We start from the raw sequence: 72,089 nt of genomic DNA, 5'->3' as shown, positions 1-72,089 counted from the left end.
GAAGGGGGTACATTTTCTTATCTCTGCTCTGGACCCCATTCAATTTAATTAACGAGGGTCCATAATTTTTGCCCACCCACTTCTAAAGGGAAAAGAAAAAGAAAAGAACATTTGTTGATTCCTGTAGAAGGTAAATTTATCTGCTTTCCAGGGTGGTGGCCAGGGTGAGGGTGGATAAAAGGATTATGAGTTGGGTTCCACCTTCTCAACTACTTAATTAACCCTGTGAGTAAGCTGACTATTGGCACCTAGGAAAGCCTTTCTCAAGCCCAAGTGTTGCTTGGGCTCAAGCCCAAGTGTTGCTTATATCCAGAGATATAAATAAAAAAGCTAAGACCCCAAGGGAAAAATCACCTAGATTCACTAGATTCTGCGATCAATCAATCAACAAGTATTTAAATGTGCCAAGAATTTTAGTGCTCAGAATTCAGAGACAAAAGTGAAGCAGTTTTTGACCTCAAACTTCTAAGACTTTCTAATAGAAGAGACATGTATATTATATATATATGTTTACATAAAATATGCATATACATACATTCATACACATACCTTTCTATAAAGTATATACAAAGCAGATAGATAAAAGGCAGACTTGGAAAAGGGCAATGCCCTGATCAATGTCTATGGGCTGGAATGAAGTAGGGGAGGGACTACATAATGTGTGGTTCTATTATTATCATTATTTATTTACTTTTTTTTTTTTTTTTTTTTTTGGCTGAGGCAATTGGGGTTAAGTGACTTGCCCAGGGTCACACAGCCAGGAAGTGTTAAGTGTCTGGGGTCAAATTTGAACTCAGGTCCTCCTGACTTCAGGTGTTCTATCCACTGCACCAACTAGGGGCTCCAGTCTATTATTATTCTGAGTCAAAATTTCTAGCTGGATCTTTTATAATTTATGGTTCTTTAGATACAGCTTCTATATCCGTACCATAGTTGATTTTATTCAAGAGCCATCATGTTGCTTTGGTTGCCTTTCTTAGGGTTTCATACAGTGGATAAAATCCTGGACCTAGACTCAGAAGAGCAGTTTTGGAAACCAGTCTCAGACACATACTAGATGTGTGACACTAGATAAAAGTCATCTAACCTGTCTGACTCTGTTATCTGTAAAAAGAGGATAATAATAGCACTTACTTTACTGTGAAAATAAAATGAGATAATATTTAAAGCATTTTGCTAAAGTATCATGTATATGTTAGCTGTTATTATAAAATAGCCTACTCCCTACAGGATTATATGTTTTTGTTGTTATATCAATTGAGTCATGTCCAATTCCTTGTGACTCCATTTGAAATTTTCTTGGCAGAGATACTAGAGTGGTTTGCCATTTACTCCTTTAGCCCATTTTACAGATGAGGAAATTGAGACAAACAGGATGAATGACTTGCTCAAGATCATACAACTAGTAAATATCTGAGGCTGGATTTGAACTCAGATCTTCTAACTCCAGGCTCAGCACTTTATCCTATCCTGCATCACTACTTGCCTGATTATATGTGTACTATAATAATATTCCCTTTAGCCCATATTTCTATATGTCACAAGAGAGATAATATCTGCCTCGGGATAATAGCTGCCTTTTTCTATGCCATAGGAGTAATATAAATTTCATAACACACAAAGGCAGAGGGGATCAGAACAAGAAGAAAGGAGAAAGTGAACCAGGACAAAATGAAACTTGATGGCAAAACTTGCCAACTAACAAAAAAGCAAAATCCTATCTATGGACAAGAGGGGAAAAGGGCCCCTGGAACTTGACTCTGGCTAGGGGTGAAGAGGGAAGGAGGAGATGACAAGGGCCTTTGGACAATAAATATAGATGAGAGTGCCAGGAGCCCTTAGCATCAGAAGGGACGGTGACTGTTTTTAGAATTTTAAAAAAGTGGGGTTTTTTTGATTTAAAAAAAAAAAACACCACTTCTGAAGAGCTGATGCCTTTTACTTATTATGAAACTAAGAATTGTACCTGAAGTCCAGTCAGAATGGAGCTGGCATCCATTCTCAAAGTCCAAAGCTAAATGAATTTAACTCGAGTTCAATTTTACAGAGTTCAATACTCATTCTCATCTGCTTCACCCCTAGACCAGCTCAGTGGGCACTTACAACTGGTTTCTCTTTGTAGAGTTTTCTACGATGTAAGGAATTAAGGGGGTAGGAAGCCTCGTAATCAGGTAGGGGAGATTCCAAGCTTTGGTCTGTTACATTCAACATACATGACTTCTTCTTCAGTTGGAACTTTAGCTAAGGAATGACTGATTTCGTGTCTATTAACCTAGGTACCCATTCTTGCAAGAATGTAAAATAAATCTTTTCTGCATTCATCAGCGAGTCAGTGGAGTTCTTGGTAAGGTATTTTGTTCCTTACAAATGGGGGCTTTGTCCAGGATCCAGACATTATGAGTTGGAGGTGGCCCCTGTCGAAGCACAAAGAGAGGCGTCCAATTAATAGGTGATTTCAGTGCCGTTCCCCACTCCTAGGCTGTCCAAAATCCCAGGACCTCATTGGTGAGTAAGGTAAGTAAGGTGAGGATGAATCCAGGAAATCAGGAAGGGAAATAGAGGTCGTTCTGCAGCAGCCAGGAGAGTCTATCCACAGACCAAGGAGAAGAATGCAGATTATCTACTATTGCTATTGCTGCCTGGGGCCATTTTATGGGACTGAGGTATCAGACTTTGGTAAAATGGGGAATTTAATGGTGTCAAGGAGTGGGAACCCCTGGAATCTACCTCTCATATAAGTCCTAGAAGAGAGGGGATGTCAGGAAATCTAGAGTTGAGTAAATATTAGTGATCTGGGATCACTGGAGTGTGTAGATCTCTATGTTGGAGTGCAGGAAGTATTTGCACAAGAAAAAATTACAAGAAACTGTAAGGGAGAAGTGGGGTCCCAGAAGAGAAGAGATTCTTCTCCAGATAATAGAGAAGGAACAATTCTGTACTAGACATCTTTCTTAAGTTTTGATTGCACTTTATTTTTTATGGAATTGAATGCTCCCTTCTTAGAGATAGATGAAATATTTTGCTGGTACATCTAGTAGAGTTCTCGTTTTTTCATTTAGCAGCTTCTGAATTTCCTCATCATTTTCTTCAAACTAGTCTTGATGTTTGTAAGTATTCTGACATTATGATGAGCAAATGGAGGGCTGTACACCAAATCTCTGAAAGCTGCTTACTCTCCTAGTCAGCAACAAACTACGACCTCTGAGAGAAATGCTCTAATCTGCTGACATTAATTCTTCTGGTAATCTTTTGGCCTTGGGGCTGCTACTTTTGTTGAGTGCAAATATTCAACTTTGAAAGGATTGGCCTATGATTGATTATTCCAGCATTCTGCACCACATTGCCGCTGTCACTTTCACATCCTGTCTTTCTCTTCTCCTTGCCTCATTTTTGTAAGCCTGTGAAACCTGGACAATATATTAGTGCCATGCCAGGAAAATGAATTGCTTCCATTTGAATTGTCTTAAGAAGATTCTGAACTTGCCAAAACGACTATTTTATGGAGACAGGGCAAGTGCTCACATGGTGGTCAGAAAAAGCAATACATGGACACTCAAAAGTCTTTCAAGAATTTTAGAATGGATTGTGTGAAATGGGAAACACTGGCACAGGACTGCCCAACATGACATGTCCTCTTCAGAAAAGATGCTATGCTGTATGAACAAAACAGAATTGAATTAGCTCAGAAGAAATCCAAGATGCCCAAAGTTAGAGAATGCATCTCAAATATTCATATATTTGTGTTCAATTTGTGGCAGAGCATTCTCAACTTGTGTTGGTCTAACCAGTCACAGTTGTACACACTAATTTGACTCTAATTTAGTGATATTATTTTGGTCCTCTTCAAGAACAAAGGACAACAATTAACCAGTGGTCTTTATGAGCTTCTGTTTCCTTATCTGTAAAATGGAAGAACATATATTTGCCCTGTTTGCTTCTTGGCACTGTTGTGAGGAAAGTGCTTTGTAAACCCTAAGGTGCTATACAAAAATGGGCTGTTATCCCTGAACATCAACATCTGGAGATAGCATCACAGTACAGTGGAAAGCAGTACTAAAAGTCAGAGGACTGGGTTAAAATCTTGACTGCATTACTTTCTGATTTGGGCATCATCTCACTTCTCAGCACCTTTTTGGTTTATTCATCTGTAAAATGAAGGGATTCTTAACATTTTTTTTTAAAGTAGATCATTTCCTCTTTGGCAATCTTGTGAGACCTATTGAGGCCTTTCCAAAATAAAGTTTTTGAAGGCACAAAATAAGCAACATACAATTACAAAGGAAAACTAATTACATTTGGACACAGTTGACAAAGTTAAAAAAACAAAACCCAACTAAAAATCATGATCTTAGTTATCCCAGTTAGATGATCCCTGAGATTTCTGTCAGCTGTACTACTGGGTGCATCTTTAAATACAATTCAAGATTCAGGTATAGATTTAGCTCTAGAACCATCCTGGAGAAGGAATGTGGACTTTGGATCTCTGTGCAAAACATGGTACCTGCTTGCAGTCAGTTATAGTAGTTGACAAAAGTAATCTTCTGTAAGTGATTTTTCAGTGAGCTATCAGAAGATGGAGTTAGTGAGATGCTCAGTTCCGCCTTGCTCTGTTGATAAAGGGCTTTTGGCAGGGAATAATTTTGTTTGTTTTTGCTATATTGTTGGAGATAAAGAAAGAAAAAATGAGACACCCTGAAAATCTATGGCTGCTCATTCAGCTTTATTGTCACAACCCTGAAATAATGTGTCCTTCTGAAGAAAATAATCAAATTTAATTATCTTTGAGTTACTCATTTCTCTTCTTCATGCCCTGCCCTACTACAATAAAGAATACTTATAGCTCAGACCATGGATCTAAATGGGTCAACTAAGAAGAAATAGTAACATTTTGAGCTTTAGTGCCTCAGCTCTAATATGCTCAACTTATACTTTTTTATTTTCCTCTTTCTCTAATTCTCCCCACCTCCCTAAAAAAAAAAAGCTTACTCCTTTATAAGTGCTGGAAGGAAAGAAGAGGAATTTTGGGTACTATTTGGTGAAGAAATTGGGCAAATTATTGGTAGGATGTATCACTTGTGTTCAGTAGAAAGTATTTTATTTTCCCTTTGTATCCCCACAGTCAGCACAGTTGGCACAGAGCAGTTGCTTAATAAATGCTTTTTGAACTAGGGGTGAGACATGTATATAGTTCTTGCTGTTGGGGAAGTTGAAGCTGGCAGATGACAGGACTTAGGGAAGTTTGAGCTATAGTTGGACTGAAGCTGATTGGATGACTACACTAAGTCTGGCACTAATATTTTAAGTCTTTGGAAGGAAGTTTTGATAGGGTGGGTAGACAAGGCTGCCTAAGGAAGGGGCAAATTTGCCTAAGTTGGAAATGGAACAGATTAAAGCTTCTATGCCAAACAGTATTGGGATTGGACCTATGAATGGCCATTACACATCCAGAGTCCCGGGAAAAATAAATTAATGCATGTTGATTGATTGATTGGAAAATTATGGTGATGCAGAGCTAATGAATTTCCCTCTTTGGACACTCAAGAACAAGATTGATCCTATGAATATATTAGAGGAGCAGTTGCCCCTTTGTTAGAACTGAAGAAATCTCTTCCAAATCATATACATATGCCCCAATAAGATGACCTGGGGTCAGATTTCAGTTCTACTACTTATGTATGTTTGATTTTGGAAAAATCATTTAACTCTAATCTTTATATCTGTTTCTTGATCCAAAAAATAAAGGATTTAAGCTGCATGACCTCCTCAAGTTATATCTATATCTGAATACATGAGTTTACTAATCTGGCTTTGCTGGGGAAGAGAGAGGAAGAGTGAGAAAGGGATTATACCTGTGATTTCACTAATATAGAGATCTCTTACACATTCTGTACATTCTGCCAATGCAAAATTTGGCATTTGGACCAAAGAAATCAGGCAGCTGGTGAACACCAGGCCCAGGTGCAGACAATGTGTATAGCAGTTGCCCAATGGAAGAAGTTCTGATCACAATTCTTTAGTTCCACACTTCTATGTAAAAAGCAGAACTGATATTTCCAGGTGCAGAGGGCAACACACACAAATATTTAGTACACACTCTCATTTCTACTCACACACACAGAATTATACATGTACCCAGATTCTTAGATATACATGACAGCCACAAAATACCACGTGGCAGGCCACTGCAGAGAAGAACAATTGGCAACCCACAGACAGGCTGAATTTTGATTTAGATCACAGGTCACAAAGTCTTCAAGTTCAAGTCCTTCCTCTGACAGACACTGGTGTTTGAGGACCATACCTTAAACTCAAATCACTCTAATTCTCCTTGATTGGCCAACAACAGGCCCCCCTGTCCAATCCCCCACAGGTCATTGTTTGGGCCCTGATTGACTCAATGAATTAAAATAACAATTATTTCTGTTTGACCAGAAACCCTTAAGGTCTTTCCCTCCCAGATTGGATATTTTTCTTTGATTAGGAAAAAGAGTCCATTCTTTGCCTTAAATCTTACCTAGCCTTAATCACTGAAGGGTTATTGCCTCAGTCAAACTGAGTCAAACTGAGTCAAACAGATCTTGAGATCTGTTAAAGAAGTTAGCTTAAAAAGACCAAGGTCTCCCACTGCATTCAGGGCCATCTCCAGTTATCCTGATGCATATCTGTCCACTGAACTCACAAGGTTCTGGAAGAGAAAAGGAGACCTCCCTCATTTAAATCTAATTTACTGGCAAGTCAGGCTTCACCTCCCTGATCTTCCCCTTGAAGGACAACTGGTGTTATTTACTGGTTACTTAAGCTCTCCAACTCTCAGATGTCTCTTTAGGGCTAAAAGTCACAGTCAAGTTACTTTTCCCCATTGGTGGAGTTGGAGACTGGACCCCAGAGCACAAAACTGCTTTTTCTGTAATAGTTATGCAGGCATTAGACTGGTTGGTTGGTGATAAGTAAGTAAAAGACCCTGGGAGTTGTAGTTTGGAACAAGTTATCATAGTTTAAGAATGGGACAGTGGAGTTTTCATGAAGCAATGGCAGTTTTAAAAAGCTCTCCAGAGGGAGATAATTGAGAGATTGGCTGAAGGAAACAGAGATGGAAGAACACTTTCCAGGAGACTAACTTTTATAATTTGCTACAGGAGTCTTTTCTTTTGTATGATTCATGATCCAGTTAAGAAAATCTAGGGGGAGGGGGATGGGAGGGCTACTGACCTATCCTGGAAACCTATACTGACTCAAACTTGGAAAAACAGCTGGAATAATGGTAAACTTACCCTGCTCGTTTTTCTCCCTTCCCCTCTGCCCCTATGTAATAGGTAGTGTGGTTTTATTACTGAGTATTTCTTTGCTATTAAAATTTCACTTATCAATTATTTTTTAAAATATTAATGATGGTTTTGACGAGGTCCAACACAAAATAAGGAGGTTGGCAACAAATGATAGGGTTGGATTAGTCATTCCTAGTTTGAATACGAGGTGCAAGGCACATGTGAAGAATTCACAATGACATTCTTTTTGCCAAAAAGTACCTTTATTTATGAGAAGAGATTATGGATAACATAAAGAGGTAAAATAGATGCCAGGATTGGTAAATATGAAATAGTATCAAAAGAGTATATAGTTAACAAGGAAAGGGTTTGTTTGTTTGTTTGTTTTAACAATTTACAAGGGAAAAGACAAGTTTCCTATTAGAACTGACAATTAACCAACAGAAAGGGAATATGTTATGAGGCAGGAATACACCAATGACTAAAATCCATAAAGAAATTCAGTGTTCTAAAAGAATGTTTGCTATAACAAGGAGAAAAGGAGGGATGAGGGAAGAATGGGGAAAGGAGAGAGATACCTTGAGGCAGGGGAGAAAGATTTGAGGAGCACTATAGTGGTAGGCTAACCCTGAAAGGGGTTCAACAAAGATGATGGAGGCCATGAGCAGATTTATAAGGGAAATTTAACCATGGGGGGGGGGGGGTGATTGACATCATAATTTGGCTTTCTGATTGGATATAATAAGGTAGGTTTCCTAAGACTTCCATACGGGTGGGACTATCGGGCTAAACTGATCCCCATAAGTGTCCTTCCCTGATTGCCTCAAGGAGTCTTATAATCTTATGAGCACTTCAGGCTTGCTCCACCAAACCTACCTACTTACCTAGGTTCTAATCAGTTTTCTAGATAAAGATAAAATAATTTTAATTTAAGTTCTAAGTTGGTATTTTCTATATGGAGAGTGAGATGAAGTGGGGAAATTTATAGAATTGAGTACACAGATTTCAACTAGACAGTAAGTCTATCAAAGGATTCTCTGAGGGCTCAGAGCTTTGTGAATTTTATTAATAATTTATATTTTTAAGCTTTTAGTTTTTCACAGAAAAGAAGCTACATGTAAACTAGCACCTTTGCCCAACCTAAAGCTTTCATGAGCTAATCTCTTTCTTTTAGTTGACCAGTCACTTTGAACAAGAGACTGTTGGGCCTTTTCCAATCTCCAAGGAAAAAAAGTCATGAAGAGGAGAGGCAGGACAAATGAAAGTCATTTCCTGAGTGGAAAAGGGGGGGGGGGGATTTTTCCACCCACTTCCCCAAAGGAAGTAGGGGTGGGGGTAGAACTCCTCCACCATATTGCCCTCCAAAGTGACATTTGCTGGGCATCACTTAGTCCGTTTCCCTTGCTATTTCTGATGCCTGAAAAGTAAATTAGAGCAATTGAGAGGGAACTTAGAGATTCAACCCCCTATTTTTAACAAGTGAATAAACAAAGGTTTAGACTCTAGTTTGGGACATATTTAAGTCCAAAGAGATTGTAAGTGGTGGAGTGAAATTTGAACTTGAGTCTTCTGACTCCAGAGCCAGTATTCTTTCTACGATATGACACTATAACTGCCCAGGTGGCATTAGTGGTATATGAGATACAGACTCGGATATCAAGAAAAGGGAGGTCCTAAGAATTTAGATAGCACCTACTAAGTGCCAGGCACTTGTGCTAAGTGCTTTCATCTTGACAACATGCATTCTGGGTAGACTGGGTAGACTTTACAGATTCCCTATTTTACAAGCAGAAGTTAAGTAGCTTGCCCAGAGTCACACAGCTATTAAGTGTCTGAGGTGAGATTTAATTCAGTCTGGAGTCTGAGACTGTAGTCTTTTTTTTTTTTTTAATTTATTATAATAACTTTTTATTGATAGAACCCATGCCGGGGTAACTTTTTTTTTTTTTACAACATTATCCCTTGCACTCACTTCTGTTCCGATTTTTCCCCTCTCTCCCTCCACCTAGATGGCAAGCAGTCCTATGTATGTTGAATATGTGAGACTATAGTCTTAATGTTTCCAGGCCCAGTGCTTTATCCACAGTACCTTTGAAATATCCAATTCAAGGAATAGGAAGGAGACTAGAATTGTTAACTAGACCATAGATTATGTGGGGAGGAAGGAGAAAAATCCAAGAAAACTGGAAAGATTGTGAAGGTCAAACAGAAGACTTTATAATTGATTTTGGAGGGAACAGAAGTAAGGGGCAACCTGGTCAGACCTGCACTTGAGGAAAATCACTTTGGTAGCTGAGTGCAGGATGGACTGGAATGGGAAGAAATTTGAAGCAAGGAAGTTACTGCTCCCATCAGAAGGTTATTACAATTGAGGGTTTGTACCAGAATGCAGAGGGTAGCTGGGTGGGGAAGTTGATAGAGCTCCAGGCCTGGAGGCAGGAAGACCTGAGTTCAAATCCAGCCTCAGACACTTAATAGCTGTGTGGCACCTGGGCAAGTCATTTAACCCTGTTGGCCTCAGTTTTCTTATCTATAAAAAGAGCTGGAGAAGGAAATGGCAAACCAGCCTCCTAAACCCTAAAGCCTGAAACAAAAGAGAAAGAGGGTCAAGGGCAGACTCTTAGAAGATATCTTTGATCAGCAAGAAGGAACACTGAGATATAGCAGGAGAGCCAGGACAAAAGAAGGTCATGAAAACCTGGAGAAAAGAGTATGGAGGAGACTGCGAGTGTCATGGGAAGCAGAAAGGTCAAGAAGGATGATTGAGAAAAGACGGTTACATTTGGCTATTAAGAAATCATTCATGAATTCAGAAAGAGCAGTTTCAATTAAATGATGAAGTCAAGAAGTCAGACTGCAAAGGATTGAGAATAGGAAGAGGAAGGATAGGAATTTATGAGAGGAAGAATCAGCTTTAATTCTATATAACAGAGAAATATGGGATGATAGCTAGTAGGTATGGTTAAATCAAGAGTGTTTTTAAGGATAGTGAGGGATAGGATATGTTCGTAGGCATCCAGGAAGTAGCCCGAAGATAGGAAGAGGTGAAAGACAAAACAGAGAGAGAACACAGAAAGTTAGAGAGGCAGAGAGAAACAGAGAGACAGAGACACAGAAAGAGAGTGCGCAAGAAAGAGAGAGAGAGCAAGAGAGCAAGCAAGTGAGAGAGAGAAAGAAAGAGAGAGAGAGAGAGAGAGAGAGAGAGAGAGAGAGAGAGAGAGAAGGAATAATCAGCTGAGGAAGATAAAATGGAATAAGATGCATGCCTTTGGCTTGGCAAGGAAAAAGGCTCCTTCTTTCAAGAATGAAAGGAAGATATAAATGATATGAGATGAGGATAAAGGAAAAAGAGAGAGCTCAAAGCAAATACCTCGATCTCCTCCTAAAGCATAGGAAGAGAAATAAACTCTAAACATATATTGATTTCAGTTAAAAGAGGAAAAAATAATCAAGATTTATTGACTTAAGAGGTAAACATTGCCTGTGCTTGAAAACCAAGTCAATATTTGCCTCCAAATCCTATCTTCCCCAGTCTATGTTTTGTTAAGTACTCCACATATTTATAATATCTTCATCAGGAGCCTCTGACAAATGTGCCAATAAGCTGGTGAATTAAAAATGTGTCATTTGACTTTATATTGTTGTGTTGTTTTTGCTTGTTCTGTGCTATCCGGGGATGACACCATGACGTGCAAGTGAACTGGATTTGAATGAGGGAGAGACTTTATAAGAGGAAATATGACAGCACTATTTAGTGATGAGGTTACGTATTAATTTGAAAGGCTGAGATTTAACAATTATATAATAAGTACAAACCAGTCTAGAAATCAGTGAGGCAGAAATTTGCTTGGTTCATTTTCCTGTGAGAAAACAAGATTATCAGCTTTCTGAGGGTAGGGACCATTTCAGATGTTGAGGGACTACCACGGATTGCTTCTTTGGCTATGCACAAGGATGGCTTTCACTAAATGGAAGGGAATTGAAACTAAGGATTCCTGCAGATTTGGGTATTACTCATCCTCTTGGAAACAAGTACAGCACTAATTTCCAAGCTAATTGGCAAGCTGTTTTCAGCCAAGTAGTGGAGAAACAGTGGATTCTTGGCTTCCTTCGGGGTTCAACTCAGGAAACATATCCTGATCTTCCTAGTTGTTAGAATCATCCTCTATCAGAATCATTTTTGGATCTACCTTGCATGTATTTTTCTATTTAGTTTTCTTTGGGCATTCCCTCCCTATACAAAGTACCCTTCTTGAGGGAAAAGAATAGCTATTTTTTTTTCTTTGTTTCCTCATGTCCTAGCCTAGTACCAAACTTGTAATAAATATTAAAAAAAATATATGTTGCTCTTAAATTCTTATCCTGGATTTTTTTTGAACAAAATATAGCATCATAGAATTTTATTGCTAAAAGGGATCTTAATGGACATCTATTCTAGCCTTCTACCCAATGTAAGAACCTGTCCTACAATATTCCTGGCTGGTGATCACCTAGACATAGCTATGGGACTGATTTTTAAAGACTTCACTATTTCATCATTTTTGGATCCTATCAATGACATTATCAATCCTCTATTCGATAATTCAGAATATGAATGCACAGATTTATCAAACAATGGAGATTTTAAACATAATATGAGCTAGCATTAATATAGGACTTTATTGTTTGTGAATCCTGAACACAACCCTGTAGGATAGGCAGATTTTAAAGAAACTTCCTTTGGGTCATATAGCTAGTGTCTGAGGCAGGATTTGAATTTAGGTCTTGCTGCCTCTCAGTTTAGTATACTATCCATTATAGTCCCTAGCTATCATAAAATATAGTGGGTAATGGAATAGGAATATGATACTAATATATGGTATAGTCCTGTAAGAATTGTGTCAGACACACCAAGATAAGATTATATTGTAAGGTTGTTTTCCTCAAATTAATTCTGTGAAGTAGGAAGGTAAAATATTAAATATCTTGCTCCATGTTACACAACTCAATGACAATTTCCCCATCAATAAAATAAGGAAGATGAACTGGATAATCTCCAAGGTCTCTTTCAGTCTTCTCAATTTTTGAGTCTTTGATTCTCATGAGACTAGTCATCAGTTGCCATAGTGATGAAGTTATTACTAGGATGCTACAAAATTAAAGCTGGCCCAAGCTGTCATTAGCAGGGTGTGGGTTTAGGTCAAGGGTACTACACCCTCCCTACTGACTGAAGGGAGGTGGGTATTAGGAAATTCTCATTAAGGGATGAAGGGTCCATCCAATTTAAGGTTGTAAGGGAGAAAGTAGGTCCAACAAAGAAATTTTGATTTGGAAAATGTGGCACATTAGTGATTCCATGAATCAGAGGGAATAGGACTATTCCTAGGATCAAGTCAGGCTGTCAAAGAGTGCCAGAATTTCAAGAAGCTGTATACTAGAATTATGAGGACTAAATTTTCAGTGAGAACATTTACAACTCAGAATTCAGCAAACACTATCAAGCAGATTTAGATTTATTTTTCTGTTGATTGTCTAGAATTGAGAAAGTGATGAAGAAAATGTTAATAATGCAGATTAAACTTTAAAGTGGGTTGTACATATAACCCTCCCTCTCCCTGCCAGAGATCTAATAATTAAACATTTACTAGCATGCCATTGGTTGGAACAACCTTAGAGACCACATATTCCAAATGTAGCTATGGAGGAATCCTCACTACAACATATTTACAAAAAGGGCTATCCAACCTCTTATTTAAGGCACCCACCCAATGAGGGAGAATTCAGAAGTTCCTAAGTCAGACCTATTGATTTTTGGGATAGTTCTCATTTTTAAGAAGTTTTTCTTTCTCTGCCACTCCTAGATATTGTCCTAATTCTGTTGTCTCTCTACAAAAAGCTTTTCAAATACTTTAAGATGGCTACCAAAAAATTTCTACATTGCTCTCAAACCCATCAAACCTGCCTAAGATTCATAATGTTACATCCTTCAGTAATGTTGTTTTCCTTCACTGCCATGCTTTTGGGGAACCAATTACTGAATACGGGTGGGGGATGTTTGTATTCTGGAACACCATCCACTATAATTGGACATTTCTGGCTCTATTATAGGCCCACATTATGGGCACTGGCCTCTGCTTTTCCCTATCAGTCCACTGGACTCTGTCCTGAGAAGTCTCTGATAACTGAAAGCCGAGCCCCAGAACTTGCATTGGTTTAAGACTTCTCCTTCTTTAGAATCTAAGATATTAGGGATAAAGGAACCTTATGAGTAATCTAGCATTTCTTGAGAGGCAGGGTTAGAAAGAAGCCTGGATTTATAGATGGGAGTGAGTCTTGATTCAAATAATCCGGCTATTTATTATCTGTTTGACTTTGAGCTGATCATTATTGTATTTCTTTAGTACTTAGTTTCCTCCTCTGTAAAATGAAGGTATTGGACTAAATGATATCTGAAGTCACTTCCAGCTTTCAATTCTTTAAAAAAAAATTTTTAAATTTTAAATGAAATCAAATTTTATTCTACATATAAAAAACAGAAAAAGACTCTGATGCTATAATTCCTAGGAAGCCTATTTAAAAAAGTATACATTGAATTTAACATGATACTATTAATATTGTCCTGTTTCTCTGTGTCTTTTTTCCGGCTCTTTTCTGTATATTTTAATATTTTCTTAATACTTTTTTCATTTATTTATCATTATCACTCCCCATTCCCTAAAACAACTTCACCTTCTACAAAATAAAAGCCCTCCAGAGTAACAGTTGAGCAAAACAAAATCATACTTTGTGGCTGAAGATATATATCTTATTCTGCATCTATAATCCATTCCCATCCCCCTTCTGTGGAGAGGTAGGAAATATGCTTTATCATTTGTCATTTTGCTTAGTCATTTTGTTAATCAAAGTTCATAAGACTTTCAAAGTTGTTGGGGTTTTTTTTTAAACAATATGTATAACTTGTTTTCCTGGTTCTACTCACTTCAAACCATTATTAGTTCATATGAGTTTTGTCAGGGTTCTCTGAATATCATCCTATCATTATTTCTTATGATGTTGGTCAGTGGTTTCATTCTTGTTTGACTATTTGTGACTCTATTTAGGATTTTCTTGGCAAAGATATTGGAATGGTTTGCCACTCCAATTGAGGCAAACAGAGTTAAATAATTTGCCTAGGGTCATATAACTAGTAAATATCTGAGGTCAGGCTCGGAAAGATGGGTCTTCCTGGCTCCAAGACTGCTGCTACATCCATTGCACCACCATACTCTATTTAAGTTGTTCCTCTAATTGACAGGTACTCAATTTGTTTTCACTTCTTTGATTCAATAGGAGTCTTGATGCAAATAGTTTTCCATCTCTCAGTTCTATGACTTTATGATTTTAAATGAGCTGCCTCATTCAAGGTCATATAGCTAGCACTGTGGAAAGACAATCCACTGTTTTCAATTCAGGTTACAGGTCAGTAAAAGGCATTAATTTATCCCTAGGATAAATCTCTACAATCCAATGCAGGGATAAACAGAGGTCATTACAAAGGGAAGTGAATTTTTCGGAGGCAAGCAGGGTACTAAATTAACAAGTCATTTCCCACATATAATACAAAAAAGACATACTTTTGCTGGTTCCATAACAGGACAGCCATTGGCCTTGGGTGCAGTCTGTCATGTTTCAGGGAGGGGACAAAAACTTATTCTGCAGTCTATCATTGACTTCTAGGGTCTGAGACAAAGTACACTGTCTTGCCCAAAATCTGGGGTAAAAGAAGACAAAGCCTAGGGGTTAGATATAACTGAAATAGAGGCTTATTTTAAAATGGTATTGCTTTTTCAGCATGTGTCTCCTTCTCTCTGCCAACACAGAACTGGGACAAGAATCTTGACTTTCTAGTTCAAGAATGTTCTATTCCGTACACAACCCCTCAGAACTTTCTGTACCAGGAGAAATGGCACACAATAGCCCTCAACAACTCTGGGCCTCAGGTTCCTAGAAAGATTTGAATTGAGGGACTAGAGCAGTAGGATCTGCTGTAATTGTTTTTAGAACTTGCAGATGGATGTTCCCAAGGAAGTCCTTTTCTGCTAAGAAGCATAGAAGTCAGAGTAGACATGGTCCTTGGTTAAATAAAAACTTTGATATATATCAGTAGCAAGGGGAGCATTTTTCCCTCTAAGGGCACAAGATTCATTTGAAGGAAGGGGATCCTTGGACCTTCTGTTAAGTCAGTCTTGGTTTCAATGGGTATACAATTCAACAATTATTAATTATTTATTATTATCTTTTATATGCAACGTAGTGTGCCACGTATTGGGGTACAAAGACAAAAATAAAAGAACCTATCTCATTTGACATTTTTATAATACCTTAAGGTTTACATATGTTATTTCATTTTATCCTCATAACAATCCTGGGAGGTAGGTACTATTCTTATCCTTATTTTAGAGATGAAGAAACTGAGATTGAGAGATATTTAAGTAGCTTGCGCAGAGTCAAAGGAAGATCTTCCTGATTCCAGGCTGAGTGTTCCATTCACTGCACCACCTAAAAACCTCTTTGAAGTAGAAAGAGAATTACATTATAAGATTATATTGTAAGATTGTTTTCTTTAAATTAATTCTGTGAAGTAGAAAGTTAAAATATTAAATCTCTTGCTCAATGTCACACAACTTCCCTTCCCTAAGGACATAGAACTCTCCAATTCATCAATTCCCCTTCACTTTCATTAAGATAACAAGGTGAAGTCTGAGATTCAAGCTTTTGTACTTTTAGCAACTTCCACCCCTATCATTTCCCAAAGCAGGAGGGGTCACATGAGTCCACAAACAGACTAATAAATGCTACCTTGTCTCTGAATTCCAAAACCTTTTTTATTAAATTGTTTTCTACTGCTCATTTTTGGAGTATCCTTGAGTAGATCGAGACAGAGGCTGCTCACCTTTTATTGTGCTTGTGTTGTACAACCGCACCATACAATGGCATGATTTACACTCCAGTATTTCCAGGATTATTGTGCTACCTTCCTCTGTGGACTCAGATTGCAATCTTCACTCCTCCTTGGGAGACAGTCTCTTCATGGGCTTCTTTGCCAGGGCAAACAAAATAGCCTAGATGAAATCATAAGGGAGAGAATAGGAGAGACAGACTGCCCTGAAGGGGACACCAGAAGTATGCTGCCGCGATAATTGTAGAAAGACACAGAGCAGAATTGCACATTTAACATGTATTGGATTACTTGTCATCTAGGAGAGGGGTGAGGGGAAATTTGGAACGCAAGGTTTTGCAAGGGCAGTGTTGAAAAATCATCCATGCATATGCTTTGAAAATAAAAAGCTGTAATTAAAAAGAAGCATGCTGTCAAAAGGGTGAAACCACTGCTCTCATCTGGACCAGCATCCTTCACACACCAATAGTAGCAGCCTTGCACCCTTTGCCCAAGAGACTGTCAGCCCATCTTCCTGCATGCATCCTCTCTACCTGTCCCCATTCGTAATCATTCTGGGGAGCAATCCTTGTGGAGAAGGGACCCATCATGCCCACCAAACATTCGTGGTTACTGACCTAATTAGTGACAAAGATTATAGTTATTAAGTTATTAACAAGTTTCTGCTTTAATTTCAACACACTTGTTGTTGCTATTGTTGCTGAGGCAATTGGGATCAAGTGATTTGCCCAGGGTTACACAGCTTAGAATTGTTAAGTGTCTGAGGTCGAATTTGAACTCAGGTCCTCTTGACTTCAGGGCTGATGCTCTGTCACCACCTAACTGCCCCAGAGAAGCAGGCAACTTTCTCCACAAGTACTGTAACTCCTACCTTCTTAGCAGCCATCAAGGTCCTTGGTAGCATCATGAGATGACTCACTAGTGGAACTGGATGTATTTGGACATGATATTAAGGAAGGCCCAGCTGCCCTGCATTTGGCCCTACTTGTTACTGTGTTGCTTTTCCTTGTTACAATGTTCTCCTTCCTATTCTTGGGAACAGGGACTTGCACTCTAACCTCTGAATCTTAATCACTTCGCACTGTGCTTTATACACAGTGAGCACTTAATAGATGCTGTTCACTTTTTCATCCTTCGGCTAGACTGCTCTTGAGATGACAGGACACAAGTCTGTTGCCAGAACCACACTGGAAGCCTCTGCGGCTTAGAAGAATTCATCACATCTTCTGCTTCATGGATGTAGCTTTTGAGTACCCTGGCTCATCTTCACTCTGATCAGCAGCACCATCTAAATAGAACTTAATTGTGATCTAATGCCATCATCCTCCACTAATAAGCACACCTACTATCTTTGGTTGTTTGCTCACTAGTCCTTTTGTCAAATAATAGTATTTTTATTTTGTATAGACCCTTCTCCTTGAGGGTCATAGGCAAGATCTAATCACCTATTAAACTGTATTTTGGGGTAGTTCTACCTATATTGTCTGAATATCAAGCTCTCTAAAAGTAAGGCTCTGGAGGAAGTCTGAGGTTCACTTCATTACATGGGGCCATGGACCTTTTTAAAAAGTGCCATTGTCTCAGAACTCCACCTCAGTGTTTTTGTTTTTCCTGCAGATCGGACAATTTTGAAAATCCCCACAAAATATTTATACTCAATCTTCTTTAATTTCAATTTCCTCATATGAAAAATGAGAGGATGGGGCCAGATGACCTCTGCTGTTCCTCCCGGTCGTAAATCTGATTCTGAGTACCTCTAGATCTGAGAACCTTACCCTTTTGGATGACATGGGATCCTTTCAGTGGTCAGAGACACCTATGAACCCTTACTCTGAATAATTTTTTTCAAAATGTACACCTAAAGGAAATCTACATTTTAGCTAAAGATCAGTGAAAATAAAGATGTAATTCTTTTCCCATTCAAGTTCATGCATCCTTTGAAATTTACTGATGGACTCCTTGAGGACCTGGGGTCTCCAGATTAATAAGCCCTACTCTAGACAGACAGACTCCCTAGCTTCCTTCTTTGAGTAGAATAACAGCTATCAGGAAAGTTGTAACTCACTCAGACCAACATAGTTCTGTAAGCATCCTGTGCTTTTTAATGGTCATGGTTCTCTGGGAAAAACAAGAACTCCCCAAACTTTAGAAAATGTTCTTTTCAGTCACTAGCAAATGCTAGTTTTTTTCCAGCTTTTTTTTTTTTTTAATCTGTGTCTCATCTCCTCAACAAATGGTAATCTCCTGAGATCAGGGTCTACTGTCTTTTACTACTTATGTATCTTCCTCAACATAATGTTGGACACTAAACTATAATGAGACTTATAATTTTATTAAGTTCTAACTGCTAGGCTACTGTCAGAGAGGGGAGGGAAAGGAGAGAGGCCCACCAACTGATTGCCTTAGGGAGGGAGTTTATGAAGATTCTTTTTGGTCCCTGTGCAAGTAGGGGAGATTACAGTTGACCTAAAAGAAGGTGGTGGCTTAGAATTAATTGATGTAAAAATCCTCAGGGGATCAGCATGAGCTCTAATAAGTCTCCTTCCTAATTTTCTAAACTCCTTAGATATTATGGAGTCCCACCTTAGAAAGTCAGTCTGGATTCACAGTTGTCCACAGAGACAATGTTATCAAGTAAGTGGAAACATTAGAAACCATTTCCACAATTCCAGAAGAAAAAATAGAGTCCATTTAGTCTTTGTATTTTTTTTTTTTTTTTTTTTAGTAAATGACAGAAGTTATTTAATCAAATATTTAAAAATTTATGTTGAACTCTGGTTGGGGAAAATCTGTCTTCCCCATAGAAAATCCAAATTTACAATGGATTAACTACTTAAACCAAAAAGTCTCTCTTAGAGAAAAGTAAATAAATCCAATCCAAGATAAACAAGTCTTGATTCAACAGAGTTACTTGCAATCCAAACCCCGGGCTGTAAAGAATGGTTTGGTATGCTGTTTTGTGTCCAACAGCAGTAATTAAAATACAAGCTTTAGCTATAAAGTAGGACAGTAAGGAGGGTGTCACTAGTCACTAATCAACAGTATTAGATCATCTCAATAATAACAAGAGCTGACATTTTTTATAGTACTCAAAGGTTTACTAAACACTTTACATATATTATCTCATTTGATCCTCACAACAAGGGAGTGTAAGCACTAGAGGTGTTATTATTCCCATTTTATAACATGTGAAGCCTCCTGATCTTCAGGACTCTTCCCCCATTTCTGGTAAGCTATGGCTTTACACTAAAGAAAGATCTCTGCACTTTGATGACTAAGCAAGCACTTGATTGAGTCAGGGTGAGCTATATACACTAAGTAGACTTGAAATTTTTTTTTTATTTTTTATTATTTTTCAATAAGCACTTTTTTTATCCTTTCACCTTCCCCTCATCCCACATTGGAAAAGAAAGAAAAAAAAAAGAAAATCTTTGTAACAAATGAAAGACTTCTGCTTTCATTCTCTTCTTCTATTCTTCAGAATGTGATGTGGCTACTCTTTGAATGATGAATTCCATGGCAAGAAGAGAAGATATTTTCTCTGCTGACTGCTCAAGCCCTTAGCTGTTGCTTCTGCTTTTGCTTCTGCTTTGTGTTTCTTTCCTTGAACATAAGTAACCAATTAATAATCAAGCTAAACGGGCTTTTCAGGAATGAATGACCATCTTGGAAGTTCAGGAGTTCCTGTTTCCTGTTTTCTTTTTTTCTTCCAATCAGTATCACCTGGACTTAAGGAGGTAACTGTAACAAATAAAGAACTGTCCTTTTCCCCTTCACATATGGGTGCCATACCTTAACATATGAGTGTTCTATCCATAGGAATATAATTTTTAGCCACTTATATTTTGTAAGATGTTTTGGAGTTTAGGGGTTACATTTTTTAAAAAAATCATCAATTTATTTATTTTTATTAGCTTCCCCCTCCCCCCAAATAGCTGGAACAATTTTATTTTTTTGTCTGGGCAGTTTTCATTTATTCTTTCTTGAAGTATAAACAGGCTAAATATTTTTAAAAGCCCATTGTGATTCAAATGGAGTTACTTGACTACACCTTTAAATCCAAATCATTCTGGCTTTCATTGAATAATCAATAATAGCTCCCAGCCCAAATCTCCATTGCTCATTGTTTTGTGATGGTAAACTAAGCCATCTTTTTTTCCTCAATTCTTACCTAGCCCTCAGTCATTGAATGGGTGTTGCCCAAGACAAAAACTTGGGAAAGATTTTAAAAGGTCAAGTTGACCCACTGCATCCTGGCCACCAGCAGCCATTTTTACTTTTGTCTAGGACTGTGATGACTGGAGGAGAGAGTGAGGCAGACAATTTTGTGTAGGTTCTACCTCACTTTTTTTTTTCTTAAATAACTTTTTATTGACAGAATCCATGCCAGAGTAATTTTTTACAACATTATCCCTTACATTCAATTCTGTTTCGATTTTTCCCCTCCTTCCCTCCACCCCCCTCCCCCAGATGACAAGCAATCAAGTATATCCTAGGTACAATATATGTGTGCAGAACCGAACAGTTCTCTTGTTGCACAGGGAGAATTGGATTCAGAAGGTAAAAATAACCCGGGAAGGAAAACAAAAATGCAAACAGTTTACATTCATTTCCCAGTGTTCTTTCTTTGGGTGTAGCTGCTTCTGTCCATCATTGATCAACTGAAACTGAGTTAGATTTCATTGTCAAAGAAATCCACTTCCATTGGAATACATCCTCATACAGTAGCATTGTTGAAGTATATAATGATCTCCTGGTTCTGCTCATTTCCCTTAGCATCAGTTCATGTGTCTCTCCAACGCTCTCTGTATTCATCCTGCTGGTCATTTCTTACAGAACAATAATATTCCATAACATTCATATACCAGAATTTACCCAACCATTCTCCAATTGATGGGCACCCATTCATTTTCCAGCTCCTAGCCACTACAAAAAGGGCCGCCACAAACATTTTGGCACATGCAGGTCCCTTTCCCTTCTTCAGTATTTCTTTGGGGTATAAGCCCAGGATCTACCTCACTTTTAATTCACTTTATAGGCAAGTCAGGAGAGGAGGAAAAGGAGAAATAACAGTACTCTCCAAATTGCATTGTAAGGTTAGGTTCCCAGAGGGCAGTTACTACTACTAAAATAGGAATAGTAAATAGAAATAGATTTGGGAGAATAATAGAGTTAACAAGAAAAGAGGTTTGGAAGAAGCCATTAAAAGAATATGCCATGAGGTGGGTGTAAGTTCTCCACTGACTGGCAGGGTAAATCCATGGAGAACTTTAGGGAACTAAACAGTTAGCTATAAGGAGAAAGATCCCATTGAAAGGAAGACTATGAGGAAGGAGAGCACCTCATATCGGGCTAAATTCCTGAAAAGGAGTTAGCAAAACTCTTCATCATGAGTACATCTTTTATAGGGGAAATATAACCTTGGGGGGGTTTCTCAGAGTACGAAGGGAAGTACCAGGGAAGAGTTGGGGAGGTAAAGGATATGTAGTGAGATGTTTTGACTGTCTTAACGATATTCTAGGAAAACTAGATTCCCATTAGGGCTTAACAAAAGAGTCTGAGAAGTTCCCATCATAGGTATCGTAGAGGTAACTTAAAGATGATATTCAAGATTTTCTGGTTGCTTTAACTATGGTAATAAGACATTCTAGGACATTAAGTTCCCAGACTGAGCATTTTAGCATTTCCTGAAAAAAGGGAGAGAATAAGCTGATTTCAAGATTCACATTGGTGGAAGAATTGGGCTTTATAAGAAACTGGAAACTGAGTGGATGCTCATCAATTGGAGAATGGTTGAAGAAGTTATGGTATATGAGTGATATAGAATATTATTGTTCTATAAGAAATGACCAATAGGATGATTTCAGAGAAGTCTGGAGAGACATGAACTGATGCTAAGTGAAATGAGCAGAACCAGGAGATCATTATAAACAGCAACAGCAAAATTATGTGATGATCAATTCTGATGGACATGGCTCTTTTCAACAGTGAGGTGATTCAGGCTAGTTCCAATAATCTTGGGATGAAGAGAACCATCTACATCCAGGGAGAAGACTGTGAGAACTGAGTGTGGTTCGCAACATAGTATTTTCATTCTTTTTGTTGTTGTTTGTTTGCATTTTGTTCTCTTTCTTATTTTTTCTTTTTCAATCTGATTTTTCTTGTGAAGCATGATATTTGTGAAAATATGTATAGAGGAATTGTACATGTTTAACATATTTTGGATCACTTGCCAACTGGGGGAGGGAATGGGAGAAAGGAAGAGAAAAAACTAGAACACAGCATTTTGTAGGGGTGAATGTTGAAAATTATCCACGTATATATTTTGAAAAGAAAAAGCTATAATTAATTAAAAAAAAAAAAAAAAAAAAGAAGAAGAACTGGGCCTTGTTCACCAGAAATCAAACTGCTGTCAAAAGAGTGGCAAAACTTGTAACTTGATGAAGGAACAGTATACCAAAAAAGCAAACCAAATATCAGTATGCAAAATATACTGCTGTGTAGTTATGAAAACTTTCACGGTAACTCCATGTACTGAAGTCAAAAGAAATACTAAAAACTGTGTAGAAGAGGTTTCAAGAGCCATGAATGGTACCTGAAATAATTGTGAGGTTGTTTTATATGAAGGCACTTCCAATTTGAGCTACTTTCCTGGAAAGAAGCTGGTATGCAGTTTTCTTGTTTTTGGAAGGAGATTAGAAGAACATGATCAATATTCTAACCACTTAGGGAGAGTAGATAATCTTGATAGACTTCAAATAGGACCTGAGCTACAGGTCAATAGACCCATAGGAGAGGTCTCTTCTACAGATAAGACAGGGACAGGTCAATCATAAAGAGTTGCAATTTCTTGTAGAAGTATCTAGACTTTCCTGAAAATGATTAGCCTACCATATGGTAACCCTTGTGAAAAAAGCAGGGACAAGGAAGTTTACTGAATTTTGTGGAAGATAGTATATCAATGACAAAGTGCATGTAAAATTTATTGTATATGAAGTAGTTTTCATGAACATTGCATGTTATTATTAATCACCTACATTTAGAGAACATTGCTTAATGTATCCAGTGTAATTTATAAGTATTTAGTGTTTGGGGTTCAGCTCCAAATGTTGAAACTGATGTTCAGGCACAAAATGTTGGGATTTGGTCATGTAATGCCCATTCTCTTTGGCAAAAGGTAGATTTATTTATGAGAAGAGGCTACAGAGAAAATACGAGGTACGATAGGCACCAGGAGTGATAAATATGAAATAAAATTAGGAAAGCAATAGCGTTATCTAGGAAAGGAGTTTAGAAAAATCCATTAAATGAATATGCCATGAAACAGGAGTGTGCCATTGCCTGGCAAATTAAATTTCTCACCCTAAAAGAGTTAGTTATAAGAAGGAGAAAAATATCATGAGGCATGGTGGGGGATGAGTAGAAAGACACCATAAGCATAATTGTGACCTAAAAGGGATTCAGCAACAATGGTATGAGCCATGGACAGATTTATAGGGGAAATGTAACCTGGGGGGGGGGGGGGGGGGGGTGTTGACATAACTTGGATTTCTGACTGGACACAGTAACATGAGGCTGCTTATAATGTCCACAGAAGATGGGACCATAAGATTGAACTGATCCTCATCTGTGCTTTTCTCTGCTTGCTTCAAGAAGTAGTCTTATCTAATTGTATAAATATATACATATATTGGATTTAATATATATTTCTACCATGTTTAACATATATTAAGCTACTTGCCATCTAGGGGAGGGGGTGGGGAAAGAGGGGAAAATTGGAACACAAGATTTTGCAAGAGTTAATGTTGAAGAATTATCCATGCATATGTTTTGAAAAATTAAAAAAAATTTTAATAATAAAAAGAAGTAATCTTATCATACTTCAATCTTTCTTTGACAACCTCACTCAGGACCTCATCATGAAGACTATACATTTTTTGACTGAGGAGAAAGATGTAGTCAGTTTAGAAAGAGGTTCTTGGGATACTGAGAAGATAGAAAGACTTGTGCTCTGAAGGAATACACTCATAGCTTTTTGAAATGGATTTTTATTGATTTTTTTTTTGTTTTCATATCATCTAGATTTTCTCCTGTATCCCTCTTCCCTCCTATCTCCCCAAGTCATATCTTATTACAAAGAACTTTAAAAAAAAAAGAAGGAAAAAAAGAGGAACAGATCCTCTAAAACTAATAATTGAAAAAAAGTCACATTATATGCAATGTTCCACACTCATGTATCCTTTACCCTTGCAAAGAAATTGGGAGATATGTTTTTTCACATCTCTTTTTTGGGGTCAAACTTGATATTTAGAATTTTGTAACTAGCTATAATTATTTTGTTGTTGTTTTTCTTTCTACTTACATTGCCATTGCCATTGTGTATATAATTTTTTCTGACTTTCTTTTCTTCACTTTGCATCAGTTATTGTAAGATTCTCTGTAATCATCCTGTTTATAACTTCTTAACAGCACACAGTAATACTCCACTGCACACATAGATATAACTTTTTGCACTCTATGCCTTTGGTTTATATCAGTGAGATCATTTGTAGGGAGTAACATTAAGGGAAGAAGAGAAAAGATGGCAATGATGAGAAAAAAAGCAAATCAGAAAAATGGCAGTGAAAGAAAGGAGAAGACATTGTAGAAGCCTACTAATTTCACTTGAGAAACTGGCAGACTGTGTACTCTGGAGTCATGAAGATGTCACATTTTCTGAGTGAATGGATAAATTACACTACATTCTGAGTGAATGTAGTCAATGGTATGGTTCTGTGGACATTATAAGAAGCCTCATGTTACTTACTGTGTCCAGTCAGAAATCCAAGTTATGTCAACCCCCCCCCCCCCCCCAGGTTACATTTCGCCTATAAATCTGTCCATGGCTCATGCCATTGTTGCTGAATCCCTTTTGGGTCACAATTATGCTTATGGTGTCTTTCACGGGATAAAAAATTCCCCAGAGTTTATTGAGTTCCGTGTCATACAAGACTTTCTGACATGGAGATTCTTTTTCTTTTAAATTATTAATTTGATAATTAGCAACAAATACATTTGTACACACACACAAAGGAGGATTATTTATGAAACTGGAAACTAGTTTTTAGTTTGAATACACACGCACGCGCACACACACACACACAAAATTTGGTATGGTAGAAACAAAAATGTTCTGTTTGCTTCTATGTTCATTTATGAACCTCTTTTTACATTCCCTTTTGGTTTTATGTCATATTGTTGTTTTCTTTTGTTTTGTTTTGTTTTTTTTTGACTTTCACTTTTTTATTAAATCATACCAACTCTCTCATGCCTTTAAATAAAAATTTAATTAAAAAAAGTGCTCCACCAATTCCTCACAAATAAACATAAACAAAACAAATCAACCCACTGGTCGTATATCTCTGATTAAGCATCTCTAATAAGTCTTACATTCCTAAAGATGGTTCTGGTACTGGTGCTGTTACATCTAACAAGTTGACAACTTCCCAGAGGGAAAGTCAACATTCATTTGGATGTACAAGTAAGTTCTGGTGCAATGGGTAGTTTCTTTCCTTTCCACAAACCCAGCAACTCAGACCTTAGGCTCATTACTTTCGATCCCCCACACATATTGAGCCCAGAACTGAATTTGACATGATCTTATTTGCCCCCCCTTCCCTTTTCTCAATAAAGAGAAGGCAATGAAATCAGCCACCACAAGGGGCTAATGAAATCAAGATTCGGCCTACAGGAACAGAGCAGGCCTGAGGCCCTACGGGTGGCTTTGGGGTAGTAGATCAGGAACAGAGAAAGGTTAATTTGTTTTCTGTTTTTCCTTCAGGAGTCTAGGATAATATCCTATGGCTAAGCGTTTGCATCTAATGTTGTTTTGTTGTTGTGTTTTTTTCCCCCAAAATGAACTTTATTAATTTTGCTTCCTTGCTTTGTGTCTGCAGCTTTCCCACTGACATAGCATCATGTAGTCACCTCCCCACACATTTTCCTCCTCCCTTGTAATTTCTGTCTCCTGTCTCTTTCTCCCAATCATTTTTTTATTATCAAAGATTTAGGCATTTATCAGGCTGCCCTCCAGGCTTAGAACTCATTATTGAAATCTATCTCTTCAAGATTCCTAAGAACTCCAAGCCTGAAACTTAATGTGTGTAGTCAGCGAATGCAGTGAAAACACCAGGTCCTTTCTGAAGGGCTTGTCAAAGACATGGGGAGAGCTCCTGGCTAGAGCTGCTGTATCCATCTTCGTGCTCCAGGCTCTTAGGCTTGAAGGGAGTGATGGATCCTCCCTAAACACTAGATAATGTGTCACTGTTTTCCTGCTGGGGATGATAGTGGGGGAAGGGATCCTCCTCTGTATTCTAAAGCTGAGCACACTGCTTTGTTTGGGGGCTGACCTTACAATTTCAGATAGAAAGAGGGGCAGAAAGGCAAGTCTGAAACCAGTTAGCTTTTGGTAGGGATGATCTACCTTCAGATAAGGAAGGGATAATTAGGAGAGGCTTCGTGGTCTAGTCCAGGCTCTGCCATTTTGTGTACTGGAGTGAGTCACTTTTTATCTGGAGGTCTCAGTTTTGTCATTTGTAAACTCAGGTGATAAACTTGAAGGGGCCTAAGCAGGAGACCACCAGAAGGGGTCAGTGCTAATGCTCAATCCCACTACCTCTTTTTAAAATTGATTTTTGTTTATCAGAGCACTGGCTTCCTAGGGCCTACCTTCTAGTCACCCTCCACTGGTCTTTTAGCTCTTCTGTAGAGTCCTATTATTCTCCTAGAGTTACCTCTTTATTCTCCTCTTTCTTCCTCCTCATTCCTATATATAAACAGCTTCCTATATCAGAACAAGCCAATAGTAATCATGGAAAAATCCAAACTTATCTCTTCGAAATAATGCTTGCCAAAGCACTTTGGGAAGCAAAGACATGGGTAGCTCCCTGACCTCAAGAAGCTCACGTTTCAATGAAGAAAATGCTATGTAAATAATGAGGTAGATATAAAATATATACATTGTGAATGGAAGATAACTTCAGAAGGAAGGCATTAGGGCAGGGATGGGAAAGTTTTCAGGGAGTGGGATTTATGCTGAGTTTTTAACTGTAAAACTAACAGCTTTGGGAAGGAACATTCTCCCTTCCCCGTCTCCTATTAAGCAATTTAGAACATTGTCATCATAAATAGCATCTGTCTGAGAGCAATCATGCCCAAAGATTGCTAGGCTCACAGCCTGTTCCACCCTGCCTTAGGTAGGGAAAGTCCCCTCCCTCCCCAGGTGGCAACCAGAGGCAGTGATGGAAGGAACCAGGACAGAGAACAATGTCCAGTGACATCTGCTGCAGATTGTTGAAAGTCTCAGTGATTGGAGGTGCTTAATAGAGTTATTAGGGAAAAACTGGGCTATTTTGTAAGCTCCTGGACACCTTGGGGATATTCTCTTGGGTGGAAGATGCCTTTTCCACTTGGAAAATTAATAATACTAACTAATCACATTTATATAGTGCTTTAAGATGGACAAGGTCTTATGTTATTTCACTGAGTCTCACAATAGCCCCATGTGATAGGTACTATTCATATCACCTCCATTTTAGAGATAAAGAAACGCAGAATAAGACTCAATGGGTGACTCATAAATAAACATTTAAGACTCAGTGGATAGAGCACTGGGTCCTGGAGTCAGATAGACTCTGAGTTCAAATCCAGCCTCAGATGCTCACTGGTTGTGTGACCCTGAACAAGTCACTCAACCCTGTTTGCCTCAGTTCCTCATCTGTAAAATGAACTGGTGAAGAAAATGGCAAAGAACATGCACACCACACTCTGCAAACCGGGTAGACACAGGGGTAACTGGAGATAATCAATAAAGGGAAGGCACTAGAGTGAAAGGGGAGCAAGAGAGGCTTCCTGTGGAGGATGAGATTTTAAGCTGGGTTGGGGTCAAGGAAGCCAGGAGATAGGGAAGGAGTCTTCCTGGTGGGGAGGGCAGACAGTGAAAGTGCCTGCCCTGAAGAGATAAAGAGTGTTTTGTTTAAGGAACATCGCTGAGAGGGATGCTGCTAGATTGAAAGGTACATTTTTAGGGTGGAGACAGCATGTAAGGTATGGGAAGACTGGAAAGGTAAGGAGGGCCACATTATCGGATTACCTGAAGGTAATTGGGAGCCACTGATGTTTTCTGAGCAGGATGACCTTTGATTTAAGATGACTGAGCTGAGTGGAGTAGGGGGAGACTTATGGCAAAAAGACCACCCAGCAGGCTGTTGGCAAGGTGTGTCTGGTTTGAGGTGATGAGGACCTGCACCAGGGAGGTGGCAGTGTGGGAGGAAATAAGGGGGAGCACATAAAGTCAAACAGCTAGTTAAATGAGCTCCTTGAGGGTAAGGATTGCAATACCAAGCATTTCAGGGAAGGGAGGAAAAAGATGTCTCCCCCGTGAAGGGAGAACTCATGGGGTCGTCCCCCTAGGTGAAGAAGACCAGATCTACAGCCAGAAAATGTTTCACCTTCACAGGGAGATTTCTCTTGGACTCTTCTCATCAAAAGCCTGAAGGAGAGCATTTTTGGTCTACTTTGGGGGGAGGGGGAAGACAGGAGAAGCAGGCGGATGCTGGGTAGAACTGGGAATCACCTGCACAGGACAATTCAACATCATCATGAACTCACTTCTTTATTATGTTGGGGATGGGGGATGGAGAAAGCCCTCCTCCCTCCCAGCCGGGAGCCACAGGTAGTGACCGAAAGAACCAAAACGCAGAACAATGTCTTGCGACACCTGCTGGAGGTTCTGGGAGTTGTAGAGGAGACAAACCTGCACATTTGGAATTTGATTTGAGGTTTCCATTGATGTTTGGAAGAGGGCTAGTTATTGAAGGCTTTTTGTTTGTTTTTGTCCTTTCCCTGCTCTGTCTTTCCATAAAACTTTTCTTCTTCATCCAGGATTTAGGGGTCATGAATAAGGAAAGAGTGAAATCCGTGAAAGCCCACCTAGATCTTTTGTTTTGGGAGTCCCTCTTGGCCAATGAGCTTATTCTGTTGGTTGGGTTTCTGGATTTGTCACCCCCTTAGCCACTCTCCTCTGGACCTTCCTCCGGCTCATCGGTGTCTGAGTGCAGCCCTTGGAACTGGATGTAATACTCAGAGGGAGTCTATCCCGTCTGGAGGGTGGACAGTCACTTCTTGTTTCTGCTGTTATTCTTCTGTTACTGTGGCTGCTGCCAGACCATAATCCAGGGTAAGGCCCTGGGTGCCAGCATCTGGGGACAGAAAGAACCAGCTTCCTCCTTGTGACAGTGAGTCTTCTGTACCCTGCAGTTCCGTGATAGCTTTGCACTGTTTGCCTTCCTGCCTCACCAGCTTCCGTGCCCAGCCCTGGGCTGTGCCCACTCGCTGCCCTTCCTCCTATCCCATTTCTCTCCTGATGCTTGCCTTCACTTGCCCTCCCACTGTCTCCCACAAGGCAGGCAGCTACAAGTGGTGATGGCGGACTTGTGTCCTTGAGATCTCTTTCCCTTTAGCCCCTCCAAACTCCCTCAGTTGAACCCTCTCAAATCCCTAATTAAGGAGTTTTTTGTCCTTTGGCAGCCTGTGATGGGACTGTTTCAACCCCAGCGCCTCATATACTGCATCCCGCAAAATCCTAATAAATAATTGCTGATTGAATGAATGTTGTATGAACACATAAACAAAGGGATGGTCAGGGAAAGCTCTGGCCACTCGGAGGGAGTGCCCTTCCTCCCCATCACAGTTCCCTCCTGCTGGACAGGGAATACACTTCCTCAGCTTCTTAGTCCTATCTCAGTAAGTGATAGGAGTGCAAAGAATTTAGAATTTATAGTCAGGAGACTTCCACTTGAGATCTGGATCCGCCGAATGCTAGAAGGAATCGCTTCCCTTCTTCGCTCTAAAACGAAGGGTTGGAGCAAATGACCTTCAAGACTTGTTCCACCTCAAGAGGGGTTTCTAACACCTGCCTTGGCTAGTGGCCGGAAAGTTGGCTACGTGGGAGAATATGGATCCAGTTCTGAGGGGGAGAGTGTCACCTAGTGGGAACATGTGGTAAAGCAGTAGCATCTCGCCCTAACGTCGGAAAGCAGTGCCCTAGTAAGTAGTTTGCCATATTGCCCGCTGTCTGAAGCTCTATTATCCTCAGGGAGCAGGTGGAGAGGTGTTGGGTGGGAGGGAAATGAAGCACGTTTAATCCACTTGCAAATCAAATTTTGCACAGACTGCATCTTCCATCCTTCTTTGCCAGTGTGGAACACTCATGCATTTAACATGTCTACATTCGGGCTACCTCTAATTTCCCCTCCTGCTTCTCCCTCTTCTCTTTTGATTACCATTTTCTCTGCAGTCTCATCATCATGGCAGACAGCTCTCCCAACCCTGCCCTTCTCTCCCTTTAGCAACAGGGTGCTCATCTCCTCCAGCCTTCAAAGCCTCTCAGAGGGGGGAGGAAGATGCTTTTGTGAAAAATCAAAATGTCAAGCTTTAAAGTAAGATATAGACAAATAAATGCTGGTTTCTTATGCAGTTGTACTCCATTTACAAAAAGGTCGTTTAAAAGGGGCAGATGGCAAGGTTAGTGACTAGTCGTGTCCACTAAAAATGCTTTTGTTTGCTCTCCCAGATTCTGTTCAGTCTGTGGGGCAACTCGATGAAGTAGATTAGCTGTCCTAGGATGGGACTTGGTAGTCCCTCACTTAGAAATGACTGCTATCCTCTAGGTGTATTTGTTTTTCTGGGAAATTGAGGAAATCATATAATTCTGGACTTCGTCACCTCTTTCCTTTCATGACATTTATATTTTCCTTTTCTTTCCCTGTACCACTGAAATTTCACAATGAATCCTCCCATCTCCTTTCCGTTCCTGTGCACCCACGGCCCTTCACAGCCCTGAGTGAGCCTAGAACCCACTTGAGACACACTCACCGTCACCAGGTATCCTCTCCCTTTTGCCTTCCTAGGCCCCTTCTCGAGGAATCACCGGATTCCTCTCGGTGGGACAGAGCCGCCCTGCTTACCACCCTGCTGTCTGTCCCCCCTGCACAGCTCCCAACACTCTTCTGACCCACTGACAGCCAGGCCCACTGAGCCTTGCCAAGACCGTCTTGAGGGCCTTTCTAGCTCTCTTAAAGCTGAACTTGTCTTCTCCAATTAGAGTGGAAGCTTCTTGAGATTGGACTGGTTAGATCATTCCTAATTGGAGAAATGCAAATCAAAGAAATTTTGCGATTCCAACTATCCCAGTGACAAACATGACAAAAAAACAAAAACAAAAACAAAAAACTACCTATGTTGGCAGGTCTGTCTACTCTACAAAGCAATTTGGAATTATTTACAATTAATAAATAGTATATATCTTTTGATCCAGCCATATATCGATAGAGCTATACTCAAAAGTGATATTGAGCTAAAATTTGTCTCATAATTCCATTCATTGATTCTTTCTTTGACTTCAAGGAATAAGCTAAAGGTCTAGTCCCTTTTCTGGATGGCAACCCTTGAGATACAGTCATAAAACCTTAAAACTAGATTTAGAAGGAACCTTGGATATCTAGGCTCCTCCTCATTTTATGGATTATAATCTGTTAGATTATAAAGTCCCTGCCTGTAGGAGTAGGATAGTCTCCAAAACACACACACACACACACACACACACACACACATACACACACACACACATACACACACACACACATTTTTTAAATACTCAAAATTTTTTTTGAGTTCCAAATTTTCTTTTGCTCCTTCTCTACCCATTGATAAGGCAAACAATATGATTTCAATTACACATGTGAAGTCATGCAAAACATATTTCCACATTAGTCATGTTGAAAAAAAAAAGCAAAAAAACCCAAGAAATATGAAGTGAAAAACATATGCTTCAATCTGCACTCAAAGTTTATGAGTTCTCTCTCTGGAAGTAAATAGTATTTTTCATAATGCATCCTTTGAAATGGTCTTGGATCAGAGTAGCTAAATCTTTCATAATTGATCATCTTTACAATATTGTCATCACTTTTGTTCAATGTTCTGGTTCTGATTAGTTCCTTTTGCTTCAGTTCACAAAATTCTTCCCAGGTTTTTCTGAAACTAACCTGCTCATCATTTCTTCACAGTAATATTCCATCACAATTTATACCACAACTTGTTCAACCCCAATTATGCTTCCTCCCAATTTCCAATTCCTTATCACCACAAAAAAGATCTACTATATATATTTTCGTACAAATAGATCTTTTCCCCTTTTCTTTGATCTGTTTGGGAGACCTAAGTAGCACTAAACCACTAGTTTAGGAACAGTTTTATAACCTTTTGGCCGTAGTTTCAAATTGTTCTCCAGAATAGCTGGATGAGTTGACAACTCCATAAAATAATACTTTAGTTCCCCTATTTTTTCACATCCCCTCTATCATTTGTCATTTTTCTTTTTTTGTCATAAAGGCCAATCTGATAGGTACAAGGTGGTACCTTCAGAGTTGTTTTAATGTGTGTTTTTCTAATTATAGTGATTTAGAACTTCCCTCTCCCAATATGGCTATACATAACCTGAGTTTCTTTTTAAAATTTAAATTTTTTTATTAAAGCTTTTTAATTTTTAAAATATATGCATGGATAATTCTTCAACATTAACCTTGCAAAACCTTGTGTTCCTATCTTCCCCCTTTTCTCCCCACTCCTTCCCCTAGATGGCGAGTAATCCAATCTATATTAAAGATGGTAAAACATATATATTAAGTCCATTATATGCATACATATTTATATAATTATCTTGCTGCACAAAAAAATAAAATCAAAAAGGAAAAAAATGAGAAAGAATATAAAATGCAAGCAACAACAAAAGAGTGAAAATGCTATGTTGTGATCTATACTCAGTTCCCACAGTTCTTTCTCCAAGTGTAGATGGCTCTCTTCATCACAACATCATTGGAACTGGCCTGGATTATTATCTCATTGTTGAAAAGAGCCATCCAGCAGAATTGATCATTGTATATCTTGTTGTTGCCCTGTACAATGATCTCTTGATAACCTAGGTTTCTTTTTTTAGGAAGCACATTGAGTGCACAAAGTATGGATGGATTCTCTGCTGCTTGCTCTAATTTTGGCTTAACAATTACTACCAAGCCAGCACCACATTATCCAGAACCCTTGTTTAGGGCAAATAGAGAAATCTCGAATGCTGTGAATAAGTTCACTTACCTTGGATGAGAATTTTCCAGAGATGTCCCTATAGATAATGAAGTTGATACATGAGACCCCAAAGGAAAGTGTGGGAGGGAAGAGGTAACAGAGGGCCTGCCAGATGGATGGTCCACAGAGCCACTGTGCTGATTCCATCGTTGCACGCCCATGAAACCTGGACAGTGTGCCAGGCTGCGTGTGGAATCACTTCCATTTGAATTGTCTTAAGAAGCTTCTGACGATCTCTGCCAAGAATTCAAAATCTGCTGCATCAGTTGCTGCCCTTATCAGCTGAATGTCAAACATACGTTTGCTTAAAAGACTATTTTGCAGAGAAATCATTCAAAGCAGACCCTCACATAGTGGTCAGGGGAAACAGCACTCCCAAGGTCGCTCTGCTCTGAAGAACTTTGGGACCAATTGGGTGACCTGGGAGAGACACTGGCAAAGTCTGTATTGGGGCTTGTACCATGGAAGGCACTATGTTCTATGAGCAGAGCTCAAAAGAAACATGAGATGGACCTCATCACTCCAAATGTTCGTGTGGACAATTTTGTCCAAGCCTTTGTGGAGCTTCTCAAACTCATGTTAGTCTGAACAGTCTGTACCCTGACTCCAACATAGAGACAACATTTTGTCCTTTTTGAGAGCAAAGAGCAACAGCCAGTGGGATTGCTCGGTCCATAGTTCAGTGACTTTTCAAGGCATTTTTAAAGTGTTTTCCAGAGTGTCTGGACCAAATGATAGCTGATTTTTTTTTTTTTTACAGCTCCTCCACTATTTACCATATCTCTGTCATTTTTGTCCAAATCATTAAATAACAGAAATGTAAACAAAAATGGTTCTGAAGTTTTACTTTATTGACATTGTTTCATAGGTCACCAACAGCTAGAATGTTATCTCTTTGTTTTTTAATAATAGTTTTTCATTTTCAAAATACATACAAAGACCTTGTGTTCCAAAATTTTCTTCCTCTCTTTCTCCCACCCCCTTCTCTAGATATCAAGTAATCCAATAAATGTTAATCATGTGCAATTCTACTATACATATTTCCACATTTATCATGCTGCACAAGAAAAATCAAATCAAAAAAAGAAAAAAAGTGAAAGAGAAAAAAAGCAAAGAGCAACAAAAATGGTAAAAATACTATATTGTGATTCACATTCAGTTCCCACAGTCCTTTGGGTGCAGATGGCTTTCTCCATCACAAATCTATTAGAATTTGCCTGAATTGCCTCATTGTTGAAGAGTTAAGTTCATCAGAGTTGATCATCACATAATCTTATTGCTGTGGTAGACAATGTTCTCTTGATTCTACTCACTTCACTTAGCTTCAGTTCATATAAGTCTCTCCAGATCTCTCTGAAATCATCCTGCTGATCATTTCTTATAGGACAATGATATTTCATAATATGGAATCTTATGTTTTGAAAGTTTCCAGTTGATAATTTCTGACAACTTATCTGTTAAGAGGGGTCTCTTGTCCTCATATATATGAAAAAAAATTGGACACCCAAGGTGTAGAGATAATTGATATGCAGATATTTGCGACAAAGATTTTTCCCCAATTCTATTCCTCTATTCAACAACAACAAAAAAATCAACAAAAAATTATTGTTTCTAAAAAAACTTTCCAATTTTATGTAATCAGAACTAACCATAAAATTTTTGTGTACAATCTAATCTATCCTTTTTTTAGTTAGCTTTGTATTTATCTTCCAGGGGGAAAAGTGCATATTGAAAGCTACATTTGCTTCTTGATGTCCTTCCAGAACTGTGATGCTCAGAACTGCAGATGAGGACTGAGGAAGGCAAGGTATAATGAAGCTATTACTTCACTATTCCTAGAAGCCACCCACACCTCTCTTAATTCATCCCAGCATTAAATCAGCTTGATTTTGGCTGCCACATCCCAATGATCACTCATACTATGGATGCATTGTATTCTATTCCTTTTCTCTTTTGTGAAGTTGGGTTTTTATACCACATAATAACATTGTGTGTTTTATTATATTTTTATTCATTAAAATAATTTCCAATTACAATATAATCTAGTTTAGTTGTATTTCGCAGTATTGTGAGATGCATACAATGAGATGGCTGTTTGGGACATCTCTGATCTAATCTATATTTTGCTTTCTTATTCTCGCAAGTAAGGAGATATTTTATCAAAAATGTTTTGCAATAATCTAGGTAAATTACATTCACAGCATCTCTCTCATCTACTAGTTTATAAACTCTATTAAATAAAGCAAATGAAATTAGTCTGGCATGACCTGTTTTTGCTATGTAATCTATATTTCCCTTTCTAGACGTTAGCCAATTATCTCTTTAAAGATCTATTCTAGAAAGTCGCCAATAATTGAAGATAAATTCATGGGTCTATGGTTTACAGACTCCACTACTTTGAAAATTGAGTTAACACTTATCCTTCTCTAATCTCCTGATACATACTCTCCTATTTTCCTATTATCATTTTGGGGAAGGCATGGGGCTGGTGGTAGGGGAAAACTAGAAAACACAGAAACCAAGATTGGAAAGATTTTCAAGCCAATCTGATAGGTATGAGCTGGAACATCAAAATTGTTTATATGGATTTCTTTAATCAGTAGTGTGAAACATTTTTTTTTTCCACATATCTACAGATAGCTTCACTTTATTTTCTTGAGAATTTCCTGTTCAAATTGTTTGACTATTCATCAAATGGGGAATTTCCATGATCTTTTAAATATACTGCAAACAATGTCTCAGGAATCACATCTTTCCATTCTTTTAGGTCCAGAGGACTTAAAATATCTGATCTAGGTAAATTAGATTTATACTTATTTGGGGTATTAACTGTTAATTAATTTTTCTTTTTATTGTTATCTCCTAGTGCAAAGATCTCTGCAAAGAAAATAAGCAAAAATAAAACAAGCAGCTATGCCTTCTCTCTGTTGTCAATTATCATCTTATCTATACTAAACAAAGAGTTTCTCCAGGTTTTCCTCCTACTTATTTGACAAGCCTTCTCCTTTAAGTCTCCTTTATTGGATCCTCTTCCAGATCGTACCCTTTAACCACAGGTACCTCCAGGCTTTTGCCCTGAGCTCTTTTCTTTTCTCTGTAGTATTTCAGTTGGTGATTTCATCAGCTCCCATGAAGTTAAACCAATTACCATCTGTCTGCTGATGATTCCAAAATCTACCTTTTCTGCCCCAATCTCTCTGTGGTCTCTCATTGTCTTCCTTCTGCTAATTTCTTATTTATTCTATTTGTAGCTTAACTTTATAAACATACGTGTGTGTGTGTGTAAATATATATATATATAAATACATAAATGTGTGTGTAAATATATATATATAAATAATAAATATATGTATATATATTTACACACAAACACACACACACATACATATTTGTATATTAGCTCCCGATTAGATTGTAAGGGCAGGGACTGTCTTTTGCCTCCTTTTTAATCCCCAGTACTTATCAACTAGTAGGAACTTAATAATATTTATTAACTGATTGCTTTGTTTTAAACTCCCCTTTTGTATTTCATTTCCCTCACCTGTTGCTTCTTATTTTGACATTATAGGTTCATGCCATGCTTTTCTACTCATCCTCTGTTGTTGCACCTTGTACCTTTTGTGTATTTCTTTTAATAATCTATTGTGTTGAATTTCTAGTTCCATTCTACCAATAGGGAAACTGAGTTCCATTTAGTCAAATGTATATAATGTTGAGGTCATTTCACTTTTCTAAAATTCAAATTGGTTCTTTCATGTTCACTCTATCCTCAAGGCTCTTTTTCTACTGCCCAAAATCATGTCCAAATCCCTTCCATAATTAAAAAGAATAACAATAGCAAAACTCTAAGAGCTGAGTGTCAAAACAATCTTGAAATAGTAAAAATCAGTTAGGAAAGTAAAAACTTCCAGGAAAGTGATTAAAAGTAGTTAGATGGGTAGTTCCTTTGGGTCTCAGGAACTCCTGGTCAAAATTTTTAAAATTGCTTTTATATCCCCTTTGTCCAAAGGGCTCATTTTTACATCCTGGTAGGTAGATCCACATGGGGCCAGGGTAAACTCTAATTGCCCATAGTCTGTTCAATTGCTTCTCAGTTCCTAACAGTTCTGATTAGTGGTGTGGAAGTGTGAGGGGTTAACCCTCTAGCATCCTGTTCCATTAGTGTCCTGACCCACAACTTTGATGTACTTGATTCCTGAAATGTTTTTGTTTACAAAGGGAGGAGGGGACCTCACATTTTATTTTTTAATTTAATTTAATTTTAAATTAATGTAATTAAACTAGAATTTTCTTATATAATTATCTAGAAATGTACCCTCTAGAAGAGTTTTTTGAGTCAGCAAGGAGCTAGTGTGGAAAAAAAAAAAAGACAAATTCACATCTAAATTCTCATTACAGTCTCTTGCTTTGTAATAAAATAAATTTCTTAAAAATACCTTAGAATGATAGATCCATAGAATTTTAGAATTGGAGGTCTTAGGAGTTATCTTGTACAAAATCTTCATTTTATATATAAGGAAACTCAGGCCCAAATTTTAACTTGTATTTTATGTGAAAAACTTTTTAAACTATAATAATTAGAGGCAATTATCAGGATTTACATATAATGAGGCATCCTGGTATGATGGAAAGAGCATTGGACCAGGAGTCCAGAAGGGTGTTCTAAGAACAGAAATATGAAAAAGAGAGGTCCTCAATCAAGCTTGCAATCTAGTGATGGAAGACCCATACATAAACGAACCTGGAAAGGTATAGGGGAGAAAGTATCTTATGGGGAAGTCCAGAATCATAGAGCAGGTGTGAAATGCAGAGATGACTGGCTCTGGAGGGTCTCCGGAGACAGACAGTCCTAATGAGCTTTGAGTTTCAGGGAGGAAGTGATTTTTTTTGTGTGTGTGGAGGTAATTAGGGTTAAGCAACTTACCTAAGGTCACACAGCTGTGAGTGTCTGAATCTGGACTTGACTTTAGATCCTCCTGACTCCAGGGAGGATACTCTTTTCTGCTGCCCCAGGATGAAATGGATCTTGCAGGATGAAGAGGTTTCCGGAAGCTGATAGGAAATTCTTGGTCCTGTGGACGGAGAACCAGCCCTAGATTCAGGGGCTGTGTGACCTTTTTTGCCTCAGCAAAAAACAAAACCAAGAAATTCTTCCATAGTTCTCTAATTTCATTTTATTTTATTTTTTATTATTTATTATTTATTATTTTTATTTTATTTTATTATTTTTTAAATTATTATTATTTAGATGGTAATCTGCAAATGTGGGATAGTGATGGGTGAGGTTTCTGGACTGTTTCATCCCAGACTTTCTAGGAATTGCATTGAAGAAGCCTGAGAAAAACCTGCTTCGTGTTGTCCAATCGCAGGCAAGACAGATTTGATTGTATAAGAGTTTTCAAAGAGAAATATCTTTCCAGTAGGCAGACTAAATGGGAAATTAAATAAAATTATTAAAATTAAAACTAGGAGGTTGCTTAATGAGTGTATAAATCCTAAGCAAAAAGGGATGAACCTAACCCAAGCAACCTGAGCTGCTGGCCAGTCTAGGCCCTCTTACCTTGCTCCCAGAAAGTACAAACATCGCCCACAAGGAACAATCCAGCCTCTGCTCAAACAGTCCTAGGAACAGGTACAGGTTGACAGGGAGTCAGAATTGAGAGTTGGAAGAGACTTGACAGATGATTGAGTCCAACCCCCTCATTCTCTGAAATGAAGCAGAATAATTATGTGGTTGACAAGGCAGGAAAGTGGTCCTTTCCTATTTTCCACAGGGGAAAAAACAGAACATGCTGGGGCAGGTGTTGCTTCTACCAGTCTCTCCACAAAGGCTCTGTGAGGCTGCTGCCTCAGATAAAATGTCAGAGCAAATGCTTCCTCAGTCGGAAAAGGCCTTAACTGCCAGTTCAATGGGCCCCAGCAGGTGATTATTGATACTGAATGACAGGTCTTCTGTCCCCATCCCTCCCCAAGCACAAAGACTGAAACCGAGCCTTGGCTTGAAGAGGGCAAGTGACCTGGTTTGAGAGACCCCTGCTTTTCTAGAAGTAAATTGGCCTTTTACTGAACAATCAATGCACAAAAAACACAATTTTAGCCCAAGACACATGACTCTGTTAACCACTCATTTTTCCTGGATATTTTCTTTTTTTAATGGTTTCAGATTTTCATGATCACATTCTCTAAGCTAGGGATTCTTACTCCTGGGCCTAAGAATTCATTTTTATAATAGAATAATGGTTCTTATGATCTCTATTTTATACATTTAAAAACATCTTTCTATCAAGTTTCCTATTCTTATCTCTCCAGGCTGTACATTGGCAGCTCAGGACTATTAATACTCACTGTCTCCACTTCTTCACATTCCACTTGGCTTCTAGGCCCTTTGTAAACACCCTGCCCTGATATTCTAGAACCAGAAGGTCAAATAGAAATGGAAACAACCAAAAATCAGTTCCTGAAAGAGATCCCAAGATCGAACTCCCAGAAATTTTGTAGCCAAATTTCAGAGCTCCCAAGTCAAGGAGAAAACATTGCAAGCAGCCAGAAAGAAACAATTTAAATATCGTGGAACCACAGTCAGGATAACCCAAAATGTAACAGCTTCTACATTAAAAAGCTCAAAAGGCTTAGAATATGATATTCTGGAAAGCAAAAGAGCTAGGATTACAACCAAAAATAACCTCCCCGGCAAAAGTGAGTATAATCCTGCAAGGCGAAAAATGTTTATTTAATAAAATAATAATAATAATAATAAAAAGAACTTTCAAGCATTACTGATGAAAAGAGCAGAGCTGAATAGAAAATTTGACTTTCAAATACAAGACTTAAAAGAAGCTTAAAAAGGTAAACAGGAAAGAAATCAGAAGATATTCACATTGTTTATATTCCAAATGGGAAGATGATTTTTGCAACTCTTAAGAGTTTTATCTTTATTGGGGCAGTTGGAAAGAGTATACCTCTTTCTGTGTGTGAATTGACTATGGTGAGATATATTTAAAAAATTAAATTTGGTGGCAAGAAAGAGGGATTTTCTAGAAGGAAGGAGGAAGAAGAAGTAGAATGGAGCAAATTATCTCACATAAAAGAGGCACAAGAGCTTTTACTGTGGAAGGGAAGATGATGGGGAAAGTGATAGATGATACTTTGAACTTGACTCTCATAAGAACTGTCTCAAAAAGAGAATATTATTGAGTATTTGACTATAGAAATCTATCTTACTTTACAGAAAGTAGGAGAGTGAGGGGGTAAAAGAAGGCAGGAATGATAGAAGGAAAGGTGGATTGGGGAAGATGGTAGTCAGAAGCAAAGCACTTTTGAGGAGGGACAGGGTAAAAGGAGAGACAGAGAAGGATAAAGGGGAAAAATAGAATGGAAAGAAATGCATAGTTAGTAATCACAACTGAAAAAAATTTACAGCAAGTTTCTCTGATAAAATCTCATTTCATAAATTAATAGAAAACTAAGTCAAATCTGAGAGAATAAAAATCATTCGTCAATTGGTAAATGGTCAAAGGATATGAACATGCTGTTTTCAGATGAGGAAATCAAAGCTATCTATAATCATATGAAAAAATGCTCTAAATCACTATTGATTTAGGAAGTTGGATGCCATACCACTTGGTGCATATATGTTTAATATTGATATTGCTTCGTTGTTTATGCTACCCTTTAGCAGGATGTAGTTTCCTTCCTTATCTCTTTTAATTAGATCAATTTTTACTTTTGCTTGATCTGAGATAAGGATGGCTATCCCTGCTTTTTTGACTTCACCTGAAGCATAATAGATTTTGCAAGAAGAAATAGACAACAAAACTGTAATAGTAGGAGATCTCAACCTTGCACTCTCAGAATTAGACAAATCAAACCACAAAACAAATAAGAAAGAAATTAAAGAAGTAATTAGAATATTAGAAAAATTAAGTATGTTGGATCTTTGGAGAAAATTGAATGGAGATAGAAAGGAATATACTTTCTTCTCAGCCGTTCATGGAACCTATTCAAAAATTGACCATATATTAGGACATAAAGACCTCAAAATTAAATGCAAGAAAGCAGAAATAGTAAATGCTTTCTTTTCAGATCATGATGCAATAAAACTACATTCAACAAAAAGTTAGGGGAAATAGACCAAAAAGTAATTGGAAACTAAATAACTTCATCTTAAAGAATGATTGGGTGAAGTAGCAAATTATAGATACAATTAATAATTTCACTAAGATAATGACAATGATGAAACATCATACCAAAATTTGTGGATGCAGCCAAAGCGGTAATAAGAGGGAATTTTATATCCTTAGAGGCTTACTTGAATAAAACAGAGAAAGAAAAGATTAATGAATTGGGCTTGCAACTAAAAAAACTAAAAAGACCAAATTAAAACCCCAATCAAATACTAAATTGGAAATTTAAAATTAAAAGGAGAAATTAAAATATTGAAAGTAAAAAAACTATTGAACTAATTAATAAAACTAAGAGTTGGTTCTATGAAAAGCCAATAAAATAGATAAGCCTTTGGTAAATCTGATTAGAAAAAGGAGGGAGGAAAATGAAATTAGTAGTCTTACAAATGAAAAGGGAGAACTTTCCACCAAGGAAGAGGAAATTAGAGAAATAATGAGTTATTTTGCTCAACTTTATGCCAATAAATTTGATAACCTAAGTGAAATGGATGACTACTCCAAAACATAGACTGCCCAGACTAACAGAGGAGGAAGTAATTGTTTGAATAGTCCCATTTCAGAAAAAGAAATAGAACAGGAATTAAACAACTCCCTAAGAAAAATCCCCAGGACCAGATGGATTTATATGTGAATTTTACCAAACATTTAAAGAACAATTGGCCCAATGCTATATAAATTATTTGATAAAATAGGGAATGAAGGAGTCCTACCAAATTCCTTCTATGACACAGACATGGTACTGATACCTAAACCAGGTAGGCTGAAAACAGAGAAAGAAAATTATAGACCAATCTCCCTAATGAATATTGATGCTAAAATCTTAAATAAGATATTAGCAAAAAGACTACAGAAAATCATCTCCAAGATAATACACTATGATCAAGTAGGATTTATACCAGGAATGCAGGCTGGTTCAATATTAGAAAACTATCAATATAATTGGCCATGTCAATAACCAAATTAACAAAACCATATGATCATCTCAATAGATGCAGAAAAAGCATTTGATAAAATCCAACATCCATTCCTATTAAAAACACTTGAGAGTATAGGAATAAATGGACTTTTCCTTAAAATAAGCAGCAGCATCTATTTAAAACCATCAGTAAGCATCATATGTAATGAGACAAACTGCAACCATTCCTAATAAGATCTGAGGAAACAAGGTTGCCAATATCACCTGTTACTATTTAATATTGTATTAGAAACGCTAGCTATAGCAATAAGAGCTGAGAAAGAGATTAAAGGAATAAGAATAGGCAATGAGGAAACCAAATTATCACTCTTTTGTCGATGACATGATGGTATACTTAGAGAACCCTCAGAGATTCTAGCTAAAAAGTTATTAGAAATAATCCACAACTTTAGCAAAGTTGCTGGTTATAAAATAAACCCACATAAGTCATCAGCATTCTTATATATCACTAACAAAATCCAACAGTCAGAGTTACAAAGAGAAATTCCATTTAAAGTAACTACTGATAATATAAAATATTTAGGAATCTATCTGCCAAGGAAAATCAGAAACTTTATGAGCAAAATTACAGACCACTTTTCACACAAATTAAGTCTGATCTAACCAATTGAAAATATTAAATGCTCTTGGATAGGGCGAGCAAATATAATAAAGATGACAATATTACCTAAACTAATCTATTTATTTAGCGCTATACCAATCAGAGTCCCAAAAACTATTTTAATGACCTAGAAAAATAACAACAAAGTTCATATGGAAAACAAAAAGGTCAAGAATTTCAAGGGAATTAATGAAAAAAAATCAAATGAAGGTGGCTTAGCTGTACCAGATCTAAAATTATATTATAGAGCAGCAGTTACCAAAACTATTTGGTATTAGCTAAGGAATAGATTAGTTGATCAGTGGAATAGATTAGGTTCAAGGGATAAAACAGTCAACAAATATAGCAACCTAGTCTTTGATAAACCCAAAGATCCCAGCTTTGGGATAAGAACTTACTGTTTGATAAAAATTGCTGGGAAAATTGGAAACTAATATGGCAGAAACTAGGCATTGATCCATACTTAACACCATACACCAAGATAAGGTCAAAATGGGTTCATGAACTAGGCATAAAGAATGAAATTATTAATAAATTAGAGGAACACAGGATAGTTTACCTCTCAGACCTGTGGAAGGGGAAGGTCTTTATGACCAAAGAAGAACTAGAGATCATTACTGATCACAAAATAGAAAATTTCGATTATACCAAACTGAAAAGTTTTTGTACAAACAAAACTAATGCAGACAAGATTAGAAGGGAAGCAATAAACTGGGAAAATATTTTTACAGTCAAAGGTTCTGATAAAGGCCTCTATTTCCAAAATACATAGAGAATTAACTCTAATTTATAAAAAATCAGCTCATTCTCCAATTGAAAATGGTCAAAGGATATGAACAGACAATTCTCAGATGAAGAAATTGAAACTATTTCTAGTCATATGAAAAGATGCTCCAAGTCATTATTAATCAGAGAAATGCAAATTAAGACAACTCTAAGATACCACTACAAACCTGTCAGATTGGCTAAGATGACAGGAAAAAATAATGATGATTGTTGGAGGGGATGCGGGAAAACTGGGACATTGATGCATGGTTGGTGGAGTTGTGAACGAATCCAACCATTTTGGAGAGTAGTTTGGAACTATGCTCAAAAAGTTATCAAACTGTGCATACCCTTTGATCCAGCAGTGTTACTACTGGGATTATATCCCAAAGAGATTATAAAGAAGGGAAAGGGACCTGTATGTGCATCGAATGTTTGTGGCAGCCCTTTTGTAGTGGCTAGAAACTGGAAACTGAATGGATGTCCATCAGTTGGAGAATGGCTGAATAAATTGTGGTATATGAATATTATGGAATATTACTGTTCTGTAAGAAATGACCAACAGGATAATTTCAGAAAGGCCTGAGAGACTTACACGAACTGATGCTGAGTGAAATGAGCAGGACCAGGAGATCATTATATACTTAACAACAATACTATATGATGACCAGTTCTGATGGACCAGGCCATCCTCAGCAATGAGATCAACCAAATCATTTCTAATGGAGCAGTAATGAACTGAACTAGCGATGCCCAGAAAAGAACCTGGGAGATGACTAAAACCATTACATTGAATTCTAATCCCTATATTTATGCCCACCTGCATTTTTGATTTCCTTCACAAGCTAATTGTACAATATTTCAGAGTCTGTTCTTTTGTACAGCAAAATAACGTTTTGGTCATGTATATTATTGTGTATCTAATTTATATTTTAATATATTTAACATCTACTGGTCATCCTGCCATCTAGGGAAGGGGTGGGGGTAAGAGGTGAAAAATTGGAACAAGAGGTTTGGCAATTGTTAATTCTGTAAAGTTACCCATGTATATATCCTGTAAATAAAAGGCTATTAAATTAAAAAAAAGTAAAAAAAAAAAAAAAGAAAAATATTAAATGCTAAAAATAAATAAATAAATAATAAATCACTATTGATTAGAGAGATCCAAATTAAAACAACTGACGTACCACTCACACCTATCATATTGGCTAATATGACAGAAAAGAAAATGACAAATATTGGAAGGTGGGAGAATTGAGACACAAATGCACTGTTAGTGGAATAGTGATTTGATCCAATCATTCTGGAAATCAATTTGAACTATGTCCAATAGGCTATAAAACTGCTTCCAGCAATACCACTGTTGGTTGTGTATCCTAAAGAGATTTAAAAAAAGAAAAGAAAAGAGAAGAAAGGATTAATATACACAGAATTATTTATAGAAGGTTTTTTTTTTTGTTTTGATTTTTGGTGGTTAAAAAGTATTGTAAATTGAGAAGATATTCAGCCATTTCCCAATTGATGGGTAAGTTGTACCATATGATTGTGATGGAATATTACTGTGCTATAAGAAATGACAAACAGGATGCTCTCAAAAAAAAAAAAAAAAAACCAAACCTGAAAAGACTTGCATGAACTGATGCCAAGTAAAATGAGCAGAACCAGGAGAACTTTATATATAGTAATAGAAATATTGTAAGATGATCAACTGTGAATGATTTAACAATACACTGAATTAGCAATATAATCAGCTAAGATAGTTCTGAAGGATTTAAATGAAAAATGTTATCCATCTCCAGAGAAAGAACTGGAATCTGAATGTAGATTAAAGCATCCTTTTTTTTAAACTCCTCCTCCTCCTCCTCATTCTTCTTCTCTAGAATCTGAAGGCAGATCAAAGCATACTTTTTCTATATTTTCTTCTCCTTTTTTTCTTGACTTTGTTTTCTCTGACAACATGACTAATATGGAAATACATTTTGAATAACCATGTATGTATAATCTATATCAAATTGCTTGTCTTATTAGAAGGGAAGCAATAAACTGGGAAAATATTTTTACAGTCAAAGGTTCTGATAAAGGCCTCATTTCCAAAATATATAGAGAATTAACTCTAATTTATAAAAATCAGCCATTCTCCAATTGAAAATGGTCAAAGGATATGAACAGACAATTTCAGATGAAGAAATTGAAACTATTTCTAGTCATATGAAAAGATGCCCAAGTCATTATTAATCAGAGAAATGCAAATTAAGACAACTCTAAGATACCACCACACACCGTCAGATTGGCAAGATGACAGGAAAAATAATGATGATTGTTGGAGGGGATGGGAAAACTGGGACATTGATTCATTGTTGGTGGAGTTGTGAACGAATCCAACCATTTTGGAGAGAGTTTGAACTATGCTCAAAAAGTTATCAAACTGTGCATACCCTTTGATCCAGCAGTGATTACTACTGGGATTATATCCAAAAGATTATAAAGAAAAATGGAAAGGGACCTGATGTGCACGAATGTTTGTGGAGCTTTTGTAGTGGTTAGAAACTGGAAACTAATTGATGTCCATAGTGAGAATGCTAGAATAAATTGTGGTATATGAAAATTATGGATTATTACGTTCTGTAAGAAATAGACCAACAGGATGATTTCCAGAAAGGCCTGAGAGACTTTTTATGAACTGATGCTAGTGAAATGAGCAGTGACAGAGACATTATACTTCACAAACAATTAGAGGATGACCAGTCCATGGATCGGGCCATCTCAGTAACGAGATCAAATCAAATCATTTCTAATGGAGCAGTAATGAACTGAACTACTAACCCAGGAAAAGAACTTGAGAGACTAAACCACTAAATGGAATTCTAGTCCTATATTTATGCACACCTGCATCTTTGATTTCCTTCAAGTTTAATTGTACAATAATTCAGAGTCTGATCTTTGTAAGCAAAATAATGTTGTGGCATGTATACTTATTGTGTATCTCCAAGTATATTTTGAAATTTAATATCTACTAAGGCATCCTCCATTTAGGGAGGTGGGTGGGGTAAGAGGTAAAATTGAACAAGAGGTTTAGCAATTTTAATCTGTAAAGTTTACCTTCTGTTATATATCCTGAATTAGCTATTAAATTAAAAAAAAAGAAAAATTTGAAAACAAGAAAAAACAAATTGCTTGTCTTTTTCAATGGCGGGGAAGAGGAAAAAAGAAGTGAGGGAGGGAATATGGAACTCAAAATTGTAAAAAAAAAAAAAAAGTTAAAATTATTTTTACATGTAATTGGGAAAAATTATTTTAAAAGAGGTCAAAAGAGGACATTATGACTACTGGAAATCTGATTCAGGTCAGTATTTGCCACATCTGAACATGGTGCATTCCATTAACTTCCAGCCATGCTCTGTGTGCACCTTCCCCCATATCTCTTGTCTCCTTTTGCTTTTACATGTATATATATATAATTAAATATATATGTATATATATATGTGTGTATATATATATATATATATATATATATATATATTGCCATTACTATAAAGAGCACACCAATGAGTTGCCCAATGGCTTCCCACCCTAAAAATGCTTCTTCTTGAGCACCACTCTCCCTATATTGTTATCTTCCTCTAATAAAATGTAAGTTGCTTGTGTCCCTACTGGGCCTGTATCCCAAAGAGATCTTAAAGGAAGGAAAAGGACCTACATGTGCAAAAATGTTTGTGGCAAGCCCTTGCCTTGTGGCAAGAAAATGGAAACTGAGTGGATGCCCATCAACTGGAGAATGGCTGAATAAGTTAGGGTATATGAGTGTTATGGAAAAGAAACGATCAGCAGGAGGATTTCAGAGAGGCCTGGAGAAACTTACATGAACTGATGCCTAGTGAAATGAGTGGAACCAGGAGATCATTATACATGGCAACAACATTATGTGATGATCAATTCTGATGGACGTGGCTTTTTTCAACAGTGAGATGATTCAGATCAGTCCCAATGGTCTTGTGATGAAGAGAGCCATCTGCATTCAGAGAGAGAACTGTGGGAACTGAATGTAGATCACAACATAACATTCTTATTCTTTCTGTTGTTGTTTGCTTGCATTTTGTTTTCTTTTTCAGTTTTTTCCTTCTTAATCCAATTTTTCTTGTGCAGCAAGATAACTGCATATATATATATATATATATATATATATATACATATATTGGATTTAACATTTATTTTAACATATTTAACATATTGGATTATCTGCCTCTAGGGAAGGGACTGGGGGGGGGGGAAAGAGGAGAAAATTTTGGAACACAAGGTTTTGCAAGGGTCATTGTTGAAAAATTGCCCATGCATATGTTTTGTAAATAAAAAGTTTAATAAAAAAAGAAAAATAATAATAATAATTTATCCCCACCAAAAAAAAAAGAGAAAGAAATGAAAAGCTGCTTGAGGTCAGGGACTATCTTGTGTTTTGCATTTGGAATCTGTTAAGGGGCAGGGCAATTCCCTGAGAGCCTCCACAGCGGATCAGAGCATCTGAAGGAGCTGCTGACACAGGTGTTGCAGACTAGGAACGAGATAAATTAGAGGCAGAGGGAAGAGGAGAGAGGTCAGACAACTCAATGGCCTCTCGGTCAGAGAGGTCAGAGAATAGCAACTGCCTCTCAGTCTCCTTGTGTCATCCTGTCACACGGGGAGATCCATTCTGGGTTGGATCTCCAGCAGCCATTGTCAGGTGGCTCCCAGGAATTCCAACAGCTCCAGGTAGCACAACAGGGATCCTTAGAACTTAATATAGTAATTGGCACAGTGCAAAATAAATTCTTTTTTCATATATAATATATATTATAAAAGAGTAACATATACATGTGTTCTAAGTTATAATTAAAAAAAAAACTTTTGCAGAGCACTTTAAAATTACTATTTGATCCTTACATTTGAAGCTCACCACAACTCTGGGAGGAATGACTATGTACAGCATGTGTCACAAGATCTTCTCTACTCAGATTTCCCAGAAGTGCCTGATAGTCTCCAAAGACTTTCCCTTGAAGAGTTCCTCCCATCTGGCTTTCCCCAAATGCTGACAAAGAAACAGTGGGTACATCTTTTTTTTCCTTTTATTTCTCTCATTTTACAGATGAGGAAACGGAGGCAAAGATCAATAAAGTGAGCTTGCCTAGGGTCACAGAGCATGTCTCCCTGACTCCTGGGCCAGTACTCTGGGCACTGTGAGGCCATATAGCCAAGCCTTTCATTCACAATTCCATTCCTAATCAAAGACCTTCAGCGGCTTCCTAATGCCTCATGAATAGTAGTAGTTGAAGATAATACGAACCCGACTGTGAAAGATGTGGAAAACCACTATTAGTGTGTCCCCCCCAGGACGCTGATGTGACAGTCAGGAGAGAAGACAAAATACCACGCTCACTGTGTATTTTAGTTTTGAAATGAAATGTGAAAAGGCAGCATGATGCAGTGAGAAAAGGATAAACTAGCTGACAATTTATGCTATGCTTCAAAGTTGGCCCTGGAGGAAGGAGACAGACCGGCATCCTGGCTGTGAGAGTCTTCAGGGATGGGTGGAGAGAACATCCAAGTTCTTAGAAGTTACCTGAGCTGCATTGCATGGTTCATTTGTTCCGTAGGAGAGGAATAGATGTAAGCCATGGGGCAGCTTGATGTTTATGCCTTGAACAGAATTGTTTACAGGAGCCCAGAGTCGTCAGTCTGTTTTCATTGTCTTGTTTTATCTGGAAGAATTCTGTCCCAGGTTGGACGCCAACCTCTCCAACTTGAACCATTTAACTTGGCCTCCAGAAATCCAAAAATGCCATGGGACTTTAAGTGGGAGGGATGGGGCATCCCCCCCACACACACACACATACAGATGATATATAGTATGTGTCACAAGATCCTCTTCACCCCCAAATGGATCATGGGAACAGCCCCTGAGCTTCCCGGATTCACCTGCTATTTCTCTGAAGACCCTTGCTCGAAGAGTTCCTCCCATCTGTGGGTGCATTTTTTTTCTTTGATCAGAAGATAGAAAGATGGGGCTGGGTGGTTCTGAAATGGCTACTCTAAGCAAGAAGCCAAACAATGGTTTTGGGCTTTTTTTTGTTAAAGGAAGCATTGTTTGATTTCTAAGGAGTACATCTAACCCCCTTGTTTGACAGACCTTCATGGTCACGAAGCACTTTGCATACATTATTTCATTTATTTCAACCTTCTGAGGTAAATCAAATCAAAAAGCATTTATTAAGCACTTACCGGGAACTCTCTTAAGCATTGAGAATATAGGTAGAAGCAAAATGAAAGATATTGTCTTTCTTCCTCAAGGAAATTACATTTTAATGGAGGAATACGTTATTTAAAAAAAAGGGAATTAAGTTGGAGAAAGGAGTCGGAAGAAAAGAGAGGAGCTGGAAAACAGCAGCAAAATCTAAAAGATGAAGAATGGCTTCTTGGGGCCCTCTCTCACCACGGAGGCTCCAAGAACACACCAAGGGGAAGAGGGAGGGAAGGAGTCAAGGGAGAGAGTGAAGCAGCAGGGAGGTGGAAGTGTGATTTCCCTTTTCTTACAGATGGGATGAGTGAGGCTGCAAGAAGGTGACCTGCCCAGAGCTGGAGAGGCAGGGGAGATGATGGGGAGAGCTTTGGGCATGTAAGGTGTTTCATTCTGGTCACAGAGTCATAGAGCTAGAACTGGAAGGCACCTAATGTCATTGCTCCATTTTGTAGGGGAGGAAACTGAGGCATAGGGAAGTTAAGGACCCAAAGTTCTTTCCACCATAAGCACTGCCTCCTAAAGTGGGGATCTGTGCCATTTATCTCCTTGGGAAATTGAGGCTTCAACAGGGTTCTCTCTGTAAGCCTTTGCGAAAGGTGGCAGGAACTACCAGCTATATCTCATCCCTTTCCCAGGCCATCATGCTGCCCTTTCACATTTTGTTCAAAGCTACAGTATACAGTGAGTGGGGCATTTTCTCGCATCTTCTGACAGCCACTCCCGCATCTGAAGGGACCCACGCAGACCATAGCTTCCCACATCTGAACATTACAGAATTGTTCTGTGCTCCTCGTCCTGGTGACTTCATTTTCCGGCAGAGGAAGCATTTGTGGAGCCGAAGCATGAAATCAAAAGTCAGCTTCATTCTCATCAAACCCTAGGGAGGAAGAAACGCTAAAAACAAGGTGACATTTTGAGCATGAAACATTAATCAGGATGAGTCACCTTCTCCTGGTCTCCCGGGAATTCTGTCTTGCTGCTGCTTGGCGTCAGGGCCCTGACTATTCCCTCCGACCCACTTTCCCAGCCCCCATGGACCTTGCGCCATACTCTTGGCCCAGAGCCCCCTTCTCAGGACTTTCTGGGAGAGGTGGCTCCCATTTTTGGGATGCGTGTCTGAACATGAACCCTGCAATGGCACCCATCGGTCTTTACCTAACTCCAGAGAGTAGAATCTGTGCCAGAACTCTTGGGGAAGATAAGAATTTTTTATTCTTGATAAATCTCCCAGATGATAAGGTAAAAAAAAAAAAATAGATTGGCTGTGTAGCAAGAATAAGAGATTAGACCCAAGGGAAGAGCATGACTGATCCATTGGCAGCCAGAGAATACATCTGGGTTGTAGTTTTAAGTCCAGTATGAATGGATCACTCAGAGATGGAAGACGCAGACAAACAATTTCTGTAATAAAAATTTAGCCAACAACCCAGTGGTAAAAACAATCTCCAAGAAAGTAAAAGGGAAGGAAGGAAACACATATTTATTAAGTGTTGACTATATGCTAGGCTATATATTAAGCACTTTGCAAATATTTCTTCATTTTATCTTCACAATGATCCTCATAGGTAGATACTATTATTATTCTCATTTTACAGATGAGGAAACTGAGGCAAACAGGGTCACACAGCTGGTGTCTCCGAGGGCAGATTTCAACTCAGATCTTCCTAGGTCCTGCCAGGTCCAGCCCTCCATCTACTGCACCATAGCTTTCTCTAGGAAGTCCAGGAATGTAAAAGCAGGCAAAGCCAGAATGAAAGCAGCTAACAAGACAGTTTCCTAGTATCTCAGGAGTTCTGGCCCAAATCTTAAAATCGTTTTTATGTTTTCCTTGCCCAGAGGACCCACTATGGGGACCCAGAACAATGTACCTGGAGGCAAAGTGAGCTCTGGCTGCCTCCAGCAGCACGATGACTGAAAACACCAGGAGGTCCCTCTGGAGGCTGGATGGATCCCCAGTGCAGAATTTATGGGGAGCTATGAACAAGAGCTGCACAGGGTGGGCTGCAATCAGCATCACTGGGAGAAATTCCCACCTTGATGACAATCCACTGGAACATGGGAGCGGTTGGGAAACTGGTAAATTTGCCTTGATGGAGGAATTCCCCACAGGGTCCTGGTAGGGTCCTTTGAGCAGGAAGACCAGATTCCAGCAGGAGCTGTTTCTTTTTTGGTCTCTGGTGCATGTCAAGTGCTTATTAATAATGTTTCTTGAATTAAATTGAATTCTGGAGTTTGGTTTGGAATTAACTGTGGGAAGTCAAGATGGAATTCATTACAGCTGGACAGAATGCTGGGTCCTGATCCAACTTAACATCATCCTGCCTCAGACACTTATAGTTGTATGATGTAGAGTTGTATGATCTGGGCAAGACATTTACCTGTTTGCCTTAGTTTCCTCATCTGTAAAATGGTGATGATAATGGCACCTACACCTACCTCCCAGGGTTGTTCTAAGGATCAGATAAGAAAATAAGTTCCAAGCAGAGTGTCTACCATGTCATAAGTGCTTTATAAATATTGGTTATTATTATTTTTATGATGCTTTCACCTTTTTAAATGTAAAAATTCAGAGTCAGGACTGTACCAAAGCATAAAGACTCATGTCCTTGGAAAGAGTCCCACATCCAAAGTCATGAAAATAGTCTACCCAGACTGAAAACTCCACTGGGAGTGTGACAAGGGACCCTTTTTACTATAATGCTTTGTAAGTGCATATTCTTTTGATGATAGTTCTCCTCCAAAGCACAGGACATTTATTTTGTGACATCACAATACATATTTTGAAGCAAAGGATCCTTCCCATCTAAGGTTCATGAAGGCTTTTTAAAAAATATTTTTTTACAAAATTGGGGCAAAGGTAAAAGCAAATCAAAGACCCCAGGCTCCTGTGAAAGCTTGATGAAGCATATGAGAATCCTTCACAGAATAATGTTTTAAATTCATAAAATAAAATACATGTGATTACAAAGGAAAACAAAAGTAGTGAAATTAAAGGCATTTTTTTTCTCCCATGCTCAGGATCCCCTGCAATCTTTCCAAGCACTTCTTAGGGCATCTTGGACCAAAGGCTAGGTATATGTGGACTAGATTATCTCTAAGGTAATTTTACCAATCATAGAATTTGGAGTTGATTTTTCTTCATTCTATTTAAACAATCTAGCCTTGCCTCTACAATTTATCTGTAACCATATTTATGATCCTCTTTTTTTTGTCTGCAAGATAAGAATTATAATGCCTTGCTGCCTTCTTCTTAGGGATGTTGGTGAGACTCAGCTGAGATAATCCAGCTATTGTAATTAATAATAATAATATTAAAAATACTAAAAAGTCTAGCTGCCATTCAAAACCAAGACTAGTTCTTTCAACTGTTATCATTTCCAGCATTCTTTTGCCCTGCAGAGGGCTGGCTGAATGGAACATTTTATCAGTCAGATGGGTGAGGATGTCAAAGAAGAGGAATTATTATCAGAGATCTGATCCCAAAATTTCTCTTAATTCTTGTTTCATAGAAGCTCTGTAAGATTAGGGCTTAATTGGCATCTTATAGTCTGGTCAAGAAAAGCATTTGGTCAGTAGCTTTAATCAAAGGACTTGTCACAATTGGATATTGTAAGGGACCCAATACTAAATAAAGGCTTTGTCTTGTAAGCTTCACATGAGAAGGTCAGAAACTGTTGTTGTGGTCATAGAATTATGGAAAGATTTTCAACAACTCCATGGACTAAACAATGGAAACAATAATCTTGCTATAGAGCTGTCCAGCAGTAGAATGGTCTTCCTCACTAGTTAGCAAGTCCTGTGTCATGACACAGAGCAAGCATTTAACAAATGTTTGTTGACTGATCGACTGAGATGTTCATAGAGTCATAGTATCATGACTCACTCCTGCATTCACTTACCAGCAAAGGAAATGAGACCCAGAGAGCTTAAGTGACTAGCTATAGTATCTCGGGCAAGTCAGCTCAAGAGCCAGACCTAGAATGTGGGGCTCCAATTTCCCATTCTATTGTTTTTTAAAATTACACCAGTTTGACAATATGCCAGGGACATAGAAGGACTGGGAATTCCTTAGGTGGGAGATCAGATTTGTAAAGAATCTTAGACTGGATGACCTCTGGAAATTTCAGGGAATAATTCTAATGCTTCCTAGCTCCTAGATTCTGAATTATTCCCTAACATTAAGAATTTTAGAAAACTGAAGCTATTATTTAAATGAAATTACAGAAAACTAAATCAAATATTAGAGTTGATAAGACAAGTATTTAAGCTGGAAGGAACTTTAGGGATAATCTAGTCTAGGATTTCTTCAAATGAGTTCCACAGATAGATTTCAGGAAGTTTGGGAGTATAAAACAAGACTGATATAAGAGACTAGAAGACTCTGAAATCGGTACTAATTTATCCAATCAAAAATATTTATTGAGGACTTCTTCATGGGATACTTTTTTCCTCAAAGAAGAGCAAGAATACAGGTTCAGGCTTAGTAGGTTTACAATGTAATTTCTAGTGTTTAACTGCAAAGACAAGGCAAACCCACAATACCATAAGAGTTAAAAAAAAAAAAAATCCCAACCAAACAAAGATAAAATGACAGACTTCAGAGAATTTGAGATTGGGAAGGAGTCTCTCAGGCCATCCAGACCAATCCAAATCCCCATGAGGATTTCTGCTACATCATAATGACAAGTGACCAAGCAGCCTTTACTTAAAGATCTAAAGTAATAGAAGGGGAAACCCACTAAGTTTGGAGACAGTTCCTTCTAATTTTGAATGGTTATTATTTTTAGCAAACTTCCTTACATTATGCCCAAATTTGCCTTATTTTCCCCTTTTATCCATTGCTCCAAGTTCCTTTGGATCCAAGTTTAATCCTACTTCCCCCATGACAGACTTTTCAAATACTTCATAACAACCCCACCTCCATCACCAACCTGAGAGATGGTCCTCCTTGATGACAAATGACAAACAATAACAACGACCTCACCCCTCAGTCTCATTTCTTCTTCCTCATCTGGCTGTCGGTGAGTCTTGCTTAGGCTGGCATTGCAGCGGCTGTTCATGGGCCAGTGGCACAAAAACTCTCACTTGCTCCATTTTTCTGCCCCGGGCTCCTTCCTCAGTCATCCTGGTGGCTCTCCACTTTTGGAGGCTCACTATTCTGCACCCTACCCAAAGCTCCCAGTTCTCACTTCAAGCAATGCAGCAGGCTCAGACTCCCCACGAGCAGAAACTTCAGACACTTCTCCACAGCCACTTGTCTTCTTTCTGGGCTTAATGTTCTCTGAGTTCCTTCAAATGATTTTCATTTGGTCTGGGCTCAAGAGGGACTACATGATTAGTTGCTAAATTCTGTGAGTTCGGAGGATGTTCAGAGATGGAGCAATGTGGGAAGACTTCGAGGAAATTTGAAGGAGGGATAGATCTTGGCTAATTAGAGGGAGAGAAGAGGACATTCCAGATCATAATGCTCACATGACTAATGGCAAACAAATAGGAATATTGAAGGGGTAGAGAGGGAGACTGACTAATCCCGTTTAGCAGACAGCCAGGGATTCTGTAGGGGTTTTTTAATGGGAGGGAGATGTTTGGAAAGGTAGCTTGGCATTTAAGGCCCTCCATAATCTGGTTCCCACTTAAAGAGTCTGGATTCAATTCAGTAGACATTCCATTGACTGTTGATTATCCCTGGTGTACTGACTTTCAGTGAAGCAAATAGAATATAATAAATTATAATTACCTATGCCCACCTGAGCACTCTCCTTAGATGCAACCAAATACTCCAGACAGAGCAATGAGCTTGTCAGAGGGCCCAACTTAAATGAGAAAAATGTGCCACGCTAGCTGCCAATGATGAATGAAAAGGGAGCCAAGGGACAAAGGAAAAGGAAGGTTAAGCTTGCTTAATAAAATCTAACCTTTTGTGGAAAATGGGGCCAGCTGATGCCTGATTACCAAGTGATGAGGTGGTCACTCTTTCATTTGGCCATCCCTGGAGGCCTTGCCATTAGAATAAAATTGACCACACTTACTAGAAGGCTCCTGCTTCCCTTTCCATCTATAGACTTTGGCCTTGCTTTAGAAAGCAGGACTCAGGTTTCTACTCTGCTTCATGGGTGATTTCCATTTGCTTTTAGTAATCCTTTGGCTTCTTGGATATCTCATGTACCCTCATTGTGCTCCCTTTAATACAAAGGTTCTGCTTTCCTACTTCTACTGTTCTCCTCCTTTGCAAGGAAAATAAGATGTATTCTAAGTCTTTGTCCTCCATCCTCATTGTTAAAATACACATTTTGGGTCATCACTGGAAATCAAACTGCTATAGTAATTTGAACTATCTCTAATTGGTGAATGAGCAATAATGGCTTAAAACAGTGTTTTCTTGTTAGGAATTCTTTCTTTTTTCATATTTATTTCCCCAGTACTTAGCAACTGGAACACAGCAGGTGCTTAATAAATATTTATTGACTAACTGCTAAGTTGGCAGGGAGAACAATGTCATTTATTTTTATTTATTTTTTATTATTATAATAACTTTTTATTGACAGAACCCATGCCAGGGTAATTTTTTTACAACATTATCCCTTGCACTCACTTCTGTTCCGATTTTTCCCCTTTCTCCCTCTACCTCCTCCCCCAGATGGCAAGCAGTCCTATACATGTTAAATAGGTCACAGTATATCTAGATACAATATATGTGTGCATAACCTAACAGTTCTCTTGTTGCACAGGGTTAATTGGATTCAAAAGGTAAAAATAACCCAGGAAGAAAAACAAAAATGCAAACGGTTTACATTCATTTCCCAGTGTTCTTTCTTTGGGTGTAGCTGCTTCTGTTCATCACTGATCAATTGAAACTGAGTTAGATCTTCTCTTTGTCAAAGAAATCCACTTCCATCAGAATACATCCTCATACAGTATCGTTGTTGAAGTATATAATGATCTCCTAGTTCTGCTTATTTCCTCAGCATCTCAGTTCCTGTAAGTCTCTCCAAGCCTCTCTGTATTGATCCTGCTGGTCATTTCTTACAGAACAATAGTATTCCATCACATTCATTTACCACAATTTATCCAACCATTCTGCAATTGATGGGCATCCATTCATTTTCCAGTTTCTGGCCACTACAAAGAGGGTTGCCACAAATATTTTGGCACATACAGGTCCCTTTCCCTTCTTTAGTATCTCTTTGGGGTATAAGCCCAGTAGTAGCACTGCTGGGTCAAAGGGTATGCACAGTTTGATAACTTTTTGGGCAAGAACAATGTCATTTAAAGATTTAATCGCGACTCAAGGAACTTTATTGTGGAAAAAACAAGACATTGGGTCATTGTTATTCAAACAGTCTGACCTTTTATGACTACATCTGGGGTTTTCCTGGCAAAGATACTGAAACAGTTTGCTGTTTCCTTCTCTGGCTCATTTTAGGATGAGGAAACTGAGGCAAACAAGTGGAAATGACTTACCCATGGTCACTCAGCTAGTAAATGTGAGAGGCCAGATTTGAACTCAGGAAGATGAGTCTTCCCCCCTCCAAGCCTGGCACCCTATGTATTGAAACACCTACCTGCCCTGATTAAAGTTTATAGAGTACTTTGTATGATTTACCATGTTTGATCCTCACATCCAGGGAAAGTGGGTGCAATTATTATTCCTATTTTACAGTTGAGACTTGCCTTTGCTTAATGGATGGCCAAGGATGAATTCAAACTTGTCTTTCCAATTCCAAATCTAGTGGTTTACTCATAGAAAACACCGCTGAACAGAAAAGAGTTAATATACAACACGGTTTCTGTAAAGAGACAAAGCTGAGTGTTGGACTCTGAGCTCTTTGAATGTGGGATCCATCCATCATTGGGGACCTTGGCTTATTGCTGCCTACAGACCCAGTGTTGGAATAGGTACTGTGGGGAGCCAGCTCCACAATGGCAGGACGGGGCAACTCTCATCCACAGACAAAAGCTGCAATCCCAGCAGATGAAGCTACTTGGCAGGCCCTGCCCTGATTTCTAACATTCTGGCCTAGCACAGCAACACTAATTAATAGTGTTATTTACAAATTGTGTTTCCCAATTTATACCTGGGGACAGGCTTCCTTCCTAATCATTGTGTTTATTGTTTTTCTCTGGAGAAAAATTGGTGTGGTTTGTCCTGAAATTAAGAGATTTTCCTGGCAGGGCAATTTCTTGGGAAAATACAGAGAGCTTTTGCCAATGGCCTGGCTAAAAGAGGAATAAATGAGTTTAAAAAATTGATTTCCAGCTTAGTGGCTAGAGGCATCATTAAACCTGACATTTTGTACAGTATGTGGCCTGAGCCCTTGCAAGCTCTAAAAATAATTCCAATTTGCTTTCTACTCTGTGTCCTGGCAGGATCTTTTCATGGCCCTGCTACTTAACAGTAATGAGGATGACACATTCAAAACTTTAATCTCCCCTGTGTTAATTCTATCTCAGTGACTATCCATGTATATATATTTGTTTTAAGTTCCTGCCTCCTCTATTTTAATTCTTTAAGCCGATAGTTCTCTTCTCTATCCCTCTCCTAGTTTTTTTTGTTCTAATTTCTCTTTTTGCTGCTAATAACAAAAAAGGATAAGATTCAAGTAAAAGGACAGATTTTCAATTTTTAAAAAGGGATCTATCCATCTGAAAACCTTACAGTGTCTCTATGGGATCCTGATTTGACTTGTTTAACTTGTTATTTAGGGTAGATGGATGTCCAAGACATCTACATACAGTCCCCATGGAGTTCCTGAAAGTCAGTGGAGTTCAGGTGTGCTGGGCACTCCTGTTACATAATATAGAAATATCTGAGAAAAAGGAAAGACATAATTCTTACAAGTATTTGGCACTCCCCAGTAGGAGAAGACTGACATGGTTAGAGGGATGTTCCAGAATGAGAAATTTGATGGATTCAGGGAGTTCCAGGGGGAAAAGGCAGATGGAGAAGTCCAGAGAGTCAAAATCAGAGAGGAAAAGGGAGTGAGAAAGATTAAAAAAGTTAAAAAGAAAAAAAAAAAAAAAACCATACATACACATATGTATACATTTTTACACCTAAATATGGACATGTGTTTATACATATGTATATGTATGTATGTAAAAACCCATGAGTTTGAATTCTGTTCCCATATAAGCCCCATCCACAGATATTCTTCACCCTCTCCATTTGCTCTCGGACAGGGGGTTCCACAAATATCAATATTTCTAGAAATGGAAAGGAGGAAGGAGAGGGATAAGGCTGCCTCATGAATAGTTTTAGAGCTGAAGAAAACCTCATGTTTCACATCATCCAAACCTCTCATTTTACTGATGAAGTGACTCACCCAAAGTCAAATGAGAATAAGAAGCAGGGCCAGAATTTGAACACAGATCATCTGACTCCAAATGAAAAGGCACCAGGAAAAGCTTCATGTACAAATTGGTGATTGAGCTAAACCTTAGTGGAAACTGGGGGTTCTAAGGAGAAAGAGTAGAAAATATGGATGGGGGTAGCAGCCACACAGATGTCTCCCCAACTAGACTTAAACCTTTCAGTGGCTGGATCCACCTATTTTACTTCTTTACATTTCCACGGAGACTAATAGTGAGAGCTTAGAGAATAACTTAATACTGCTTGATTGAACCCTTTCTTATCAGTAAGTACTTTAAGAAAGGAGAGGATAAAAATGAGCTAGATTAGTTGGGAGAAGCTCAAGGAGGAGGTAGAATTTGAAGGAAGGAAATGAGCATTTATTAAGGACTTACTATGTACCAGAGCCCTAAATTAAGAGCTTTATAAATCTTATCTTATTTGATCCTCACAATCACCTTAGGGGATTAGTGCTGTTAATTATCCCCAATTTACAATTGAAGAAAATGAGGCAGACAGAAGTTAAATGATCTGCCCAAGATCACACAGCTAGTAACTGACTGAGGCCTGAACTTTAGTCTTTCTGATTCCAAGCCCAGTGTATTATCCAGTGTGCCACCAGATGGATGGAGAGAACAGAAGAGGTGGTAGATATTCATATATTTACATATTAGGTCATATTTACATTTACAATTTTTCCAAAGTAAATTGATAAGACTATGGAAAGTCAGCCCAAGCCACAGGCAAATGTAAGGTGCTAAAGGCAAAGTCAGTCTCCTGGGACAGAGACATCACTTTTGAATGTGTCCTGAATCAAATTAAAATGTAATTGGGGAGCAACTAGTTGGTACAGTGGGTAGAGCACCAGCCCTGAAGTCAGGAGGAACCGAGTTCAAATCTGCCCCTCAGACATAACACTTCCTGGCTGTGTGATTCTGGGCAAGTCATTTAACCCCAACTGCCTCAGCCAAAAAAAAAAAAAGTATGTATATGTGTGTGTATATATATATATATATTTCAAATATGTATATATTCATATATAGATTATATATAAACATTTCATATATATATAAATGTAATTGGGAAGTATTTAACAAAGTAAATTAATAAGAAATCTATCAACATGTATGGTTTTCTAAGTAAACATGAGGCCCACAGTGATCATTAAGTATAATCTAGTGGCCCATTTTTTTGTTTGAGTTTGAAATCATGGCCCTGGGACCTAAAGAATCTCAGTGTAGTTGATGAGGCAACTTCCAGAGAGTCAAGTTGTTCCTATTCTAAAGTATTTGTTTCCCGGGTTTGGGATTTATTTTTGTTTGCCTGTTGGCATAACAGTTTCCCTTGCATCATAAACGACTTCATATCTTTGTTTGCTCTCTTTCCTGGCAAGGAATGGAGATGTAGTCCAAGCTTTGAGTCTCAGAAGCCAGTATGAGAAGAAAACCCAAGGTGTTGCCCTGGGGAAGAGAGGTGAAAAAAAAGAATGATACTATGAGAGGAGAGTAATTTTGAACTAGAAGGACTTTAGAGGTTTTCTCCTCTAGCCCTTTCATTTGAAGCCCAGAAATGTTTGTTTAATAAGTTGGCAGGGTCAGGATTTGATCCTCCATCTTCTGATGCTAAAACCAGTTGGTTCCCACTTTTATTATGTGATTTCTAGATCTCTTCCCTTGGGGAATGTTATTCTCTATTACAAAGCTTCTTTAACTGTGGGTTGTAACCTCATATGACATCTTGAAACTGAATGTAGGAGTTATTAAATTGTGATTTTTATCAGTAAATGCTTGATTTGTGTACCTATTTTATATACCTATATATCTGGAGTCATGTGGAAATTTCTCAGGTGAAAAGGGGTCATGAGAGAAAAAAGTTTAAGAAGGCCTGCTCTATAGGTAAGAAAGCTATTATCTGAAATGAGATAATCATGAAAAGAAAAATGAAGACTCAGAACCATGTAGGTGCCTTGCTTAAAAAGTCAGTGTTCCGAGCTCTTGTTGGTCTAATCAGCCACAGCCAGACACACTGTAACTCAGCTCTAACATAGTCATTTTGACCCTGAGAACAAAGGACAACCACCACCAACCAGCTGAACTCAGAAACCTTAGTGACTGATTTCTCTCCCAGCCTTTCCCTCACATATCCCCTTTAAGCTTGATAAGCTCTGGAGCCGAACCCACCTTGCCTCCTTCCCACTTCAAGGAGTTGACAGATACAACTTTATGAAGATTTGTATTATTTTTAAGGCTGGGGTCATTGAAGCCTGGTGACATCTTAATCTGCTACTTACCTGCTGTGTAACCATTGAAGGAGTTGTCTCATCTCTTTGAGCCTCAGTTATTCTCTTATAAAATGGAATTAATAATAATTTGATTGTGCCAGCAGTCTATTGCAATAGTTCAGTTATAAGGTGGCGATGGGACCCACATCAGGGTAGATATAAGTTGTGAGGGCAGAATGGACAGGCCACTTGGCAATGGATGGACGATGGGGTGCTGGTGAAGGCGAGACTGAGAGGGGAAGGGGACACTTGGGTTGTGAGTCTGGGTGACTGGGAAGACAGTAGGGTCCTTGATGGTAACAGCAAGTTAGGGAGAGGGGAGGATTTGGGCAGGGAGTGAGGGAACAAGATGATGAAATGAGTTCTGATTAGGTTGAGTTCAAGATGTCTTTGAGATAAAGTTTTCCACTAGATAGTTGGGAATGTGAAGCTGGAGGGTCAGAAGAGACACAGTTAATCAACAGACATTTATTAAATGCTGTGCTAAATGCCAGAGAATACCCATGCAAGTGAAAAGAAAGATAATCTCTGCCCTTAAGAAACTTACATTTTAATAGGAGAAGACAAGCAATAAAAGGAACAAAATGGAAGAGTATGAATTGCAGCCAGACAAGAAATGAATCTATTACTGTTTTAGGTGCCATCCATTCAGGAGGAGGAGCTGAGGGTGCCCAGAATTCCAGGGCTGAGGTGATCTTTCAGGATGGAGAGTTTTCTGGGGCACAATTTTCAGAGAGCCCTTCAGAGTGTCCGTGTATTGCTTTTTCTGACCACCTTGTGAGTGCTTGCCCTGTGTGAGTTCTCCATAAATAATCTCTTTGGAAAGCGAACATTTGGCATTCAAACAGTATGGCCAATGGCATTGCCCTCTCTGCTGTGCAGTCTGAACGCATGGTAGTTTGGTTTGAAAAAGGACCTGGGTCCCCGGTATCTTATCCTGCTAGGTGATCTTCAGAAGCTTTCTCAGACAATTCAGAGAAGCAGCTGAATTTCCTGGCCTAGTGCTAATATGCTGTTCAGGTTTCACAGCATTAACAATGAGATGGGTACAATGGCTCTGGAGACCTTCAGTTTGGTGGCCAGTGTAATCCTTCTCCTTTCCCATACTTGGGAGCCTCCCAAACACCGAGCCAGCCCTGCAAAGTGTGTGTGTGTCAACCCCTTTATCAATGTGGACATCCCGGGAAAGAACCTGGCCAAGATAAGTGAATTATCCACAGCATTCAAAACTTCTCCATTTGCTGTAACGAAGGTTCCACATGTGGATGGTGCTGATGGAGGACCTACCTGTGTCTTCTTGGTGTTAATTGTTAGGCCAAAATTAGCACAAGCAGCAGAAAACTGATCCACCTTTGTTGCATCTCAGCTCCAGAGGCCCCTTGCACCAACACTCCCTCCACTTTAGTTTTGGTTTCTGGCCTTTTTAAGTTGAAAATTTTACTTTTCTACAGTCCTGCCCCCTGGCATTTAGAAGTGACATCCTTAGGCCTCTTCTTCATATACTTGTTCATGGAGCTTTTTCATACTTTATCTTGAAAGTTTGTTTATTTTGTTTGCCTGATTTCCCCAACTTGCTCTTGAGGTCACCAATACTTGATCAGGAAAGTAAGTTTTGCTAAAATGTCAGTTTCTTTACCTCTCTAGGCTGGATTCTTTTTGACTCGGCACCGACGAAAGTTTGTGGATTTATTTCCCTTTATTCACATATGATTATCAATCCAGTAGCTTCTGGAAGAGGTATATGGTTAAATGTTACAGTTAGTGCTCCCAGAGAATAGCTTAATTTCCATTTGTATGACTCTGGGGAAATTACTATGGGTGATTTTCCCATCCAAAGCAGTGGGATACTGGAGCCAGCCTGTCTGTTGTTCCTCTTATTTCTCTAAGGTCTCTGCTAGGTCAGGTTAATATCTATTATTGTCCCAGTTTAGGTTCAATGCACCCCTGGGATAGAAAGCTAAGGGAAGAACAAAGAGGATATTTTGATTTTACTTCTTAAGTCTAGGGGATACATCCATGAGATGTGAAAAGGAAGCTATCAGTGCTTTATGCACTGAAGCCACTCAGACTATGCTCGGAGGAAGATACCTAATTCTGCAAAACGACATTTGTCTTTAAAACTGAACCATTTCCCTACTCGCTGGAGTAATGGCCCAAGAGAGCCCTGCCAATACAACAGACTCAGATTTGCCCTTCCTGGTGGGTTGTTCAGAATAGACAGAGATATTCTTTGTGGAATATAGAATTTTTTGAAGTCAGCTTTTGGACATAAATGATTGAGGAGTTGGTCCTGGTTGATGACAAATCTCCTAATTGGTTGTGAAGCTGGAAAACCAATGACTGAGATGTTAAACTGGAATTGAGTCACAAAAGGGGATGATACCAATTTCTCAGCTCTCTTTCTTTCCTGGAAGTGAATTAAGTAGATCTCTGTGAGCAAGAAGCAAGAAGCCAAAATTTCTCCATTTACACTTAGTTACTGCCATGTGTTCACAAGCACACAATTCCTTTTTTCTTTTGAGTATGCCCTGCCTTGATGTCAGGTATCCAGTGATAGAATTTGCCAGGTGATGATCTTTTGACTTCAGAAAGGTCAGAGGAGCCATCAGAGGTTCTTTCCAGCAACTGGGTTTGGTATCAGAGGCCACTGAAGTCAGGAGCAGTGGCTGGCAACAAAGGCTATGTGTGAAGGTGGATGGGGACATCCTGTTGTTGTGTAAAGATGGCACCAGGAAGTGTAACTCTGGAAGAGAGAAAGATCGGCCCTACCAAGGTGCGGATTCTTAAAGATCAGAAGAGACCCACCTAATGCTGCCTTCATGTTTGTCTTTCTTGTTTCCAAGAGGACCAGGGGCACTGTGGGACGATGTCTTGACTTGAGCATGAATTACATTTAAGTGAGGCAGAATTGCCTAAAGTCTATTGACTTTTTTTTTTTTTTTTTTTTTTTTTTTACTAAAGCTTTTTATTTTTCAAAACATATGCATGGATAATTCTTTGCCTTGCAAAACCTTGTGTTCCAATTTCCTCCCTTCACCTCCTGCCCTAGATGACAAGTAGTCTAATATATATTAAACCTGGTGGAAATATATGTTAAATCCAATATATGCATATATAATTATACAATTATTTTTCTCCAAAGGAAAAATCAAATCAAACTGAAAAAAAAAAAAAAAAAGAGTAAAAATGCTACGTTGTTGACTCACTTTCTTGTCCAGAGTCTTTGAAGTCTAAAGACGAGTGGGGTTGGCCTGGTCTGCTGTGGATGGCTTCTGCTATGCTCACCTGCCCGTTCCCCTGGGGAAGTTTTCACATGCTTTAACCCAGGGGTCCTCAAACTTCGGCCCATGGACCAGATGCAGAAGCTGGGGTGATTATCCCCCTCACCCAGGGCTATGAAGTTTTTTTATTTAAAGGCCCATAAAACAAAGTTTTTGTTTTTACTATAATCTGGCCCTCCAACAGTCTGAGGAACAGTGAACTGGCCCCCTATTCAAAAAGTTTGAGGACCCCTGCGGCCACCAATAGGTGTGGAGCCCATTGGTTTCCTCCACCTAGTTTAGCCCATCTGTGCATGCTGGAGCTTCTTGGAGCCGCAGGCAAGAGTTGGTGATGAGTGGCTGCAAAGGCAGAAGAGCATCCCTGAATAAGTCCTCACATCAGAGATGCTGTCCCCTTGGACACTCATGGTAACTTCATAAGAAGGAAGCAGAGGCTTTACTCCTTGGTCTCCTGTACCCAAGGGGAGAGCTCACCACAGAATGGAGGGGATTGTGAATTGCATTACCTTCTGAGTAAATCTCATACATAAAAGATAAGAGTTCTTGATCCTGTCATTCTGGGAAGTAATTTGGAGCTCTGCTCAAAGAGCAATTAAACCGCATACCCTCTGATCCAGCAATACCACTATTTGGTTGGTTACCCAAAGAGAGCATAACAAAGGGGAAGGACCCTATATGTACAAAAATAGCTATAGTGACTCTTTATATAATGGCAAAGAATTGGAAATTGAAGGGATGCCAGGAATTGGGGAATGGCTGAATAAGTTGTAGTATATGAATGTGATGAAATGCTACTATATTATAAGAAATGATGAGCCTGCAGATTTCAGAAAAGCCTGGAAACACTTATATGGACTTATACTGAGTGAAGTGAGCAGAACCAGAATAGTGTACACCGTAACAGCAACACTGTTGATCAGCTAAGCTCTTCTCACCAGCACAATGATCCCAGACAATTCCAAAAGACTCATGATGATCTGCATACACAGAAAGAAAGAGTACCCGAGTTCAAATGTGGCCTCAGATATTTACACTTCCTGGCTGCAAGTCACTTAACTCCGAATGCCTCAGGGAAAAAAAAAGTCAAAAACTTTTTACATGTAACTGGAAAAAATAAAACACTATTTTTTAAAAAGAGGAAAAACAGAAAAAAAGAATAAAAGATAATGGAATTAGAAGCACACTGAGCAAGGACTTGAAAACAACAGTATTAGAAACCACAGTTTCTTAGGGCTGGACCTAAAATCCTGAAGAGAAAAATTCTCAGTCACCGTCTGGGGACCCAAACTGTCATGACAAATGGGGTTTGGGAAAGTGACCAAAGGGTAGAGGAGGAAATACTGGTCACCTCCAGGCTTCAATAGCTAAGCAGTATGTATGTTGGTGAAGTGACCTTGAAGGCAATCAGCAGTTATTCCTATTGTGCTTCTAGCCTAGAAAACATTCTTCCACAGCTTGGGAAGGGATGCCATTTTACAGATAAACATGTCCCTTTCAGCTGGGCATCTCATTTTCTGGACTTCACCACTCCTCGGCTGCGGTTCCACTCTGGAGTTTCCCTTAGGCATGGGTTTTCCTTATACTTGGAACATTCTTCTGTCATGTAGACTTCTCTTTTCCCAATGACAGGCTCCTCCCAGGGTTTCCATCTTGGAGAGGCACAGGCCAGTCAATCTTCACTCCCTGCATCCCCCTGCGGCTTTGACACATCCCCCAGAGGGAAGTTCCCAACTCTTCACCTCCCTTTTGTTTATATCTTCCCTCATCAGAATGTGAACTCCTTAGGGGAAGGGCTTTCTGTGATCTGTATTGATAAAAGGAATACTCACATGGATATAACTATAAAGTTTGGTGTTTTAGTTCAAACCAATTTGGGAGAGTTCTTTCCCTAGTGCCTGATCTGCTTGGCTCTTTTATATCAGATTCAATGTTGTGAGATTTCCCGCTACTTTGAAATAAAATGACCATGTTTTCAAAATAGGAATATCCACATACCAACTAAATAAATTTTCTTGAAGAATCACAGGTAAATTTTTAGATACTGCCTGACAGTCACATGCTGTCTTGGGGAACGAAGTAAGCTGTGTATTCATTGACATGTTGAGCCTTAACAAGAACATCATCTGACAATGGAACCAAGTGCTTCCCTTCTCAGGGGGGGAATGGCCTGTGGGACTGGGCCATTCTGGCTCCTCCAGCCTTTCCTTTCCATGGCCTTTCTTCTTCTGAAGCATTTCATTAGAACCATAGCAGATCAGAATTATAACTGATATTTCTTTTAGCACTAAATATAATCTTTTCCCCTAAAAATGAAAAGCCCAGCAGATGAAGGAACCAGAAGACAGCCCTCTTGCCTTCTAGTTTTGTCCCCTGTATCATCTCTCCCTTCCTCAAATCAGGTACCCAAGAGTGGTTGTGGTCTTTCCAGGCCATCTCCCTAAAAAAAAAAAGCCTGACTCTTAGAGAAGTACTGATTTAAAGCTGAGTCTGTATTTCACTCATTTTGTTGTCTCTCTCAAGAGGTTTACATATCAACTATTTTCTCTGATGGTGAAAACAAAGGCATTATCTATCCCATTAAGAGGATTTCAAATTACCTCCAGTCCACAAAGGCCATAACATGGAATGGACAATTGCTTCTGAAACATTAATATCAGAATTTTTCTTGCCTATTTGCCTGGGTCCATACTCTCCTGGATCGCTATAAAGGGCCTGGCTTGGCCACTGCTTTGAAATAACTGAAGATCCTAATCAGAAAACAACATTATTGATACTACAAGATCCAAAGCTTAGAAGCTTTCTGCTTCTAAGAAAACTTGAAGTTAATTTCTCCAGTGTTTCAGTCATTCATTTTGAACTCTTTTTAAAATAAATGTCTTTAGGGGATAATTTTAGTTGTCTACAGAAATCTTAAGTGTTAATTAGGAGATAATTAAGACAATTTTTCCTCTCCACAATGCAGCTTGGGGAAAATGGAAATTTCAAACAATTGGCCAAATATTTATTGGCTTTATTTTTATTTTTCTCTGCCTACTTCTATTCCTGAAGCAACGCTAACTAGTTTCTTCTTGTCCCTTCTATGGCCATACAAATGCTAAATGAGATTCAAGCTTGCTCAGAGTTACTTTTCCTCATTTGCAGTCAGTGCCAGTATGGAGGCCCCATTCTGTATGTATGCTCATGCCTCTTAAGAAACAGCAAAATTGATTTGTGTTTCATTTCATTCTGAGTGTACACACTCCCCCTCTATCCACCAGCTGGCTAGTAAAGATGTTAATGACCACTATGATGTCTAAAGGCAAAGCAAAGGGCTCTCAGCCCCTACCATTGCCTCCCCCTCCCCAGTAATTTGAGGATTTTCAATATTGTTTCAGAGAGCAAATAAAAGCACCATGTTATCACCTAGTTCTTGGAAATTTGGGATGCATTGAGCAAACTTTTAGAAAATAGTTTGTATCCCAAGTCACTTCTTCCATCCTTATTCAATTTAGTTAGAAGACAACACTTGTGAAATCTAAGGCTTAAGCTCTTCATGATATAATAGGGAATAAAGTCTGATATCAGGAAATTTGTTTGAATCTAGGATCTTCCAGTGAATTTCAGAGTGACCTTGGGTAGGTGATATCCCCTTTTTCACAGATGAGGATAAAACAGTTAACAGAGCATTTATTAAGCACTTATTATATATATAGCAGGCTCCATACTATATACTGTCACTGGATTGGTATGAAAAAAGAAATAAACTAAATTAATCTTTTAAAGTTGAGGAAATGTTTAGAGATATAACGATTTGTTTCACTCTATTTATTCATTGTACATTTATGATATTGAAATGCCAGTGATGACAACATTCAAAAACATTTACTTGAGTATGGTAGAGGAAGAATCTGGAAGCAGCAATGGAGAGCAAGAAGCATTTCAACTTCCCAACTGAAACAAATGGTGATGAGTGGGGTGGGGGGAGAGAAGTGTTAACAGAAATTGAAACCAGTGTCATAAGGCAGTTCCAAAAAAAAAAACAAAAAACAAAACAAAACTCTAGTTTTCATTTAATACTCATTCAGTCTCCCCTTTTCCTCAAAATTTCTCATATATCATCTATACAAAGTGCCCTCCACTCCTTTTTTTGCTGCTGTTGCTTCTGTTTGCTAATGTCCCATTCAAATTCCTCTCCCAATTTTTTCCACCTTGTTTATGTTTTATACATATATTATTTCTTGTAATAGAGTGTGCTTATCACCTTTTCCCTCTCCTATCACATATGTACTCCTGTTTCCCCTAATGAAATTAAATCCCATTTGTACTGTATATATCTTATACATGTAGTATTGATATGCTGTCTCCTCATTTTGAATATAAACTCCTTGAAGGCAGGCCCTGTGCTAAGAGCTGGGGATACAGTCAGAGTTTAATAAATGCTTCTATACCAATTTATTTTGTACCTACAGTATGTGTTCTGGAATATGAAATTGAAGGACCAAAGGTTAAAGGACAAGAAATAGAGTCTTTGCCTTTCAGGGCTTATATCCAAGTAGGAGGCTTAAAATCTAAAAGCCTAGTGTTAGAAAGACTTTTTTATTCATTTCTGGAAAGCAGCCTACACTCATACACAAGTTTCTCAGATGTCAGATCTATAAAACTACTGATTTAAATCCAAAAAATAGATGTTAGCTTTCCCATGAAATAGCTGTGAATTTAAAGTGGATGGAGATATGGACTCAGGGCACAATGTCATTTTGAGTTTGACTCAACCTAAAATGTTTGAAAAATAGATGAGAATGCTAGAATTTGAATGCCTTGAGATTCTATCACAGGGCCCTCCAGTAATTTTGCAAATTAGCTCTGCACTCGTCGAATTGTTGGCAGGTTTCAAGTCTTGCCCTTTTTCATGTGAAAAATAAAACTGTCAAATTCAGGATCTTGTTTATGACTCAAATTTTTTTAAGGATTAGAATTCCATACATCTTCTCTGAGGCAGCGGCTCCTCCATCACTGTCTTTAGTTCTACTTCTTGGTTCACTCTTAGAGGTAAGCTTTGTGACACGGTGGATAGATCACTGGGTCTGGAATGAACCTAAGTTCGAATTTGGCCTCAGACACTTACTACAGGTGTGACTGGGCAAATCACTTAACTTTTATTTTCCTCATTCCCTTCATCTCTAAAAAGGGGATAATAGCACCTTCCTCCTCAGTTGTGAAGATCAAATTAGACATTATTTGTAAAGTGTTTAGAATAGCCTGGCCCTTAATAAATGCTGATTTCATTTCCTTCCTCTATCCCTACCCAGGTCAATGCTGTATCTGTCTCTCTGTCTCTCTGTCTCTCTATATATACTTGCTGTATCTGTCTCTCTGTCTCTCTATATATACACACACACACATATATATGTATACATCTTATGTCCTTTGGCCAATAAGAAAAAAATTGTTGTTTTGGATGAATGTTGCTGTTGAATTACTAAAAAGCAATTGATCATTGGAAAGGGGAGGGGAGAATGGGTTACAGAAAAGCATGTACATGAGATTTTATCAAATACTTACAGTGGACAGAATACTGTACTTTACTCTCGGGAGAAATGGGAAGTTTGGAAAATAGGATCTTTGATCTCAATTTTTAATTGATGACTAGGACATCATGGAAGTCGATATCTGATTCAATTTGTTGATGACAATGTTGGGAGGGCTAGCTAATATACTGAATGAAAGAGTCAAGAAAAGATCTTGTGGGCTAAATCTAATAAAATAAAGTACAAGATGGCCCCAAAGTGCAGTGTTAAGCTATTAAAGCTATATCTATATCTATATATAAAATCACTATTTAATCAGTTAAAGCTTAAAACACCTCCAAAAGGTTTGAGATATTCTATATCATAGGAATCAAGTATAAAAATTTACATTTGGATTAAGAAAAATCAACTTTGCAAATATAACATGAGTGTGGCTAGGCAGCAGTTCATGTGCAAAATATCTGAAGATTTTATTGAACTACAAACTTGACAGTGAGTAACAAGATATGGCAGTCAGGAAAATTAATAAAATATTGAGCTGTATTAAGTGAAGTCTAATATCCAAAGAAAGGGAAATGATAGTCCCCTTGAACTTTCTCTCATCAGACCAAAGGAGGAGTGCTGTGCTCATTTCTAGGTGCCCTAGTTTAAGAAAGAGATTGAGAAGTTGGAACATGTACAGAGTTGAGGACTTAGGGTGCTGAGGGGGGTCTTAATATCCTATATCCTTTTGGACATAGGTCTTTAGGACAAGATTTGAACTCAAGTTTTCCTAACTCCAACAACAGCTATACTCAGGGCGAGTCACTTAACTGCTTTGTGACTCAATTTCTTCATTTGTAAAAAGGGGATACCCTCCCAAAGTTGTTGCAAGAGTTAAAATATGTAAAGCCCATGCAAACTTTAAAGCACTATATAAATGCATACTGCTACAGCAAAACGAACTTCTACTATTTATTTTTTCAAATGATCAATTATTGATTTCATTGTTAAGGGAATTGTTTTTTAAGTATCTCTCCATACACACACACACACACAGCCCATGTAACCTTCCAAATTTCAAATTTTTAACTATTATTATTCTGTGAAGCTTATAATCAAACACAGAACTATTGAATGCTATACTCCTTAAGAGAAATACAGAATTAATCATCATAATAGTAGTTGATATTTATCATAACACTTTAAACTTTGCAAATCCTTTTTTGCTTTTAAACTTTTGATCCTCAAAATAAAAATTAAGTAAAAATGAATAAAAATAAGGATATGCAAGAAGGGCTTGATAACAATTTTTGCATTCATACAAAGTACTAATAATAGAGACAGAAATAGCAAATATGAGACCAACCCTGCTCTTTTGGAAAGTAACATTTCAAATACATTGGGACAATGCATAAAAATGTAAGGAGGCTACAATGTGTAGAGGCAGGTCAAACGATACAGCCTGGTGACCCTCTAATCCCATGAGAAGGTAGGGATTGTACACTACAATCTCTCTTTTTTAATTAAAGCTTTTTATTT

This window comes from Sarcophilus harrisii, chromosome 5 (genome assembly GCF_902635505.1).
Source record: "Sarcophilus harrisii chromosome 5, mSarHar1.11, whole genome shotgun sequence".
Classification (NCBI taxonomy): domain Eukaryota; kingdom Metazoa; phylum Chordata; class Mammalia; order Dasyuromorphia; family Dasyuridae; genus Sarcophilus; species Sarcophilus harrisii.
Note: the sequence above shows the minus strand (reverse complement) of the source record.